Here is a 72089-nt window from a genome sequence, read left to right on the forward strand (position 1 = left end):
AATTGTATTCATGTATTAAATGCAATCATGTCTCAATTTTCTTATTCTCTTCCTGCTTTTGTATTCCCCAGGGTTCATCCTTCCGAACTACACAAGTAAACCCCATTTTATGTAATCTGTGCTGATTCTTTGGTTTATTTACATGTGCAATGTACTATTTTCCTTTAGTTGATTTACATGTGTTCTGTACTTTGTTTTTCTGTATGTAGCCTCTCTATATTCTGATATCAGTCTTTAAAGTTATATATCATCTCATGTTTGTTGTAAAAATAATAAAGCTGTTGCAAATAATGTGGTTCCTCTTTCTTAATCCAAATAATTCTGCATGAAATATTCAGGTGGTGACTTAAGAATATTTGCAGATCTTTGTATCCTTTGATTAAATTATTTTTGCAGTAAACTCTAAATATATGCAAGCCAAAACTTCTCCATCTTCTTTTGAACCTAAAATTTTACTTGTAGCGACTGCATTTGCACAGTGTCATGAAATTAATATTAATTAACATACAAATTTAGCCTATAAAAACTCTCTTATGGATTACAATATTGGATTCACACAGAATAACATAAGCCTTAAATAAGTCAATATATGGTCACAATAATCCTCAATGAATTATCTATGTATAATGAAATAATATATATATATATATATATATATATATATATATATGTATATATATATATGTATGTATGTATGTATATATGTATGTATAAATATATATATATGTATGTATGTATATATATATATATATATATATATATATATATATATATGTGTGTGTATGTATGTGTATATATATATATATATATATATATATATATATATATATATATATATGTGTGTGTATGTATGTATGTATATATATATATATATATATATATATATATATATATATATAATTTCATTATACATAGATAATTCATTGAGGATTATTTATATATTATTATTAGTGCCCCAAAATCGCAATTCTGTCTCTGTGTTTATGGGCTCAAATTGCCCACCAAGAACTTCCTGGAACTATCTGAAATCTCCATGAATCACGTGACCATCAAGGATTTTGAACTTCCGTTGTCGCGACTCTGGCTGTATTCGGAATGGCATACTACTATACTGCGTACTGCATACTGCACTAGTATGTACTGCATACTACACACTGCCCAGTATGTAGTATTCGGTACTGCAACACTTTTGATTGTAGTACCCTACATGGCCCCATGACACACCAGTCAGTCCTCTGTAGTGCTCCGAATTCCTCACAGTGAGTTGTAAACAGAAACAACCCAAGAAAGTTCCAGTTATATTTAAATACGTTTTCCTATTTATTTTAGTAGATTACTATTTTCATCTATGTAAGTACCATCAAGAAGAAAACATTTAAACAAACTCTCATTCATATTTACACAATCTCAACTATAAAAGAAATGAGACATGTTGCACAAGTGAAACAATTTTATTAATTTGTATTCAAATCATTCCCTTATTTAAAAGAAAAATATGTAGTAAAACTGAGGGAATTATTTATTAAATCAAAAGAACGATTTTTTAAACAAAGGTAATTATTTATTAAATTAACAGAACGATTTATTGGAATTATTTATTAAATAAAGAGAACGATTTATTAAAACTGAGGGAATTATTTATTAAATCAACAGAACAATTTTTTAAACTAAGGTAATTATTTATTAAATTAACAGAACGATTTATTGGAATTATTTATTAAATAAAGAGAACGATTTATTAAAACTGAGGGAATTATTTATTAAATCAACAGAACAATTTTTTAAACTAAGGTAATTATTTATTAAATTAACAGAACGATTTATTGGAATTATTTATTAAATAAAGAGAACGATTTATTAAAACTGAGGGAATTATTTATTAAATCAACAGAACGATTTTTTAAACAAAGGTAATTATTTATTAAATTAACAGAACGATTTATTGGAATTATTTATTAAATAAAGAGAACGATTTATTAAAACAGAGGGAATTATTTATTAAAGTAACAGAGTAATTTATTAAAACTGATGGACTTATTTATTAAAATAACAATCATTTATTAAAACTGAGGGAATTATGTATTAAAGTAACATAATAATGTATTAAAACTGAGGGAATTATTTATTAAAGTAACAGAGTAATTTATTAAAACTGATGGACTTATTTATTAAAATAACAATCATTTATTAAAACTGAGGGAATTATGTATTAAAGTAACATAATAATTTATTAAAACTCAGGGAATTATTTATTAAAATAACAGAATAATTTATTAAAACTGAGGGAATTATTTATTAAAATAACAGAATAATTTTTTAAACTGTATGTTGCTGCACACTGCGGAGGGTCCCGGCCGCGGAGAGCGTTCGGCGCGAGGAGCCGCTCGCTGCAGCCTGTAGGAAGGCGGAGTTGGACATCCAACCCCGCCCACATCCAACTCCGCCCATGTCCAACTCCGCCTTACGTCTAAAGCAACACCCACCTTACGTCCGTCACGAACGCCTACATTTACTCCAGGTAAACAGGAATTGTAGCCGAGAAAGCAGCTAAAGCATCTATCTGATTTATATCTCCGGTTATGGCGGTAAGTACAAATATTGAGTTATTTTTTAAGTTAACAGAGCTATTTTTATAATGTCCTCTTGTTTTTCTATATTATATTTTATGAATAAACGGTGAGTCGTTGATACGCACATGAAGGTTCTACATCGGCGCGTGTACCATGTGGTTTGTTTGCTTCTAATCATATTGCCGTTTTTTTTTTTGATGGATTCTAATGCAGAATTGCACCCAGTCTTGTCTAATTCAAACTTTAGTTATCTTACCTTCTGTTTTATGGGCTAAAATGCTACCAATTAATGGTATCACAGATAAACTCTCATAGCTAGTAGTGAGCTAGGCATCAGTTTTGTTTTAGGCATAGCTAGGGGTCATAGTCAGCTAACCTAAAAAACTGTTTAAACTGTCTATACAAGAAGTTAATTGGCTAACAAGATAGCAAGATAATCTAGCTAACTAAAATTGGTTCAAAGTCTTAGTCATACAATTAAATATTTGAAGATATCAATGCTTAATCCTCCTATTTAATTTGTCAGGAATAGCAATGGTATTCCCGGGTTAATTTGACCTGGTTCATTTTTAATTATCCAAAATATTTCTGAAACCAAAATAATCCTAACCAGAAGAGTAAATATTTAATAACTAACTCCATTGCTGATTGTTCTATCAACATTTAGTACAATAGTGTACAATAGAGGTAATAGTTCAATTAGGATAATTCACTTGTTTTTCCATTTTAAAAAATCTTACTTTTTTTTTTTTTGTTTTACTACTTTGTTACTTTTAAACGACCAACACAATATTTTTACATATAAATGAAATATAACATTACAATTTCGTTTTAGTTTTTGCAGGGGGTTGTGGCAAATATGAAATTAACCATTTTCATGTTATATGTTAATTATACAAATAAAGGCAAGCTGAAGACGTTTCATACAGAAAAAATACTTTTACTATCTTACTAAATGGATCAATTTGACCCGTAACGTAACAGGAGGGTTAAGTCGATGCACATTTATTACCTTTGTACTGAATGTAGTTACAATTAATGTGCACCGATATAGTAATTGTAAGCTCATGTTGTGTTTTGTTGCTTTCTGTTTTACAGCATCCAACACATGTCCAGGCCACTCCTGACCCTTCACGGTTTGGCCAGTGTGGTGTTTTCAAATGCCCCTGCTTCAGTTTTGACACTGACCAGCGATTTAATAACAGCCTACATCTACAAAACCATATCAAACAAGCAGTCGAGAATAACGGTATGGGGAAGTATTTCTTTAAACAGAGAGAGAGATATTGATTTTATTGGCTATAACAAATAAACATGTAAATGTAATATCTTGAATCAACAAATGCACTTACATCTTACACTCAATTGATGGGCATAATGAGTTGAAGAATATTAATATTTATAGGCTTAATTGCATGTTGTGTGCATTTTGGTCTTACAGTTTCCTTCATCTCTAAACTGTACACCTACAGCACACTTTTATTGTGTCTATTGCAGCCATACAATACTATGCAAAGACCAGTTCAGACATCATGTATCTCTGTGCAGCAGTGCAACCAAGACCATTATAGCAGAAGTGTGTAATCCATAGACTGTTGCTACTTCTGATGCACGTCCAGCTCCCCCTCTGCCAGCTACTCCTGATACACCTTCTCCCAGTTCTGGTCTTGCTTCCTCTGTGCATGGTATTAATTATATTAATTATTATATTTTCTCTCAGGAAAGTTCAGGGTGTTGAACGTGTGACTGATGAAGGAGATAGAATGGGCAACGTCTCCTTTGAACAGGTGTGAGGGTGTGGATGTGTTTTTTTTATTTCGGGTTAATTTAACTGGGCCATTTAAAATGTTTTACTGTTGTGGTTTGTTTTCAAAAGTCTGAATTGGGCTGAAAAGATAAGTTGACATTATTTGAAATTTCAACTTGACCTAGTGTTGACTAGTCATTTCAAGGACATTTGAAGCCCATAAGCTATTGGAGTGCTATCATTTTAAAGGGATAGAAAAGCAGAGAGCTGTTTTGTTACGTTAAGGCAGAGATTAGTCAACAGAATGACGCTGACTACAGTCTTCAGGCAAAAATGCTAGCCATTCCTACAGTAATCAGAGATTGGGGATATGATTGAAATAATAAGTGCCAACTCAGATTAATAGAATACCAAAATAGTAATTGGTTGCAGCCTTAGAATGTTATCTGGTCATTTTTTTCAATTACTATAATTTTCATGAATCAAAATCTACATGCTTCTATAATGTTTTTCACAGATGCCCCTTATTCTCATAGATACAGTTCTGGATGAGGGTGACAAAGCTTTTTTAAAGCTGTCACTGGTTTGTCGTCTCTTCCGGGACATTGTTTGGACAACAATCATTCCGGGCCCGGGCACATTTCGAGTGGCTTGACAGTAAGCATGATATTTCAGTACAGTTAAGATGTTTGTTTTCCCTTAGAAAAGGAATTACACTCACTGATTTTGAAATCATTTTAAAATTCTTGATTTTTTTAAACCTACAGGTGTAGTGCCATGAAAACATCACAGTGCTGCATGTAAAGACGAGTTTCGCAGGATGTACGAACTGCAGTGCTGCCAGAACTGTCAAGAAACTTATAAAGACTACATACTGGGTATGTTTGTTCTAAATAAATTTTGATAATTTTTTCCTGAGGTCAGAAATTGGTAAGTCAATATATTTAAGGTATTGGGGCTTGGGAGATTGTTACTTTGTGAAAGTGTGTGTTTTTACTTATATTACAGGCTACGTTGGGCATGGGAGACGAGGGGAGCTTGTGGCATTTTACAGCGAAAACGAGCACCCTGGATTCTGCAGCCAGCTTCATGAATGGCTGGGTGTGTGAGTGGCTGGGTGTGTGAGTGGCTGGGTGTGTGAGTGGCTGGGTGTGTGAGTGGCTGAGTGTGAGTGGCTGGGTGTTGCATTTTTAAATAAAGACTTCTGTATTTGTTTGACCAAAGCATGTAACCAAACATTTTAAAGGCTAGTGTGCCAATAAATGCCAATAAAGATATTGTATTAGCTTGGACAAAGTGTTTGTAAATGGAGTTAATTTCCCTGGGAACTACTGTCAGCCATACAAAATTGGGAGAGGAGAAGCAGGAGAGGGATATCATTATTATTATTATTATTATTATTATTATTATTATTATTATTATTATTATTATTGACAAAATAGCTATGTATACATATATTTTAATTTCTGAAACCACAGCATTTGATATATTGTACTCTATCGTTATACACTATCCAGCATACCATTATTACCACCTGCTTGTTTCTGCTTCTATTATTCTTTTTTTTAGCTCCAATTAGCATCTAGGACACTTTAGTTGCATAATGGTTTACTGGTGTATAATATACAATAGGTATAAAACACTGTTCACTCTATTAGACACTTCTACCAACAGCTGCTTTACATTGTGAGTGAAAAGTCAGAGACAGAATCTTTAAATCTGTTGCTGCACAGTTTGTTGCAAATCTGCAAATTCTTCATCAGTGCCCATGGGATGCTGCTTACTTGATGCTGAATACAGGACGCTGCCCACATGATGCTGGTTGATGGAGCATTTCCTGTCCAGTAGTGACAATGAGGTGTTTAAATTCTCCAGAGGCACTACTTTGTCGGATCCACTCATACCAACACAGCTCTTAACACCACTATGTCAGTGTCACTGTAGTGTTGTGAATAACCAACAAGCCACATAATAGCTGCTCTGTGGTGGTCCTAAATTGTATGCTATACAGTGCAGCTGTGTCATTCTCATCTGTAATATTTTCAGCACCCTGTTGACAGTGAAGATGCAGAATTACTTCTAATATCATTATTATATATTAGCTATGCCTATGACACAAATAGCCTTCCCCCTGCTGAGTGGTGATAAGAAGCACTGTCTATCTGTAATATGAAGTATAGAGCATTACAGTACAGAGAACAGGTGTGATCTAACAATCAAACACTTTAATAATCAGATGCACCCTTTGACCAGCCTCTACCAGTGCAAAGCCATGATTGATAATGTGCTCTTTATTTCATATGGAACATAACCAAAAACTGTATATCGTAAGTTTTAACTTTATATAATAAGTAAATAATGATTCCTATGATAGCTAATCAATAATTCTGGAGATATTTACCAGTCTAAAATAAATTTATAAAATCTACACACTCTGGCAACTAGTTTAACAAATTTAAATGTAAGGATTAATGCAGTGAAATAATGGCTTACTCTACTGGTGAGTGGGACAGATTAATGTATAATGTATTGTGATATACAGGACAGAGGCAATTGATCTTTTGGAAACAGCAAATCGTTGTATGCAATTATTTGCTTATTGTATAAAATAAAGGAGAAATGGCACACGTGATGAAAAAGAAGAGTTCCCTCTGTTACACAGAATGAGTTACCAGCCTCATAAACCACAAGTTAGCAGCATGCCATATAAGAAAAACAATAAAATCATACACTTTTAAGTTCACATGATTCCTTATGTATTACTTTATTTACAATGTTAAACCAAAAATGAATGAGAAAGTGTTTCCAAACGTTTGGCTGGTAGCCTATTTTTTGTGATATCTGTGCATTACACTACAGCATGTGTAGTGCTGTAGCCAAGGCTACGTGGTGGAACTACTCACAAGATATGCGTAAATTTAGCGCAACATCGGCGTTATATGCGTATTTCACGTGGCACACAGTGCTTCTTGAACAAAAAAGTAGGGGGGTTGGCGTACAAGAGCACATGTGGGCGGAGTTGGATGTGGGCGGAGTTGGATGTCCAACTCCGCCTTCCTACAGGCTGCAGCGAGACGTACTTGTTCGGCGCGGCAGCGGAGGGTCCCGGCCGCGGCGGAGAGCGCTCGGCCGCGGCAGCGGAGGGTCCCGGCCGCGGAGAACGCGCGGCCGCGGCTGCGGAGGGTCCCAGCCGCGGAGAGCGCTCGGCGCGGCAGCGGAGGGTCCCGGCCGCGGAGAGCGCTCGGCGCGGCAGCGGAGGGTCCCGGCCGCGGAGAACGCGCGGCCGCGGCGGAGAGTGCTCGGCCGCGGCAGCGGAGGGTCCCGGCCGCGGAGAGCGCGCGGCCGCGGCAGCGGAGGGGCTCGACAGCGGTGAGCCGATACTTTCCAAAATAATTCCCTTAATTTAAAAATATATATATCCATAATTTGAAAATCTCTCGCACTCGCCACCATCTTGTTTTTTTCTGAAGCGAGCTGGAGGAGCCAGCCGCAATGCATGTTGGGATGCAGTACACCACGAAGACAGCTCTCCATGCACACTGCGAAATCGGAGCGGAGTAGTACACCATCCGGGTACCTGTAGTGCACTACAGATTCTCAGTTTGGTCGCATACTGCGTACTGCATACTAGTTTTAGGCAGATTTAGTACGCGAGTAGTATGTAGTATGCCATTTCGAATACAGCCTATGGCTGTATTCGGAATGGCAATGCATTGCGGCTGGCTCCTCCAGCTCGCTTCAGAAAAAAACAAGATGGTGGCGAGTGCGAGAGATTTTCAAATTATGGAAATATATATATTTTTAAATTAAGGGAATTATTTTGGAAAGTATCGGCTCACCGCTGTCGAGCCCCTCCGCTGCCGCGGCCGCGTGCTCTCCGCGGCCGGGACCCTCCGCTGCCGCGGCCGCGCGCTCTCCGCGGCCGGGACCCTCCGCTGCCGCGGCCGAGCGCTCTCCGCCGCGGCCGCGCGTTCTCCGCGGCCGGGACCCTCCGCTGCCGCGCCGAGCGCTCTCCGCAGCCGGGACCCTCCGCTGCCGCGGCCGAGCGCTCTCCGCCGCGGCCGGGACCCTCCGCTGCCGCGCCGAACGCTCTCCGCGGCCGGGACCCTCCGCAGTGTGCAGCAACATACAGTTTTAATAAATTATTCTGTTATTTTAATAAATAATTTCCTCAGTTTTAATAAACTATTCTGTTATTTTAATAAATAATTACCTCAGTTTTATAAATTATTATGTTATTTTAATAAATAATTCCCTCAGTTTTAATAAATGATTGTTATTTTAATAAATAAGTCCATCAGTTTTAATAAATTACTCTGTTACTTTAATAAATAATTCCCTCTGTTTTAATAAATCGTTCTCTTTATTTAATAAATAATTCCAATAAATCGTTCTGTTAATTTAATAAATAATTACCTTTGTTTAAAAAATCGTTCTGTTGATTTAATAAATAATTTTCTCAGTTTTAATAAATCGTTCTCTTTATTTAATAAATAATTCCAATAAATCGTTCTGTTAATTTAATAAATAATTACCTTTGTTTAAAAAAATGTTCTGTTGATTTAATAAATAATTCCCTCAGTTTTAATAAATCGTTCTCTTTATTTAATAAATAATTCCAATAAATCGTTCTGTTAATTTAATAAATAATTACCTTTGTTTAAAAAATCGTTCTTTTGATTTAATAAATAATTCCCTCAGTTTTACTACATATTTTTCTTTTAAATAAGGGAATGATTTGAATACAAATTAATAAAATTGTTTCACTTGTGCAACGTGTCTCATTTCTTTTATTGTTGAGATTGTGTAAATATGAATGAGAGTTTGTTTAAATGTTTTCTTCTTGATGGTACTTACATAGATGAAAATAGTAATCTACTAAAATAAATAGGAAAACATATTTAACTGGAACATACTTGGGTTGTGGGGGCTGCTGCTAAATGGTTGTTAGAATTGGGTTAACTGCACTTACATTAAACTCTAAAATAAAAGCAGCAATTGCTGTTCTGGACAGTATGCAGATCTCATTAGTCTTAATAATGAAAAGGTAGGACATTTTTCATGTTCTTTCTGTTTACAACTCACTCTGAGGAATTCAGAGCACTACAGAGCACTGACTGGTGTGTCACAGCAGGACCGCGTAGGGTACTACAATCAAAAGTGTTACAGTACCGAATACTACATACTGGGCAGTGTGTAGTATGCAGTACATACTAGTGCAGTATGCAGTACGCAGTATAGTAGTATGCCATTCCGAATACAGCCAGTGGCTCTGGCTCCTGCAGACAATGGGGGCTGCAAAACAGTTTAATGTGCAGGTGTACACATTCAACTCGGAGAGACCTACTGTATTCCACAAAAAACAAGAAAAATCGGATTTTCGCGGAAGGTGAGCTTTAACATTAGCTAACCTAGCTAAACATTCTACTCTGAAATAAAGTAGTTAACTTAACATTAACTAACCTAGCTAAACATTCTACTCTGAAATAAAGTAGGTAACATTAACTAACCTAGCTAAACATTCCACTCTGAAATAAAGTATATAAATTAACATTAACTAACCTAACTAAACATTCACCTCTGAAATAAAGTAGTTAACATTAGCTAACCTAGCTAAACATTCTACTCTGAAATAAAGTAGGTAACTTAACATTAACTAACCTAGCTAAAACATTCCACTCTGAAATAAAGTAGTTAACATTAACTAACCTAGCTAAACATTCCCCTCTGAAATAAAGTAGTTAAATTAACATTAACTAATGAAGAGTAACCGTTTACTATACCTTGGGTGTATTGACAAATATCTTTCAATTATGATTACTTAACTTTAGCATCTATAATTACATAATCATTGTGTGAAACCTTGTATTTTATATGCATTTATATAGAAGATTAACCAATACTCACATTGTATTTTATACGCATTTATATTACTCACATTGTATTTTATACGCATTTATAATACTCCAATATTATACTCCAATATCCAAGATTAACCAATAATCACAATATATATTCTTTACACATATAGTAAAACACTGCTTGATCAGGCATGTGACTAACACAGACTCTATTATATGACAAACTAACCCACATGATACATAACACATAGGATCTATTGTATGGCGTACTAACCACGTGTATTAACATATTAGCATATAACATATGAAATCTATTGTGTGACTGGTGTAGCTCACGCTTAAGGCATCTCGGTCGCTGCATGACCCTAACTAACGTCCATCAATCATTGGCTGGTACACTCTGTATGAATTAAATTGCTACAGAGGAGGCTCTTAGATCAAAGCGGCCTTCCCTGTGTGTGGGTGCCTCCCTAAAACCTGCAGCTGCGGAGAGTGTGGAGTGACGCACACGCACACAGATAGTGCCACAATGTTCAGTTCTGGAAGAACACAGTCAAGGCCAAACACTAGTGGTCCGGTCAGACACGTGAAACGGATTACTAACACGTGAAATTATGCATACTAACATGAGATGATTTTAGCAACGCCTCATCAGGAGGTTTCACGTCATTTGGGGTATAAACATGGAGTCAGATCAGAGGGGGGTCAAAACTTATACTGGGACGGCTGTTAATTGTCTTGTGTGTTGGTTCTCCTGAATTCAGTACTTTGTAATAAATACTTGGTTTGCTTTCAACTTCACTCCACCTGTCTGTGACTCTATCAAAACGAACACGTAGGGGAGTTGTACCCTGCATGAGGGGTGGGTGTAAACCCACCTTTCATTTTCTTTTTACAACAATTTGGTGACCCCGACCTCTGAACGAGTCTGACGAAGGACAGCATCCGGCACTGATCCACTCACGCCCGAACTTCACAAAACAGGTAAGCAGAGCCGGTTTAATCAAATTCTGCATATTGGTTATTTCAAATTTGAGTGGAGCGGCGGTTAGTCTGGCTGCTGTCCAGAGGGGGGCAGGAAGCATACCTATGTATTTTACTCATTATTGGTATTAAAAGTTTTCGGAATAGATGCTGTCCCTATTCCAGGGTTTTAAATAAGAGTCGAGGCTGGGCCTCCTCAGGTTTTAAGGATTGGAAGCTGGCGTGTCCCCCCGGCTTCTGACGAGAAGTTCGGATAAAGGCCAGGTGAAAGGTTCACCTCGTGATTGATCCACTCGTAAATAAGAGTCGAAGCTGGGCCTCCTCAGGTTTTAAGGATTGGAAGCTGGCGTGTCCCTCCGGCTTCTGACAAGAAGTACGGATAAAGGCCAGGTGAAAGGTTCACCTCGAGATTGATCCACTCGTAAATAAAAATGAGTAGATGCTGTTCCTACTCAAAGTCTTTTATAATTTTGTTAAAAAAGAGTAGATGCTGTTCCTACTCACAAGTCTTTTATAATTTTGTTAAAAAAAAGAGTAGATGCTGTTCCTACTCAAGTGTTATATAATTTTGTTTCAAAAAAAAAAACAAAAAAAAAAAGAGCAGATGCTGTTCCTGCTCCGGAGTTTTACAAGTTGCTTAAATAATACTTATTGTAGGATACTGTGGATGCAACTGCTAGGTATTTCTGTACACGTTAGAGGGTAGTACAGCATTAGATAACAGGTGCACCTTCCAGGGCAGGAGGCTGGGGGCTGTCTTCCCGTAGATTAATGATTTGTTATCAATACAGATGTAAATAATTGACAAAAGATTGGGTTAATATATTGGGCGTTTCATATTGTATGTTGCGGGCTTTAAGAAGCGTGAATGGGACCATATGGAGAGCCTTCATTAGCGCGTGAGTGTTAGTTTAAAATAAATGAGTAGCTCAAAAGTGTGAACGGGGGTCCTTAGGTATAATCGAAGGCGGACCGGGAGCGGTATCTCCCGGGTGGGCGGCGACCCACTGCTTGTGTGCATTGCTTATTTGTGTCTTGTCTGGGGTAAAACAAAACAAATAAAAAGGGGTATACATAGCAGTATAAACTATACATTTAAGTGAAGTGAGTCTGTGGCCAATAAGTGTGAGAGAGTATGCGTGTGTGCTTCTTCCAGGGACTGAGTGTGTCTGGCTTTGTGATTGTGTATATGCGACTGACAGAGACAAAAAGAAAAGGGTCTACGAGTGTCTGTTACAGTGATTAAAAGTGTACCTGTGAGTGTGAAAGTGTGCGTGTCAAGTTTTCCAGAGAGAGAGACAGGAAATGTGTATCTTTGTTTGACTGGGGGCTTGGAAAAATGTGTGGCGGAGAGAAAGAATGTGTGTGTGGCAGTGAGTGAGAAAGTGTATGGCAGCGAATTAAAGAGTGTGTGTAAGACAGAGTGAGTGAAACAGAAGTGTGTGTGTATGTATTGGAGTGTGTGTCAAACTGTGTGAGAGCGGGGCTCTGGTGAGCAGTATGATTGGTTGAGTGTATGAAATCTTGTATGACAACAAAATAGGACCAGACGAGTCCCACTGCAGGGGAGGAGTCCAAGGTGCAGTAGGTGGGTGGAGTTGGTCCAGCCTATTTGTTTTAGACTGAGAGGTTGGTTTTATTTGTAAATTAACGCTCGTGAGACATCATAGAAAATAGAACATCAGTTCAGTAGGGAAATAGAGTAATACACAGTGAAAATGGGGGACAGAGGTGAACAGGGGGAAAAGGCTTTTGTACGGGTAGATAGATAGATATATATATAAGAAAACATATAAGGCTATAAAAAACCTAACTATACAAGGTAAGGATCTATCTGTAAACGGAGCAGTGCAGTAGATGTTACTAATGGTCATAAATAATTAAATAATTAACAGAGTAAAGTGCAATGACATCGATTATGAAAGTGACTGATGTGACATAGAAATATAATATAAATATGCATACGTTACAAGACAGTTCTAAAAAGAGAATGTGAAAATGTGAATACCCAATCATGAGTAAAGTGTACTTTAATGTAAGCGAGGTTGGGGAACTGTTAATATAAATAATTAAGTTGTTGAATAATGTCCGAGTGGTGTGTGACTGGATAGATAATTAGAGAATTTAGAGAATTGAATAAAGGGATTATGGGGTTGGTTAGCAGAAAAAAAAAAGGGGGAGACAGAATTGAGGAAAATAATTAGCTTAATTTTGGGTATTGGACTATATCTTGGGGGCCCTAACCTAACAGGGACATATGTCTAACTCTATATTCTATAAGCAAATCTAATAATGGAAATAATGAATGTGTGTGGCTGTGTCGGAATAATTTCCTATTGCAGAAATACTAAGCAGTTTGGATTGGCCATTTTTGCAGTGCTTTGTAAAAACTCAGCAGTACATTTTTCCCTATATAGTTCACTATTAATTAGATTATATTATAATAATATTGTACAGAAGATGTATGCTAGAAATTCCAAAATATACTATGCCATGCAGTACTGCTGTGTCAGATGTCCTCAGAGCAGGACAAATAAACATGGTTTATTGTTTGATTGTTAAATAATCAGTTCAATAAATAGAAAAATGCTACATAGTGAATAGTGAATTAGTTAATGAGTGAGCCATTCCAAACACAGCTTTTTCTATCAGGTGATTTAGTCAATTATCTTACTATTCGTTTCTTATTCAGACTGATCTCAGTTCAGTCTTAGCTGAATGAGATCTATATAAGATAGATGTTGTGATGTATTGGTACTTCATATTGTGTCACGCCACACCACCAGGTGGCGCCTCGTACCTCCAATATGTATTATGACTGAAGTAGAATAAAGCAGGGTGATAGTACCCAGCTTAGAGTCTGGTTGTGTTATTGTGAGCTCCCTAATTTGGGCAGGATATAACAAATTGGCGACGAGTACAGTGACCCACTCGTGTCATTTTCTGATGGAGGAGGCTCAGCAGTAACAGGGGAGGGAGAAGAATTCCAGGAACAGACAGTTCGGAGCGAGCCCCTAGAGAAGCACAGGCACCACTACCACCAGTGAGAATGGCAACACTGCTGGGACACATTGATGCCTATGACGAGTCATCGGAGCAATGGTCGTCTTATGTCGAGAGGTTTGAACATTTTATTGAAGCCAATGATGTTCCTGATGCAAAGAAGGCAGCAGTATTCTTAAGTGTCATTGGGGAAACTACATATAGCCTACTGCGTAGCTTACTAGCTCCGGATAAACCCGGCAGTAAATCTTATAAAGATTTAGTGGACACCCTGGATGGCCATTTTTCCCCCAAGCCCATAATAATTGCGGAAAGATTCCGATTCCATAAACGCAATCAGGAAGAGGGGGAGACCATAGCACAATATGTGGCCATTTTGAAGAAGTTATCTGAGCATTGTGATTTTGGTGCACATTTACAAGATGCCCTGCGTGATAGACTCGTTTGTGGGCTCAATAATGAGACTATTCAAAGGAAACTCCTGACGGAGGCCAACCTCGATTTTAAGAAAGCAGTCGAAATGGCATTGGCAATGGAAACGGTAGCGAGGGAATCACTACATTTGAAAAGCTCAATGAAAGTGCATGCTGTGTCCGCATTTTCACCACAGGGTGGCGACAAATGCTTTTGATGTGGCAAGATTAACCATGAAAGGGACTGCTATTTCAAGGAGCAGCAATGCCACAATTGCAATAAAAAGGGCCACATTGCCCGTGGGTGTAGAAGCAAAAGGAGTGAAACAAAGCATGCAAAGTCAAAACATGACAGTAGTAAAAGCAAACAAAAAAAATACAAGAACGCAGACAAAGGCAAAATTCATAAAGTGGCAGCTAAAACTTCATCAGATGAGAAGGAGTCATCAGCAGGTTCAGACTGATTTCACCCTGCACGTGATATCTGCAGTAAACACAGAACAAGTGAAGGCAATTAAAACAGGACATGTAGCATCGTCAATAATAATGATTAAGCCAAAAATTGAAGGGCAGTCAGTGGATATGGAGCTGGACACTGGGGCTGCTGTATCCTTGATCTCCAGTGAGCTATACAAAGACAAATTTGCACACTTACGTTTGCGTAAGACAGACATCATTCTGAAGACATACACAGGAGAGTTACTGCAGCCAGAGGGAATGCTAAAGGTGTGGGTTAAGTTGAACAAGCAGAAGGCTAGGTTGCCTTTATATGTGGTAAAAGGAGAGGCACCACCACTGTTCGGCCGTGAATGGCTAAGAAACATCAACTTAGACTGGCGTGAAATCAAGACAGTGCGAACGGAGCGTTCAGCCAGTGGTGAAACTCTTGAGAGTGTCCTAAATCGCCACACTGAAGTGTTTAGCAAGGAACTGGGGACACTGAAAGGATTCGAAGCTTCACTGACGCTGAGGCCAGACCAGCAGCCAAAGTTCTGCCAAGCTCGCGTGGTACCGTATGCGCTGAGACCCAAAGTGGAAGCTGAAATAGAGCGCCTTCTCCAGCAAGGGGTTATCTCCCCGGTTCAGTTCAGTGACTGGGCAACCCCTAGTGCCTGTCATGAAGAAGAACGGTAGTGTGAGGATATGTGGTGATTTTAAGGTGACTATAAATCCAGCCCTGTGTGCTGAACACCACCCAATACCTCGCATTGAGGATTTGTTTGCATCTTTGTCTGGGGGACATCGGTTCTCCAAGGGCTACCAAACGTGCATTGCTTTCTTGATGACATTCTCATCACAGGACAAGATGATGCGCACCATCTGAGAAATCTCGAAGCCGTACTGAGTCGTCTTTGTAAAGTTGGGCTCTGAGTCCAAAAGAGAAATGTGAATTCTTTAGGAGCTCGCTAGAGTGCTTGGGGCACACGATCCATTCTGTAGGGCTCCATAAGTCTGATGATAAGATCAAAGCCATCGTGGAGGCTCCCGTGCCAACTGACCCAGTTGCGTTCGTTCCTTGGGCTCATCAACTATTACGCGCGCTTCGTTCCGAACATGACGACCCTTTTACACCCATTAAATGCGTTGCTACATAAGGGAGTGAAGTGGGAATGGTCTGGAAAATGCGACAAAGCTTTCCAAAAAGCAAAAGAACAGCTATCTAGCAAAAGTGCACTGACGCATTACAATCCCAGACTGCCAGTTATACTCGCCTGCGATGCCTCGCCCTATGGGGTGGGGGCAGTCATCTCGCATCAACTGCCAAATGGAGAAGAACGACCCATAGCCTTTGCTTCACGAACGCTTAGCAAGGCAGAGCACAATTATGCTCAAATTGAGCGTGAGGCATTAAGAATAATATTTGGGGTCAGACGTTTTCATTCATACCTCTATGGCCGCCATTTTACCCTACTGACTGATCACCGGCCCTTGACAACAATCTTGAGCCCGAGCAAAGCTACACCATCCATGGCTGCGGCAAGATTACAGCGCTGGGCACTCATATTGGCAGCGCACGATTATACAATAAAGTACAGATGCGCCGCTGACCATGGAAATGCAGACGGTCTCTCGCGTCTGCCTCTACCAGTGCGACCCAACGAAAAACAAGGGACAGTTGACTCATTTCTGATAAAATACATTGAGGGCCTCCGAATCCACTGTAGTGAGGTGAAAAGAGAAACCAAAGCAGACGCCACACTCTCGCAGGTGATCGAGATGGCGTCGACCGGGCGTTTTCCACCAGCCAAGAATGCAGATAGGAGGCTGGTCCCATACATCTTACGGAAAGATGAACTCTCCGTACTTCAGGGCTGCTTAATGTGGGGAAATCGAGTTGTAGTCCCACCCAAACTACATCAGCTGGTCTTAGACGAGCTCCACGCCGGACACCCAGGCGTGGTCAGGATGAAATCCCTGGCGAGAAGCTATGTGTGGTGGCCAGGTCTGGATGTGCAGGTGGAGTAGAGGTGCAAGACATGCACCCCGTGCCAACGTTGTCAAAAGAGCCCAGCCCTCACACCGCTGCACCCATGGCCCTGGCCAAAAGGTCCATGGCAGCGAATTCATATAGATTTCGCTGGCCCATTTGAGGGGCGCATGTTCTTCGTCATTGTGGATGCTCATTCTAAGTGGCCCGAAGTCATATTGATGGATTCAACCTCATCTGCAAGAACGATTGAGGTGTTAAGGGGCCTTTTTAGTCATTACGGAGTACCAGAGGTCCTGGTGAGTGATAATGGGCCTCAATTCACTTCTGAGGAGTTTGCCCACTTTTTAACATCCAACGGCATTACGCACAAGCGCTCCGCTCCTTTCCACCCGGCAACAAATGGCCTGGCAGAGCGTTTTGTGCAGACATGTAAACATGCTCTTAAGTCGTCGAGGGGTACAGCTTCGGTACAGCGGCGACTCGATGCTTTCCTGCTTCACTACAGAAACACCCCCCACGCCACGACAAAAGAGTCACCTGCTACGCTGTTTCTCCGTCGCAGACTGCGCACCTGCCTTGACCTGCTGAAACCGAGCGTGTCAGACGTAGTGGATCGAGCACAAGAGGACCAACAACGACACCGTGGTGCTCATGCTAAACCGAGAACTTTCGAAGTGGGAGACCCAGTGCTAGTGCGTGACTATCAGAAGGGGGAGGAAAAGTGGATGACGGGGACGGTTACATCGCAAGCAGGGCCAAGGTCATACCAGGTCGAGGTTGCGCCAAATCAGCAGTGGAATCGACATGCAGATCAGATGGTGGCCTGTCACCCCAACATCGTGCAGCCGGCCACAGAGAAACACCCGACAACCACTTCAGTTGTTCCAATGGCCATGACTGACACGGGTGATGTGTCGGAGACAGCAAGCCCTGTGTCAGTCACAAGCTCGCCACTGTCAGGTCAGTCAGAAACACATACCAACCCCGCAACACCCCAGCCAACACAGAACCGATATCCAAGACGGATCTGCAAACCACCAGACAGACTGAACATTTAAACCACTGGCTTCAATCTTTGTATTGTTGTGTTACCGAGTGTTGTCTCAAGAAGGGGGCACAATAATCCCCCGACACACTCAAGGTGTTGAGGCAGTCTACCCTCACCCTTAAGTTAGGATATTATGTTCATAATTGTTCGGTTATTTGCTGATTGAATGTTACTGTTTAAAAAAGAAAAAAAAAAAAAAGTTCCTGAGCCAATATTTCTTAAAAAACAAAAAGTTTTTGGGAATCCGGGGAATTGAATAAGAAGGGAGGAGTTGTGATGTATTGGTACTTCAGGTTGTGTCACGCCACACCACCAGGTGGCGCCTCTTACCTCCAATATGTATTATGACTGAAGTAGAATAAAGCAGGGTGATAGTACCCAGCTTAGAGTCTGGTTGTGTTATTGTGAGCTCCCTAATTTGGGCAGGATATAACAGATGTAATATCAAATTTCTCTATGTTCTCATGCATCTCCGTCTATGCTGATATTTTGATTCTCTTAAGAGCAAGAGTAGATTTCAGAAACCAATGAGGAAAGACCTTATTTATTTGAAAAGGAAACTCAGTATTGGATGTAATACAAGCTGTAGTGAATTGGGTCTTTCTCATTTTAAATAAGGGGACATGATCAAATGTATTTAAAAATTGAGCTTTCTGTTTTGCTTTCCATATGCTTTACTTTCTGCAATGAAGAACTTGCTTCACTTTCTTTGTTTATAGTATTAAATTAGACTAGAAAGAGATCTGGAAAACAGCATAAATTAAGTTTTCATGCTTATACAATGCCACCTACAAAGCAAATGCATTCTGTAATTTTCTGGCTGCAGCATGAACAAAATCAGCTAAGCAATATAAAATTGTTTCATCTGCATAATGGTAAAGTTTGCAATCTGAGAAGCAGAGCCAGCAATATAATTTATGTATATATTACATAAAACTGGACCAAAACTTAACCTTGTGGTACCTCTTTAAGGTACAGATGCCAAATCTGAATAATTATTAATTGATATGCACTGTTGTGGGTCCATTCCAGAGCAGTGTCATCAAAGCAAATAATTTGAGTTAAATTCAGTGGGAGAGAAAAGGTGATAATGATGGTAATAAATAAAATCTGTATACAATAATAACAAATAATAAACCATGGGTACTTGGTGCCTTGCACAGGCTTTCACGCAGTGTTGCCAACTTAGCGACCTTGTCGCTATATTTAGCGACTTTTCAGACCCTCTAGCAACTTTTTTTGTAAAAAAGCGACTAGCGACAAATCTAGCGAGTTTTTGTGGTGTTATTGGAGACTTTTGGCGACTCTAAGATGAACACGCGCTCTTCAGTTACTGTCCTCCGCGCTGCAACAGTGCAGACCCACACACACTTAGCACATACACACCGCTCCACCAACACAATGCAAATGAATCGCGCGTGCCCACAGCCGCCGCTGACTGACCCCGCTCTGTATTTACAGATCAGAGGTATAAATATTAATGTGTCTTCAGTGTGACGAACAGAAATCCCTTAATTTAACTCACACTGTCTCAGTCATTCACTCACCTCATTCACCACATAGCCTGTCACTCACCTCCTCCACAGTGTCTGCCTCTTTACAAAAAAGCTAAACATCTGTTGAACCATTGAACAATTTGTCTATGATAGGTTTAAAAATAAAGAAAACTTAAGAAAATGGTAAAAATAAAATAAAACAAACAAACTAACGGAAAAAAAAACGTAGAATAACAGTTCCGGCTAACTGCTGCTCTTATAATAACATTTAAGAACATGGCAAAAACTAATTTATGTAATTCACATAAAAATTAAGTTACTGCAAAAAAGTGACCTCCTATTTAAAAAAGCAACAGAGGTTGTTCATTTGTAACATTTCTAACACATTTATGGTGTTTTTTACTCACTTTTTCTCTCTCACAATCCTAATCCTTTACAGCTTCAAAAACATGTATTATGCAAATTAGGCGATTACGTCATTCTAGCGACTTTTAGGACAGCCAATAGCTACTTTCCTTACTGAGGAGTTGGCAACACTGCTTTCACGGTCAACATCAGCGTGTGAGTTTATGACAGTACGACATACCTGGGTTTGCGCTCCCTAACTGTACCCTGCAGGAACACTACAGCACTGAATGTTGATAAAACTGTGCTGCTACGCTGTGTGTGGTTCAGTGTGATAGGCTGGTTGGCCAAAGACGGGTAAGATCCCAACGTATTACGCAGGGACAACCTAAGACAGGCACAGTCTCGATCTGACCACCACATGCATTTTAACAGAAAACGGAGACAACATCGTGGAAGGGAAGCAATTTTGTGTTAAGTGGGTTTTGTGTTAAAGGGGGAGATGTAAATAGATAACCATTATTACCACCATTATTTGCCAGATTATTGTTTTATATTTTTTTTATCTTTTTAAACCTATTAACTTTTTTTTATCTCACACCACTATTACCACCATTTTTGACCAATCATTATTTTATAGATATAGAGCAATTTTAAACTTTTAGTTTGTTTATCTTTTTTAACGTTTGGTTTTAAAACAATAACTATGCAGATGAGCAATTACTTTCAGCAATATTGGAAAAGTCTTAGCTTTTAAGACACACTCAATCCTAATTTTTAAAATAAGAAATTTAGACACTTTAGAATTCATAAAATTAAACTTTCACTATTCAACATGTAAGCCATTTTTTGAACAAGAAAAACAATGTGTGAGGCTTGATAAATTGTTTAAGGAAATAGATGTATTGTTGATAATTGTGAAAAGCAATCTGCTGTGCATTGTATATGCATAAATACATATATACAGATTCTGTTTGGTCATATTTATCAGTAAATGTAAAGCATTGTTCGGATTTATTTGCTATAATAACAAGAACAAAGCAAAGCATAAAATTGTTTATTGATATTGCTAATATTATTGTCTGTAATGGAACGATTTTTATAGAGAAATTTAATAATTGTCCACTTATTCCAATTTCTTAAAGCACTTTATAAAACCAACGAATCTAGAAATCAAGTCTTTATAAAAATCTTGGGAACTGAAAAAAGTCAGAAATATAATTTCTTAGTAAAATAGCACACTGCGGAAATTAAAGTGGCAGGTAAAACATTATAGCCACAAGCGGTGATTCTCAAGTCCAAGCAAAAGTAACACAAGAAAGCCCAATACATCAATATGGAACCATTCCTGAGACAGAAGCCACTTTATGTGTTGTTTGTGCAGAGTTTAAAACTTTGGGCCCTGATATTCCATCAATCAGTGTGGATATGGAGGGGAGAATAGAGCAGCTGATCATTAGAACTTGTATGCAAAAGGAGTGTGAAGATGCATGGAGACATATATATATATATATATATATACACTGCTCAAAAAATAAAGGGAACACTCAAATAACACAATATAACTCCAAGTAAATCAAACTTCTGTGAAATTAAACTGTCCACTTAGGAAGCAACACTGATTGACAATCAATTTCACCTGCTGTTGTGCAAATAGAATAGACAACAGGTGGAAATTATTGGCAATTAGCAAGACACACTCAATAAAGGAGTGGTTCTGCAGGTGGGGACCACAGACCACTTCTCAGAACCTATGCTGTCTGGCTGATGTTTTGGTCAGTTTTGAATGTTGGTGGTGCTTTCACACTCGTGGTAGCATGAGACGGACTCTACAACCCACACAAGTGGCTCAGGTAGTGCAGCTCATCCAGGATGGCACATCAATGCGAGCTGTGGCAAGAAGGTTTGCTGTGTCTGTCAGCGTAGTGTCCAGAGGCTGGAGGCGCTACCAGGGGACAGGCCAGTACACCAGGAGACGTGGAGGAGGCCGTAGGAGGGCAACAACCCAGCAGCAGGACCGCTACCTCCGCCTTTGTGCAAGAAGGACCAGGAGGAGCACTGCCAGAGCCCTGCAAAATGACCTCCAGCAGGCCACAAATGTGCATGTGTCTGCACAAACGGTTAGAAACCGACTCCATGAGGATGGTATGAGGGCCCGACGTCCACAGATGGGGGTTGTGCTCACAGCCCAACACCGTGCAGGACGCTTGGCATTTGCCAGAGAACACCAGGATTGGCAAATTCGCCACTGGCGCCTTGTGCTCTTCACAGATGAAAGCAGGTTCACACTGAGCACATGACAGACGTGACAGAGTCTGGAGACGCCGTGGAGAGCGGTCTGCTGCCTGCAACATCCTTCAGCATGACCGGTTTGGCAGTGGGTCAGTAATGGTGTGGGGTGGCATTTCTTTGGAGGGCCGCACAGCCCTCCATGTGCTCACCAGAGGTAGCCTGACTGCCATTAGGTACCGAGATGAGATCCTCAGACCCCTTGTGAGACCATATGCTGGTGCGGTTGGCCCTGGGTTCCTCCTAATGCAGGACAATGCTAGGCCTCATGTGGCTGGAGTGTGTCAGCAGTTCCTGCAAGATGAAGGCATTGAAGCTATGGACTGGCCCGCCCGTTCCCCAGACCTGAATCCGATTGAGCACATCTGGGACATCATGTCTTGCTCCATCCACCAACGTCACGTTGCACCACAGACTGTCCAGAAGTTGGCGGATGCTTTAGTCCAGGTCTGGGAGGAGATCCCTCAGGAGACCATCCGCCACCTCATCAGGAGCATGCCCAGGCGTTGTAGGGAGGTCATACAGGCACGTGTAGGCCACACACAATACTGAGCCTCATTTTGACTTGTTTTAAGGACATTACATTAAAGTTGGATCAGCCTGTAGTGTGTTTTTTCACTTTAATTTTGTGTGTGGCTCCAAATCCAGGCCTCCATTGGTTAATAAATTTGATTTCCATTGATGATTTTTGTGTGATTTTGTTGTCAGCACATTCAACTTCGTACAGAACAAAGTATTCAATGAGATTATCTATCTATATCTTATCTTATCTTATCTATCTCTCTCTCTCTCTCTCTGTCTCTGTATCTCCGCTAACAACCCTCGAACTGCGCGCCAGGATTTGCCGCTTTTGAATCTTTCCCTGAAGCAGTCACGTGGTTGTGTGCCGAAATGAAGCTTCGGACGTCATTGGTCACGTGATCTTTGTAGAACGAATCAAGCATCGGCTCAGTGATTCGAACCAATGCGTGTCGTTTTTTCAACACACGCCTCGAAGCTTCAGGTTCAAGGGTAGCATCACTAGTATCTGCTTTTTATAGTTTTTAATTTACCACATCAAAACCTTAACAGTGACGTTCGCTTAATTCAACAGGAGAATATAAGCTATAGGGAGTTTTCTGGCTGTTCAACATATCATATCTAACCTAGCTACCTAACTAGCTAGCTAGCTAACCCGGTTACATGTTTTTTATCTGAATCAAACTATTAGTTGGTTAAGAATTTTTTTTATAGAGCATTCAGGTCTGCTCCATAACTGCCATTAGCAGAGGTCCAGACTATCTTTCAAGTGTGGTCATGTTTAGCTTGGTCAGGTTGATCATGTTTGTAAACCACCTAAAACATTAAATGATTATTCAGCATGCCTAAACATGTTTTAAATTAATATGAAATACTAGTAGTACTCTGTAGTGACCATTAACAGATCACTGTAGCCAAGTAAAATGATGTGTGGAACCACTGCTATTGTGGCCTGTCTGGGTCACAGGTCAATGTGTATGTTGAATTGAGAAGCAAACCCGGTCCACCAACAAACTGTGGTCCCAATAATACTTAATCGTAAACAGTTCTGTGGTTAGAAATTGACCAGCGATGAATGGGTTAGAGAAATACTGCTAAACTTTGCAGTAAAAGCTAGAGTCTGTAAATGGGCAAACAGTGTAGGAATTTTCCATAGGGGGAGTCAGCTAAAATGGACCACTTTTTGGTGAATTTCTTAAGACCATCAAATTAGCTTTGAATGAGATCTAGTGATTTTTTTCTAAATGGACATGGGTGTCTTAAATAATTATTTGTTTGGAAAATGTAAAAAAAATGGGTATTCCCCTCTCTATTAGAAATTAACAGTATGAGTATAAGTAATTAGTTGTTTTTTTTCTTCTTCTAGGAATTGCTCATACGCACAATGTTGGACAGGCTTCAGACACGCATCATGCATGTTCTCAGTCAACAGCCTCTGGACCTGGATTATTTAGAGTTTATTTGTTCTCAAGAACTTGTTCTCTTCCGTGCATTCTCTGATCAGATTGTTACCCCGATGTCTATTGTTAATGCTCTTGGAGATTTACACAAGATGGTTGTTGAGGAGAAGAAAAGTCAGCTCCCTCAAGTATACGTACAGGTCAACTATGGAGTGACTGGGCGTTCCAAGTGTGATATCTCTCCAGACTATCTATTACACCTTCTGAATCAAGGTCTGTCTGTGCCTTGCATCGCCAACCTAATGGGTGTAGCAAGACGGACTGTGTACAGGCGAATGGCAGAAGCACACTTTTCAGTCAGAGCACTCTACAGTACTTGTTCAGATGCTGAGCTTGATTGTTTGATTGTCAAAATTAAAGAGAGCATGCCACATGCAGGGTACCGTCTAGTTAAAGGGTGCTTGCAGGCTAAAGGGCATCGAGTGCAATGGGAAAGAGTGAGGGCTTCTATGCACCGCGTCGGTTTTAGTAACGTTTACTTAAAATTTAATTGAATTGCTCATACAATTATTTTGTGTTCGTGCTGGATGATATAGCCAAGAATTTATATCACAATATGTTTCTTAATTTCTGTCTATGATTTAATTTTTTAATTTTTCATAAGTTTTACTTTTTTAAATTATCACAGTTATTGAGTGTTTTATTGCGATAAATATCATTATTGAATTATTGTCCAGCCCTACTGTGTATATGTTAAATAAAAAACTTTTAAATCATCAACCACATAAAACTATTTTTACAGTGTGTACTATAAACAATGAAGTTTTGGTTTAGATTAGTCTCATCAATATAGTGTATGGAGATACAAAATCTTCAGGTTAGTAAAAGGAGAGGGTAAACAGTAAAATGGGCTACAGCATGGATTTGTTTTAAATAAAAATTCTGTGTGTATCGGAACATTTTTAGGGTGAGAGGTGACCATGGAGTTGAAAATGTTGCTATTGCACGCTTGATGTTCTCTGTCCGGGGGATTGAAAGGTCCAGCTTCATCGCTGGGAAGAGCGTACACAATCAGAGGCAGGTTTATTAAACATTTCACAGTCCCCAACACACACACACACCTACACCTGTTGCCACACCCTCTCATTTCTAATCAAATCCTTCATCTTCATATTGACAGTTGATGTAAGAGATTTATTGTGGTATAATGAACATTTAAAAATGGCTTTACTAGCACTAAAGGGTCACAGTCTGGGACTTATATGTAATGAAAATGAAAAAGTCTATTAATTAAAGTGTAAAATATATGGAGCAATGCCATTTACTGCTTGTTTCTTCATGCATTCACAGAATAGAGAGGCTGTGGAGGGACGTGTGGTGTGCACTGTGTATTCTACAGTGTGCTGCACTCACTTGAAGACCATGGTTTCCTTGACCTGTCCAACACTGTGCACATTTTGTGTTGTCACTACGTGTTCTTGCCCAGGCTGCAAGCCAGTCTTGATGCGTTCTGCAATGGTTGGGATAACCACCCAATCAGAACAGAGGGGAACCTGACACCTAATCAGCTGTGGGAGATGGGAAACATTCAGCATTCAGTGGCAGAACCTGAGAATGTGGAGGCACTAGAAATTCAGTTAATTTTTTTGATGCCATTCTCTAGTGAAGAAGTTCTATAAAATAAAACTTTTCTGCTGGAGTTGAAAATTTTATCTGGATGGAGTGGAAACTCTTTGTTTAACTAAATTATTGGTGCGTTTAGGAATGGGAATATTTTACCCCAATTTTCAGTGCACTCACTTTTCCAGGTGTCACCCAAATGAGAAAAGAGAAAAAAAAGTTTTCTATTGTTTGCACAAAATGTCTCATACCAGAGATATACCCTATACTAGATACCATATATTTTCCCCCAATCATTGATGTAGAGTTTGTATTATTAAGATCATGACGTTGGATCATTGACATCTGGCAAATTTTGCAAAAAATTCCTGTATTTAATATAGCCCATATACTAGTCATGATTTTAATAATGCAAACTCTACATCAATGATTGGGGAAAAACATATGGTATCTAGTATAGGGCTGTGCAAAATGACAAGATACAAACAATAGAAAAAGCGTTGTTTATACACACTGATGCATTTTCTTCTTCTTCTATCAGTTAGATGACGCATGGAAAAGTGAGCGCACTAAAGATTGGGGTAACAGATTCCCATTCCTAAACGCACAAATAATTTAGTTAAACAGGGTTTCCACTCCATCCAGATAAAAACGTTCAACTCCAGCAGAAAAGTTCCGCTCACCCACAGTCATTTTAACGAGGTAATCAATAATATGAGGAAACTAACCATTCAGCCCTGTCTTCACTATGGTTCAGTTTAACATTACATTAAAATTAAACCAGTGAATAAAAACTGTTATTAATGAAGCATAATGTAGAAATACGATGCTGTGTCTCTGAAGCTGTGGTGTACAGGGCACTGCTACATGTTTGCATGCCTGATTTTCTCCTTCCTAAATGAAGCACACTAAATGCAAGTTAGTGTGTCTGTTCAGAGACGATGAGATGTTTATGATCTTGTCAAGCTCTGCTTGATTTCAGGATCATAGGCAGATTTCACTGTGTGCATACTGCTGCCGTTAGCCTATTGTGCAGAGCTATGTGCATTTTTAGAAATATAAGAGAATGAGAGCATTTAATTTTGAGTAATATCATGGTTATTTTGGACAAAAAACTCTACATTGTGATATCAATGTTATTGTGCAGCCCTACTTGAAACTATACCAGTTTCTGGCTATTATCGTTATTTATTCATTTAGTTTCTTTTCTTTTCAGCAATTATACCTTGCACATCTGGACTGGGATGAATGTGGGTTGCCTGAAGACCCACCCCATGGAATCACTGTGCCTACAACACCTTCTCCTTTGATCCCCGAAGAACTGGCAGCACTGAAGTCAGCCATCAATCCCCTGGGACATTCTGAATCATACGGTGCAGACATCTACTTGGCTACAATCCAGTACATCCAGAATATTTTAGGACAAATCTAACATGGACAAATGGAGTACTGCATTCAACAACACTTTTTTTTTTATTATTATTATTTCATCATAGATTATACGTGTTGTAAGAACAAGAATAAACGTTTTTTTTTTATCTACAAACTCAGAAGTGTATCGAACTGAATACAAAGAACTACACTTGTTTGAGAGTAAACAGTTAATTTGGGTTGCTTGACAGGCAGAACTGTACTATTTTTGAAAAATAAAACATTAAGAACTTGACTATAGAGTGGCAGTCTTCTTTTTTTTTTTTCCTTCACACAAGCCCAAAGCCAGTGTCAGAAGTGTTGATGCATGCTTGCAGCTCTTCCTTAAACTTTGAAAAGTCCTTGTAGTGGGCTGGAAGGCGTAGAGTTTCGAAGCACGTTGAGGACTTTGGTAAGTTACAGGCGATGACTTCCACTGTGAGGCTAAGAGCAGGAACTTCCCACCCCACCCAGAACTTCAGGAGTGATTTAAGTTCATCACTGGATGCTACAAAACATGTTATTAACATTAGAAACTAATATATATATATATATATATGTATATAAAACTTTTTTTTTAAATTATGCATCGCTCAGTCAGAGCTAAAACTGTTGAGTGCATGGATTTTCCTGCATAAAAATAAAATATTCCTGAATTAAGTTAAAATATGCCTTTGAACAGATGTCTCCTGGACATTGGTCCACCTGAACTACAAATGAGAACTGAAGTGTAATTCCTTACCATTTTCAATAAACTGGCGGAGGTAGCCAGTCACACGGCTCTTATCTTCGACAGAGCGACTGTTGTCATCGTCGTCTTCTGTAATTGTAGGCCAGCTGATGCAGTTTAGAATGCTCTACATACACCATGCAGGATACAGAAGCAATTAAAGTTATTTAAATGTTATTGCAAATTAGGTTGTAGTAACACTTTCAGCTTCTTTTGCAATAAACCAATCAAAGAAAAATTAATGACTAGTTTCTTAAAATTAAACACAAATATTGCCTATTGCAGTTTTGTAATTAAATCAACCACTTCAATTGGCTTTAAGAAGGAGCTGAAAAGCACTCATCATTAGAATTCCCATTTTGCATAATTTGCAAAATCCACTTGTTATATTTGTTGATATTTTAAATGATTGTTTGATTTATTGCAGACACTTGATGGTTTGTAAATCTAGCTAATAAAACAGGCATTGGACAATTTCAAAACAAGTTTTTTGAAAAATAGCTTGTTTCTCTGATAACCAGAAACTTTACAGACATGTAAAGTTGGAAGTACATCTGGTCTTTGAGTCATTAGTGACCACAGCTCTGTCTCTTTCAGTCCTTTTCGAATCTGCTTAATTTGCTTCATGCTTCGTCCAATTACCTAGAGAGAGAAAAGCATGTTATTCATAGCATAGTTGTTTAATAGAGACAACCAGAGTATTGCAGAAGCTTTAAAAGTATTTTATTACCGCATGATGTAGCAACTTATCAAAGAGCCATCTTCGATTTCCTTTGGTTACTACAGGAAGGTCCCATGAAAGACACAAAGCATTGACACTCTCTTTTTCACTTGCTGACAGCTCAGAGTTTCCTTCCAGCTTAAAGGCAAACAAAGATTTAAGGTAAATTAATTCATTTTAAAGCAAATTAATTTAATAATAAAAATGTGAATGTACACAAGCAAGTACTTGGTCCCTAGCAGGCCACTGTCCTGCACAGATTGTTTCCTCTATTAATATTTTAATGTATGAAGTCCTTTTTAATTGGCTGATAGCTTGCATCAGATGGTAAATGAAAAACTTTATAAAACTGTGGTTGTTCAGGAACTGAATTTGACCCCTGCATAACATTTTGTAACAATTAGCAAAAATTCTACAACATATCCAATTTGCAAAATACACACCAGCTTAATTTTCTCGCGAAGATCAAGATCAGGGCAGTCACAGATTTCAATAACTGCTGTTTCAGCTTTGCCTCCTGAAAGTATGTGAATAACAGCAGGGCTAAGCCCTGACAAAGCAGGACCTCCATGCAAAAAACAGTGGCCAATCATTCTGCCAGCCATCAGAAACAAATCACTCTCAACTAGGAATGCTGATGTTGAAGGTACAAGGTGGTCTGACTCTCCATCAAACAGCCTTGTAACACATGCATGTCCTAAGCAGAGAGAAGAAAATGTGATGTGATGAGACATAGGGGGGAAAAGGATGATAAAACTTAGACAATACAGAATATATCAATAATGCAGCTTTAATACAATCAATCACACCTGACATACCAAAGTTTAAACAGAAACCAAGTTTCAGCTTCTGCATAACCATGGAAATTAAGAATCTGTTTACTCCTTCGCCAATGGCAGGATCACCTAGTACAAGAGTACAAAAAGATGCAGGATTAGTTAACTTTTTCTATATAATATAAAAAAAAATGATAAGCTATAAAGTATTGATGACCTTCAAGTCTGCATTGCAGAGGCCTTGCCCATTCTATGTTGCCTGCTTTATAAAATCTGATCAGGGCCATTTCTTGGTCTGAGACACTGTCCCTAAGATCAACATGCAAATGCAGAGGCTTCTCTGATGCATGAATGTCGAGCACAGTTTCCCTGTCCATGCGTGCTGTCCTGGCTATGTCTGGTATAGTCTTCCAGTCTATATTATGAAAAAAAAGAAGAAAAAAAAAAGAACATCAAGTTATATTTAATAAATGAAAGAGTGAACAAGGAATACATGGAATGTGGACCCAGCAGCAACCAAACAATTGATTTAATTTAATTAATTGTGTTATATTTGGCTAACTTGATCAATTCACGTTTATTTATGCAACAGAGCAACTTACAAAAATGTTGTAGCAGGACAGAGAATCAGATACAACATTAAAACATACAACATAGAACTCCCACTTCGGGACAATAGGTATTTTGTCTTATCATGATAAACGTTCTTATCGTATTGACAATATGCTTTAATAAGTATAGAGATATCATTAGTGCTTAAAATACACTGACCCAGCTGTACATTATAACAGTGTAAAAATCAGTTAAATTGGATGATGTACATCATAAATACAAATCACTATTATGTGCATGAAAGAGCATTTGAATAGCAAAATCTGCAACAGTTGGTGATGTCATGATAAATACTGTGTATTGTGAAAATGTTTTTAAATAAATGTGACAATATTTTTACCATGTCACCCAGCTCTATCAGTGTGTGGTTACATACACCAAGATTGGTGGCTTTACTGTTCATATTGATATTGGAATTTTATTGTATCGACCGAAATTAAGAAATAACATGATATACATTTTGGCCACTTCCTCCATACCTCCACTATGATAACCCTCATTATGAGCATATGATACAGGCGTTGCTTCAGTTATCATAATTCTACAACCAGGATAATCATAGTTAGCACACATAACTTACTTTTCACTTGTTTGGTTGCTGCTGCTTGATGGTCCTGTGAAGCTTTCTGCTTTAGGGTCCTCCATAAAAATTACATTGTGTTGCAGTTAGGGCATATCATGATAATACCAGTCGTGATTTTTTTTTCTTTTGTGACAGGCAGCAAAAAGTTACATTTGTCCTGTGATGTGACTATTGCACATGTACACACTGCAATATTGATGCTGAAATGATATAATGTGCAGCCCTACTTGCAGTTCACTTTTGTTGTGTTTATGAACGTTGATATTTTCCAGCCACCATATGAAATATGCTAAAGATGATATATAAACATCCTACACACTTACCCTCTGCTTTCTTAGCATCAGGACATACTGTGGGAAAGTTATCTGGCTTATTCTGCACATGTGTGGTATGCAAAGTTGTACCAGATGATCCCTCCCCTGCTTCAGTATCCAGTAATCTTGACCGCGCTTTGTCAGTCATATACAGAGTCAGATTTGACGGGCTGAAATACAAACATACATATACATATGATCACTCCCAAAGGTTATTTATCTTGTGAAAGCCTGGGACAAACACTCACTGAACTACAATCACTTCCATAACCAGGTGTACAAAACCAAACAGCTAGGCATGCAGACTGCTTCTACAAACATTAATGAAAGAAGGTGTCACTGTTATAGCAGTTAAGCTTAAAAGAAAGTTACAACCCAGTTTAAAAGAAAAAAAAGTGTCAAAAATGCACACTAAATATCTAAATGGATTGCATATTAGGAAAAGTAAAGTACATACCTCTCTCCACATGAACTAGCATGCATCTCAATGCAGTCAGCAGGGTACTCAACTTGGCATATCGGACAGTTTTTCTTAGACGCGTCAGGTGACACTTAATTAGTGGAAAATAGGAAAACAAAAATGAGACTTTAAACTTACTAAATAATGTCCTTACATATCAACAAAAAAAGAAAGCAGCGCTGCACTTGTGGATATTTTTTCAGAGAGCAGGATTTCACATTAAAGATGGACAACTTAAACTCAATAGTGAAAATGACTACTGGACTGCCTTGAATTAGAATACTGTGCATTGTAAATCTAATACCTAGTAACCAGAACACTTTTATCACTGATATTAAATAAAAATCAAATTGTTTCTACTTACACTCATTCTGAATGCTGGATACAAAACAAACATCAGGATCCATGTCTTTTACTTGTTCCTAAAAAAAAAAGTGCTTAAAAATGTGACATTATCAGATTTAAGTTAAGCATTTAAGCTTTCAGCCTCTAAATACAATAAGGCCTACTCAATTAAGATGTCATTATCTTACTTGGTCACTATCTTCAGAAGACCTGGTACAGGCCTGCACATGTAGAGCAAGAACTTGCAAAGGTAAAGTTTCACCACATGTATTGCACTGCGATTTCGGCATTTTGCTGAATTCTGGGGAATCATGAGGAAGCGGCATGATGTCTATTTCCTCTTGCAGTGGAACAATAAAAATAATGTGTTTTCCGTTGTTGGATACACTTTTCAAGTGTTTTGCATTGTAGCCTTCAGACTCTGGTGGGATGACTGTCAGTTTTCTCTGCCCACTTCCTCCTTTAGCAGTATTCAGGGGAAAGAGAAGAAATTATGTACAAGTTAATTTTAATGAAACTGCCCCTTGTAAAAGAAAAGTGGACTTTTTTTAAACAAGTAGAAAATTACACACTTTTAGCATTAACAATTATGCATACCTAAATAAATACTAAATGTACTATTTTGGAACAACTTATTGCAATTTAAGTATATTTAAATTGTAATTAATCTATATTTATATACAACTTAAAAGCATTAAGTTGTGCTTTTGATTTTGAGTACATTTTATGGAAATACAGAGAAAATATATTTAATGTGTATTTTCATAAAGTATATGAAATAGAAAATGTACTTTTAGTATTCTTTTGAACATTTGGACATACTTTAAGTGCTTTTAAGTATAATTCCTTTTCACAAGGGTGATCTATTTAGGCACTAAACACTTGTCATATGAACATACACTATATTGCCAGAAGTATTTTTTCACCCATCCAAATCACTGAATGTTCCTATCAGTTACATGGGTACATGTGTATAAAACCAAGAACCTAGTCATGCAGACTGCTTCTACAAACATTAGTGAAAGAATGGGTCACTCTCAGGAGATCAGTGAATTACAGCATTGTACCATGAAATGATGCAGCACCTATGCAACAAGTCCAGTCATGAAATTTGTACCAGTGCACAAAGCAAGCTCCCGATAGAACAGCTTTGGGCTGAACTGGACTATAAACTATGAGCCAGGTCTTCTCGTCCAGCACAAATGTCTGATCTCACTAATGCTCTTCTAGAAGAATGGTCAACAATTCCCATAAACACACTCCAAACCTTGAGGAAATACCTTTGGCAATACAGAGTTCTTTTATATAATATCCATTTAATATGATTTCCCTATGTGCTTACCTGATGCCTTGTACAGCAACCATCCACCAGACAACTTCTCCAGTTTAGGATATTCAGAGGCTAACAATTCTGAGATCTTTAAAAGTAAAAATTACATGTATTTATTCCATTAACCATGACCAAAGACCTTATGATTCTAATTAACTATTTTGGCCATACTCACCTCTGTATGGTTGCTGTTCTCAGGCATGGTTATCTGACGTTTACCCAAACCTGCCATTAACAGCTTGAGCTCCTGAAATCCTTCAGGGGTCTTGTTCATGGGTCTTGGAAGCAAGTAAAACTGCAGGTTGGTGATTTTTGTGGCTGGCTTAACAGTTTTCAGTGGTGTAGGAAATCTGCGTTTACCGCCGACTCGTTCTCTTTTGAAGATGCCAGGAAAGGCCCTATGGACATTGAAAGAGAGATGATGCAAAACTGGTCCACAAAGACACAATTATTTTTGAATAACGTTTGCAACCTTGCCATCTCCTGCTGGACACTGGCCTGTCTCTCCTGACTCGACCCTTGATTGACAGACTGACTCTGAGTGAGTCCCTGAACTTGGGACTGATGTGGACCCTGACTTGACTGTTGAATGGTTTCTGTTCCTGTTATAAGTTGGAGTAAATTTCTTGCAGCCCTTTCAATATGGGCATACTCTGGCTTCTAAAAGCAAATACATAAACACAACATTTAACAAATTACCCATAATCCTGCAAACCTCATCATGTCCTGTAGAAGGAGTGACTGTTTAGTCTACTACATTTAGCGATAGAAAAACAAAAAAATTGGAACTTTGTATTATTGCAGTAATAATATTCTTGGCGATATGACAAGACAATGATTTTTTTTTTATAATTTCAAGAATCCACTATGCAACAAAATGAATATCAAGTTTGGCGATATTGCTGTATACAAAATGATGACACACCCCTAACTGAGATATAAAAAAATACAGGAATTTATCAGACTGTAACAGAATTCAAATGATCCAATGTCATGATCCTAATAATACATCCAATATATCCAGTACTGAAGTAAAATAAATGATACTGGACAGACTAAATCTGTGTCTAGTAGATGTTTTATTTGAAATGAGAAGTGTTTTCTTTTCAATTAAATCTCTTTTTTAAATTATATGATGAATTGTGAGTTCTTAGTGCTCTGAAAATCACATCTAAATTCCACTGTACAAGCCATTTCAGTCAGAGCCATAGTCAATAATCAGCAAGTTATTTACAATATATATGACTGACTACTGCTTTACAATCAGATGCCAACGCTAGCATCTTCACCTACTAGTTAATGGCTACAAACTAGTGATGCTACCCTTGAACCTGAAGCTTCGAGGCGTGTGTTGAAAAAACGACACGCATTGGTTCGAATCACTGAGCCGATGCTTGATTCGTTCTACAAAGATCACGTGACCAATGACGTCCGAAGCTTCATTTCGGCACACAACCACGTGACTGCTTCAGGGAAAGATTCAAAAGCGGCAAATCCTGGCGCGCAGTTCGAGGGTTGTTAGCGGAGATACAGAGAGCGAGAGAGAGCGAGAGAGAGCGAGAGAGAGCGAGAGAGAGCGAGAGAGAGCGAGAGAGCGAGAGAGAGAGAGAGAGAGAGCGAGAGAGAGAGAGAGAGAGAGAGAGAGAGAGAGAGAGAGAGAGAGAGAGAGAGAGAGAGAGAGAGAGAGAGAGAGAGAGAGAGAGAGAGAGAGAGAGATAGATAGATAGATAGATAGATAGATAGATAGATAGATAGATAGATAGATAGATAGATAGATAGATAGATAGATAGATAGATAGATAGATCATATATAGATAGATAGATATAGATAGTAGATAATAAAATATTAGAATGGAACCAGTAAGAAAAAGAGGCCGTTCTGAAGTTTGGGAACACTTTGAACTTTTGCCATCAAATAAAGTAGAAAATTATTATTTAGAAAATATAAACTTTGAAAGAAAACTATGCCTTTTAGACATATGGCATTTTATTAGTTCTGTAAGAGTGTACAATAATATATATATATATATATATATCCTCATAGTTCAATGTGTGTACTGTCATGGCGTACATCCAGTAAAAGTGTTGCCTTATGACAACATATTTTGAAATAACCAACTGAACCCCAGCACTGTGGAAAATTTTTTATTCCTAAATAAAAACTAAATTACACATGTACATAACCACGTCCATTAAATATGTGCCCCCTGCCCCTTACACAAGCACCTTCACCTTTATGAGCATACATTTCTTTCATCAAATTCTTCCATATCCCCCATGCAGCATATCTACATGAGCCTTGCCTATGGAAAAATAGGCAATGGACTAGTGATACATGTAAACATGTTACAAACCCTGCTTGGAAAGATGTGAATAATAGTGAATAATATAATTTTAAAATTTGGTATATTAACAGATTAATAACATGGTGAAGGGAAAAAAGCAACAATGTGAATGCAATTAGAATTACAAGTGTAGTTTCTGCAGTGTGCCTTATCAAGGTACATTCTAAGTGTATTATATATTAATTAAAAATATATTACAGTTATGTCTTTTAATATAATGCATTAAATTATCCAGACATCAAAGTATTCTTCCATTTCCTTTTTTCAGTTTTTATTTAAACCTCAAATGTCATGTAAATGCACTGGAACAGGTTTAAAAACTGTAAAAAGACAAAAAAAACGCCCCTCGTCCTTTAAATACACAAAGCACTTTCAGGTTTTGCCCACCAGGTGCCGCTGATGTCCACTGTGTTATGAAGCTCCGAGTAATGAACCTTTTTTCGATACAATTAGGAAAAAGTAGTGATGCTACCCTTGAACCTGAAGCTTCGAGGCGTGTGTTGAAAAAACGACACGCATTGGTTCGAATCACTGAGCCGATGCTTGATTCGTTCTACAAAGATCACGTGACCAATGACGTCCGAAGCTTCATTTCGGCACACAACCACGTGACTGCTTCAGGGAAAGATTCAAAAGCGGCAAATCCTGGCGCGCAGTTCGAGGGTTGTTAGCGGAGATACAGATACAGAGACAGAGACAGAGAGCGAGAGCGAGAGCGAGAGCGAGAGCGAGAGCGAGAGATAGATAGATAGATAGATAGATAGATAGATAGATAGATAGGATAAGATATAGATAGATCATATATAGATAGATAGATAAGATATAGATAGTAGATAATAAAATATTAGAATGGAACCAGTAAGAAAAAGAGGCCGTTCTGAAGTTTGGGAACACTTTGAACTTTTGCCATCAAATAAGGTAGAAAATTATTATTTAGAAAATATAAACTTTGAAAGAAAACTATGCCTTTTAGACATATGGCATTTTATTAGTTCTGTAAGAGTGTAAAATAATTATATATATATATATATATATATATATATATATATATATATATATATATATATATATATATATATATATATATATATCCTCATAGTTCAATGTGTGTACTGTCATGGCGTACATCCAGTAAAAGTGTTGCCTTATGACAACATATTTTGAAATAACCAACTGAACCCCAGCACTGTGGAAAATTTTTTATTCCTAAATAAAAACTAAATTACACATGTACATAACCACGTCCATTAAATATGTGCCCCCTGCCCCTTACACAAGCACCTTCACCTTTATGAGCATACATTTCTTTCATCAAATTCTTCCATATCCCCCATGCAGCATATCTACATGAGCCTTGCCTATGGAAAAATAGGCAATGGACTAGTGATACATGTAAACATGTTACAAACCCTGCTTGGAAAGATGTGAATAATAGTGAATAATATAATTTTAAAATTTGGTATATTAACAGATTAATAACATGGTGAAGGGAAAAAAGCAACAATGTGAATGCAATTAGAATTACAAGTGTAGTTTCTCCAGTGTGCCTTATCAAGGTACATTCTAAGTGTATTATATATTAATTAAAAATATATTACAGTTATGTCTTTTAATATAATGCATTAAATTACCAAGACATCAAAGTATTCTTCCATTTCCTTTTTTCAGTTTTTATTTAAACCTCAAATGTCATGTAAATGCACTGGAACAGGTTTAAAAACTGTAAAAAGACAAAAAAAAAACGCCCCTCGTCCTTTAAATACACAAAGCACTTTCAGGTTTTGCCCACCAGGTGCCGCTGATGTCCACTGTGTTATGAAGCTCCGAGTAATGAACCTTTTTTCGATACAATTAGGAAAAAGGCTTCAGTGCTTCAGAAAGCCTCGGTTTGCCATCACTAGGAAAAAGGCTTCAGTGCTTCAGAAAGCCTCGGTTTGCCATCACTACTACAAACTATGTTATGGGCAATGATACATTAAGGCACTCACAAAGCAGCCCTCTTCCTAGACTTCAGACTCAAAAGTTCAAACTGCAATAAGCTATGACTCAACAGATAAAGTTCAACAAATGCATGAAAACCATAGATAAAAACTCACCTGCTGGCTGCTCATCGTGAAAAGCTGCGGACTCCATATAGAAGCAGCCGGACTGGAGAGCTTGATTTCCCGCGCAGCCACTTCTTGTAAAGTGTCCCACAGCGCCACCTGCTGTTCTGGGGCAATCCATTTGTACGAGGGCAGGGTGCATTTGTTAGAAAATCCCCACACGAGTTTGCGACTCCGCTAAAAGTGTGCCAAAAGCAGGGCCGCCGCTCTGCATACGCAGACAACGCAGCCAGCGTTAGGCCTCAACCATTTTGCAGTTGCAGGGAGCCAAATTGACTGAGAATGAAATGTGTTGAAATTATGACATTATTAAATTTAAAACCCAATGTGAATTATTTATGATACGCTCATCTTTTTTGTCTTTAAACATTGCATGGGGCACCTACTCTACTACTTAAAAGCGGCACGTTATTATTTTTGTGCATAATATAATGCCCCCACCCCTATTGCCTGAAATGGCACGGCTCGGTTTGCTCTGTTGGTTGTTGCCAGATGTGACATTTTCCAGTCAAATAAATAATCAAAAAATGCATGGAGGCGCTAAATCTTGCGCATGTTTAACCATTTTTAAAGTGTATGTGGCCATTCTATACAAAAACTTGTCCAGTGCAATATTTGTGTAAGTTAAAAACTTAAAATAAAATAAACAAATAGGATGAAAAATCGTAACTTATCTGGCAACCTTAGTCCTAACTAAAGTAGCAAAGCTACTTGAGTTTGGCAGGAGACAAGTTCACCGCGAAGTTGCTACTAAATGGTAATTCAACTATGAAGCGACGGTTTGAGTCTGGAGCTGAGAAGAAGAAAAAGAAGCAGAAAGATGAGGCCCATGCATCCCTTTCTGGTGAGTAACTTCGATGATAAAGGTTTAAATAGTTTTGATTACTTCATGTTCAGTGGTGTTGCCTGAGCTAGTTACGTTGGCTTTGCTGATTTGGTAGCTTTAAACGCTTAACTAGAAACTAATCTGGGTATTGCAAGGCACGTGGCACGTTTGCAAATAGTAGTAGTGTAGTTTGAAGATTTTTAGTGACTTTAATAAAAAAATAATAAACAGAGTAGCCTACCTATTGACTAATGCCGTCAGTGCACTATCCAAATGCTCTGTATGACAGCAGGATCAGACAGCTCTATAGATTTTGACAGGCTGATATAAATACACCACGAATATAAACGATAATTTCATAACCTTTAAGGCTGGCTTGTGTAAATGACGTGTCCACTGCTTAAAATAGACATGCATCGTTTCATTTATTATTTATACATTATAAATAGTACTCTTGTGCTGTTCTTCACTGTTATTGGCCTTACTTATAACGTTGTAAATATTCACAGTTACATGTGTAATTTTAATAAATAGTAGAATTTTGCGTAAAGCTTTTGTGTTTGTGTGTGTTTTTTTTTTTTTTTTTTTTTGGGGGAGGGCTCTCCCTGACCAGTTATGCTTAGGGCCTCCAAAACCTTAGCAGCGGCCCTGGCCAAAAGTCACGTGATTTACAAATGGGCCGTGCGGGTTCGCGAATCATGACAGGTATGTTTGAAAATCATGTTTTATTTATTTATTCATTGCTTTTTGCATCTGTAAAACGTGTTCTGTCTGTGTGTTGAGAGCAATGTATTAGAAAACAGCTGTGTGTTTATTTGAAGGTTACATATTAAAATTTCCTTCGGGATCAATAAAGTATCTATCTATCTATCTATCTCATATATATTTACAACCATCAGGTTTTGTGTTTGTAATACACACCGTGTGTGTTAGAGCGTCGTGTTTTGTATTTGTAAAACGTGTTGTGTTTGTTTGCAAGTAGTATAATATTTACAGATTACGTTTTATTTATTCACGTAGTTTTGGCACTAATTTAGCTCCATAACATTCCCATGTAATCAGTAGGGCTGGCAGTGTATACGTTCTGTGGGAGTCGAGTTTTTTTCCCACTAGGCATCTGCGGCCAGACGGAAAATATTTTGATGACACAGTCTATTAATAGTCTGTCGCTAAAACGCATCCTTACAGAAAACAGATGTGTATTTGGATTATATGTCACATAAGATAAAGTGGAAACTGAATTTAAAATGGGGAAAAGTATATTTCTTTCCACAACTTTAGAATTTGTAAACTCAGTTAAAAATATTTAAAAGAAAATAGTAAATATTACGTTTTTGAATAAATCCACATTAACTCAAATTATACCAAAACATAATCTAACCCAAAATGATAGTTTTTATTACAACAAATCATTTTTGAGTTAATTTGACTTTATCAGCATAAGTGATGCCAAGTTTCTGTAACATTTTTTTTTTACTATTTTGGGGGTGAAGTTACAGGTTTAGTCTAAAATAATTTGTTTTATCAATGCGTTTATCTTTTAAATTATACATCATGGTATTTAAATCAATATGTTAATATACCACTTTCTCCAAGACTAATGATTTTAGATGACACCTCTGAATGTAAACTTGGCAAAGTAGTAGCTAAAATGATTTTATCCTCCGCATTTATAGGCAGAAAAACAATTTTACTTTTATGGAAAGAGTCACAGCCGCCCTCTCTGTATGGAAAACAATTTATTGGAAAATGTTTTGATGGAACAAGTAGAAAAATAGGATGAAAATCATGTAGTGTAAACTTGGCATAAGATCACTATGGAATTTAGTACAATTAATTATAACACTGTTAAATACTGTGGCACAAGGTGGAGTCATTCTGCTTATACTCAGTTTAATTCTCATTATCTGTAACATCCTCCAAATCCTCATCCTCATCTTCCTCCTCATCATCATCATAGTCCCTTTTGCCCTGTGATACTGGATTCCTTGACTGCAACGTCCCGGATTTGCTCATGGATGTTCCAGTACGGTTTAAGGATGTTCTGGAATTAGCATGGACTATGTCTAAACGAGACTGATAGTCAGGAAGATGCAGCGAGGTCCTGAATACCTCTAGATCGCCCTCCTCATCAACATTCTGGATTTGCTGATAGGCAGTAGTGTACAGCTCCAGAGCTTTGGCGTGGAAGATCATCTCTGCACTCACAAAGTCCATAAAGATTTTTTTGATATCCTGAATCTTCTGCCTTTCAAACACGTCTATTGTCTCCTCCAGTTGGCGAGTCGTGCGCGTGGCATCCATTGTGGCTCTCTGGAGCTCGCTCTCAGCCTGTGAAATGATCTGCCTGTCTGAGGGGTGTCTCTGCCTCATTCTCTCCAGCTGCCGCATCTGCTTTGCCTCTCGGTTCTGAGCAGTCTGGGTCAGCTTCAGGTCGGTCCTTTTCAGTTTCACAACAGAGCCATAGGTTTTCAACGGCTCAACAACTTTAGCTTCCAGTCTTTCCACCTCTGCTTGGCGACAGTCCTGAATCTTGGCAAGCTGATCTGCAAAATTCTTCAGTCCATGTTTTAAGTTAGGTGTTTCTGTGTCTGCATACTGGCTGACTTCCTTAACCAACAGATCGGCTTTGTCCCTCAGACGGGCAGTTTTACGAACATATCCTGCAAAGAGTTGGCACAAGTCTCCGAAGTGTTTCTCCACATGGGTGATGCTCTCCTGGATCTGCTTGGTTTGTGTGTCTCTTATCCGTGAGTCTGGATTTCGGTTCATGGTGTCTCCGGTCAGCGCCTCTGCCAGTCTGAGCCGCTTTTGTAGGCTATCGCGGCGATGACGTCATAGAACATTCAGCTCCGCTCGCTGTGTGATTGGTAGCCAGGTAATGATGTGTTCAGAATATGGATCGTGTCCATTATTAAAAATACTGATGTATGGAGTATTTATATTAATATACCTTATATTTTATATGGTCAATATTCAGAGATTTAATAAATGGTTCCACTATATATGTACACATTAAACTATCTTTGCCTCATAGGCAACAAGTAATTAGACACAGACGTATGTGTAATAATTTAACAAGCAAATCTTTAATTACTAGTCTATTTTACACTTTTAAATAAACAATTTACAAGATGGCGTCGCGACCACACCGCGAGGCTCGGCGTCTCTCCAGTTTTTGCAATTTTGTGCTTATTTACCTAATTATCTCCGGTGTTTTCGCTCGAAACACTCGTGCGAATCACAGCTATACCAGAGAAGCGCTTCTGGACATCAACATCGCCTGCAAAAACTTCAGTTTTGACCACCCTTTTGACTTCAACCAGCTTCCTCCAGAGATCATCCGGACTTTGGGACCTAGCCAGTCACTCTCGCCGACCGGAAGAGCCCGGCGCCGGCGTCGCAAACGTAAACAAAGGCGAGGTAAGAGCGGAGGTCTGTGTACTAAGCTAAGGCTAAACCCACACCGGCCGGCGCTACCCAGCATCTTTCTCGCCAATGTTCGCTCGCTGCCGGGAAAGCTGGATGAATTAAAGATCTGGACCCTCACACAGAGAAGGCTCATGGACTGTAATCTCATGTTCTTTACTGAAACATGGTTAAGCGGCGATGTGGCGAACAGCGTGGTGGAGCTGGAGGGAAGGGCACTGTTCAACTCCGGTAAAGTTGTTTTCATATTCGCATATTCGGATTTCTTTCCTCAATAGCTTTTGAACTGTGTGTGCAAAATGGTTAATACTTGCTTATTTTAAATGCTGACATCCAAAGCAAGCAGCTACAACGTCTTTCTCCTCTCAAACATTTGTCTTTTAAAAATCACGGAACACATTGTTGTCTATGGGCTGCCGCGACCTGCACGAGAGCTTAGGGACCGTCTACAAACCACGCGACACAGTGTAGTGTAGTTTAGCGTTTTTAGCTGATCACAGATGACAATAATTCAGCAGTTTCTGACAATATTTTATAATAATTGACCTTATATTACATTTTATTGCAGAAACTACTATCAGTATTAGGTTTGCTTCTTACTGTAGGCTTTAAAGATATTTCATAAAATATTTCATTCTGATTTGGCGAGAAAGTTTGTTTAAATTGAGTATATATTTTATCAAATAATCACTTGTAGCCTAGGGTTGTGCCGATTCATTTATGATCCACCATCGCGATGCCACGCCCACTTTTTTGTTTTTCCAGAAACATGCACTGACCACCTTTAGGTCTCCTTCACCTAAAACTTTAGCAGGGATTGTACGGAAAATGATCAAATCAAGTATATAACTTATATGAATTAGAGTCAGGGATGAAAATTAAAATACCCTACTGCTACAAACATGCCTAATTGGCATATTATTATATTATGTTTTATTATTATTAGGATATTATTATTTATATCTAGGTTATAGCTTGTCTTCATTTTTTTTCTACATGTCTGTATTAATTTTAAACATTTCATGTTATTTACACAAATAGAATAAGCCTGCTCGTTGTGCGTCGGGAAACTTGCTCATTGTCAACCAGTGTTGGGCACTGTGAAAAAGTAATTAGTTATAGTTACTTCTCCAAAAAAGTTACTAACAGAGTTACTTCACTATAAAAGTAACTAGTTACCAGTAAAAGTACCTATTGCCTTACCTTTGTTACTCGCCCATAAAAATATGAACAAAAGAAAATAAATGATGTAATTTCTATTATTATTAGAAAAATAACAAAAATAAACCCAAAATGTTGACAAAAATATAATCTAACGAATTTCAAAACATAGAAACGAGAAACATTAAATTGGTATTAATATAACAGTTTAACAGCTGGATCAAACAGTTATAAGGATTTATATTTATGTTTAGTATACAGACTTAATAACCTGTAGCTTAAATTAAAAGAGAAAAGAACTTTGACTGAACATAAATTTATTTTATTTCACTTTGCTATTGTGTAACTGATTCACTTTTAAATATTTTTTCATATCTGAAAAATAAAGCATCACCTTGGCATCTGGTGCTGCACGTCAAGTTTATAAAGCTTAAAACATTTTAAACACACAGAAATATAAAGCTATATGTTAGCGTTCCTTTCTTATCCCCAGCAAAAATGTATTAAAATATTATTAATTCATTAACTAAAATCTCGTCCAGCGCTTTAAAGTGCTGCAGTCACGCAGAGCGATCTTGAAAGCGCGCGAGGCATAGCGATATAGAAAAAAAATGCACTGTTCCAGAACCCTGTTTAAATTCGAGTGAACACTTTGGATTATTTTTCATTTACTCATTTTACAGTTCTGTTCTGTGTTTTTTTTTTTTTTAGCTGATTTTGTTTGTGTCTTAGGGTACTATTGCATATCTAAGGAAGTGGTGGTGTACTACTTTTGTAAAACTGTAATCCAAGGTAAATAGATTTGCATATTCTAGCACACCAAGTTGAATTTAATAATAGTATTATATTGTGATGGTGTATTTTTGTCAACACTCCCTTGTTCACAAACATGAAGATTTGTCAGTGGCACCAGTGGGCTGACTGGTGAGAACAAAGACAAGCAGTGATGCATCCTTAGCTACAAGGTAAAACCAGGAGGCCTTAAAGGTCAACATAATATTAGATGTCGTTTAGTAGACTAGTATTTTATTTAATCTGTTTTACAGTAATAACTAGTGCAAGCCATAAACTGTCCTGGAAGAGCTGGTGTGACTCCAGGGGCCTCATGTACTAAAGGTGCGTACACACAAAAACATTGCGTACGCCATATTTCACGCTCACAGTCAGATGTACTAAATTTTACTTGAACGTGAGAAAGTGCGTTCCCCCACGGCACTATGCATGTTTTTTTGAACGTATGTATTGTGTTTTTGTCATTTGGTGACACTTAAAGGCGATGCATTAAAATTACAACTATTAAGATATTCTTTATGCACACATTGTAGTAAGCCATTACTGGGTAAAATGAAGTAAATTAATCAGACAATTTCATCGGCTTACTGAAATAATCGTTCAACGTGTTTCCAGTTAGCGCATATATGTATATATATATATATATATATATATAAACATGCATAAAAGTTTGCGCTAGAGTTGTTGGCAATGGCAGCGTTGGAAAATATTGCTAATGGCCTCATTAATTGAGAGCGCATTTTCCGTGACCATTATGTTTTTTTTGGCCCATGATGATGACTGGCTTATAAGCCGTTTCAGATTTCCAAGAGCATTAGAGGATAAGATTACAAGCTGACACATTTAAAGCATTTAAATGAAAGTAATTATTATCCATCTTAGAATAATCAATTTAAAACACTTTTCTTTCTTGACTTGCATATTATACTCTAGAATATTGTTATTATTATTATTAATATTATTATCATACTCTGCGTAATTGAGGGAGGAGACATGGCAGGTGTGATGTTTTCCTGCACTTGCGCTTGATTTCAAGTTGATTGCGATGTACTAAGAGAAAGTATGTGGGCTTATGCACGTTGATAAATCTGGATTTTTTTTGTGCATACAGAACTTTTCAGTTCTGAGCGTATGGAACATTTTAGTAGGAAGTCCACGCAAGTCTTAGTACATGAGGCCCCAGGTTTTCTTACAAAAGAGGAGAGCACAGTGGAGCAAGAGCACACCTTATTCCACTTGTATAGGTCAGTCTCAGTCTTTAAACCACTGTTCACTTGAGCTCCTTTTTTGCTGAAAATAAAACCTGCAGCAATACCAGTCCTCTGTGGACAGGTTTGTATTGGACTTTCAGTACTTTTTGTTTATCTTAATCCCTTTTTGGTGTTTTTAAAATATTGTAGAATGCCATGACTGAACAAGTGGCATCCAAGTGAAAAGATCATTTCAGAAATCCTAGAGGTCAACAAAACATGACATATATTGAAGACGAGGAGCAGATTGACCCGCTCTATAGCTACCTGAATGATCTACTAAGTAAATGCACCGTTTTGTCCTCACTGGATAGGATCAAATTTATCCTGGATTTGCTCGTGCCTGAGGTGAATTTTTAAGAAAATGGTATTAGTGCTCAATATTATTTTAAAAGACAACAAGTATGTTTATCTTATTCTATGTGTCTTCCTTTTCTATGTAAGTGCATAACCCTTGCCTTGTCAGTGCTGGAGAAAATGTAATTGGATGAGGCAGAAAACAAGTTCATCTGTGGACCAGTGTATACTCAAAGGTATGGTAATGCTAAAGTAGTTGTAAACTCTTTCCTGACTTATGCCAAAAACAGTGGTGGAGTGAGAATATTATGTTTTTTTTGTTCCTTTAAATTGTGAGATGGAGGAGTTTGATTTCTTCATCCTGAAGAACCAGAAAAAACATGGCACTAAACACAGCACCTCCAGCTCCAGAAAGTGCTGAGAATGTGTGTGTGTGTGTCAAATAAATCATTGTGGATTTTTTTTTTTACATTCATTTGATTTATTGGAAGATGAACAGTGTATCTAATAATAATACGAAGTAATGATAAAGCACGGAATTACTACAAAGAATTATGGATACCACTTTCCATGAAGTTCTAAAGTTATCAAGACAGGATCACATTTACTGTCTAAAATTGTTTTTAGAAAAGTGAGTAATTGTTTTTATGTGATAATGATGTTGATGGTGATGATAATTATGGTGGTGATAGTGATGTTGATGATAATGGTGTATGATGGTTATAATGATTGTGGTTACGATAATGATGCTGGTGGTAATGATGATGGTAATGATAATGGTGTCTAGAATGATGGTGGTCATGGTGATGATAATAGTGTCGAAAATGATGATTGTGGTGGTGACTGTGATATAGTGTCAATGTGGCAGTAATGATGGTGATAATAATGGTGATGATAATGGTAATAATTATCACTCTCTCTCTCTCTCACAGTGTGATGCGATCAGCACTCTGGAGAAGGAGCACGATTACAGAGACGAGCACTTAGACTTCATCCAGTCACACATCCGACGATTCTGCCTGCAGTGTATCCTTCAGAACACTGGAGCTCGCAGCCTGAGGGCAGAGATCTTTATATATATTTAGGGCTTATTTGCAGCCAGTCAGGTTTTATCTTGCTTTTACAGTGTTAAAGATGCTGTATATGAACCTTTATTCCACCAGAATCATATACAGTACCTTTAAATGTGTTTGCACTGCTGTTGTGAAACTAACTCACAGTAATCCTTGTGTATTAAAGTAAGCTTACCGTATTTTATAATCCGGTGCGCCTTATAGTGCAAAAAACACGGTATATGTATTTTAGAGCCAGTGGAGTTTTAGAGGTATTATTGGAATTATGTACAGCACCTTAAACTGTGTTTTACAGGGTTTGTGTAAGAAGCATACTGTGAGTGTTATTTATTGTCTGTGTGAGTAGAGTTTAGTGTGATGAATTCTCAGCTGAAAGGTTTTAGACAGCAGTGTAATTGAATCAGACAGAACCACCACAGCTGATAAACTGCTGAAATTACTGTGATGTTATGATGAAGGTCTTTTAGCAGCACTAAAAGCTCTGTCTCTGCAAGGTTAGCTATCTAACTACAACACTGATGAGTACCCTTTCCATCAGCAGGACTAAAAGCTCTGCCTCTGCAGGGTTAGCTATCTAACTACAACACTGATAAGTACCCTTTCTATCAGCAGGACTAAAAGCTCTGTCTCTGCAAGTTTAGATATCTAACTACAACACTGCTGAGTTCAATTTCAACTCCTAACACTTGGTAGTTTTGTCCTCCCATCAAAGCACAGCATTTCCTTCAGACATTTTCAGACACAACTTGTCATTTGGCATGAAAACACCCAATCTGGCAACAATTTGTGTACGGTGTATGCTGTTAATTTCAGGTTTTAATTAATGTGAGGATTTATCTTGTAAACAGTGTAAATATAAGGGGCAGAGAAATGACTCCACGATCAGCTCAGAGTTTAACTAACTTTAATTGTGTTTATGGAGTTTAAAACACGGCTCAACCCCTCTCTCAACTGTGTGTGTGTACGCGACTGGTGCTGGCGCATGATAATGATGAGGTAGTGTCCGAATTCTCTCCTGTTTCACCACTACACTAAAAAAAAAAAGAAGCGTAAAATTTACTTAAAGTTTTACAACTTTCTGCTTTTTTTTATTTGCTTTTTTTAAGTAAGTTTAATTTCAGATGAATGTAAGTAACTTCAACTTGGTTTCAAGATTTAAATGTTACATAGAGTAAATAAATTAACTGAACTTCGGTCAATCCTTTCTTTTAGTAAACTTAACTTAATTTATTATTTCCTTACAATGACTTAATTTATACAATATTATTATATATAATTTTATTTAAAAAACACATTTAAATATTTACATAATCTCAAAGATTTATTTTGTAAACAGACCAAGTCTCACTGTCTCAACACATGGATGGCATGTAATACATTCTTTATCATATACTAATACAGTGTAATATATGTTGTTTTTTAACTAAAAATATTTAGTAAATTTCAGGAATTATAATATATTATTTATCATAAATTATTTGAGTATTATTAATTAAGTAATTGTAATTCGCTAATATTGTATGCGGAAATTAAGTAAAGTTTACTAAAAGAAAATATTTAGTTCAACAAAAAAAAAATTAGTAAAGGTTACTAAAAGAAAATATTTAATTCAGCAAAAATAAATTAAGTAAAGGTAACTAAAAGAAAGAATTAAAGTTTAGTTCACTTTTTACTCTATGCAACATTTAAGGCTTGAAACCGAGTTAAAGTTAGTTAAATTTACATTAAATTAAATTGACTTAAAAAAAAAAGCAAATGCAGAAAGTTGTGAAACTTTTTTTAAAGTAAATTTTGTGCATCATTTTTTTCAGTGTGAACTACATAAAGTAGTGTCTCCCTAAATAGGGCTACACTAATAAAGGAAGTAGGGAGCCCTTTTGGTCAGAGCCCAGGTCACCTGACTACTTGTGGAAGACGCTAGCTAGCTAGCTGGTGGTGGTCGTCATGGTTACCACTGGTTTCAGAACTGTGACATCACACCACGCAGTCAAAAAGCAAGAGTTCCAAAAGCAACAGTTCCACTCAGGAGGCAGGAGTTGAGTGAGGAGGATCTTCTGAGTGAGGAAGGCTAGTTTCTGCTTTTGTTCAGAACAACTTCTTGCTAAATGACAGCATTAGACTCAGTTTCAGAAATTAATCTGAACCAGAGGCCAGTTCAGCGCCGGTTTAAGCTGAGCAGAGAGAGCTGGATCAACATCCCCCAGTGTGGGCAGAACCAACGTCCTTCTATAAGGGACAGAAAACATGCCCGCAAAACCACATACAAAACTCCTGTGACTGTTGACTCTGAGTTTAATCAGACAATCAACAGTAAGATTAACCACAGGCTGCAGAATGAGGATGAAGTCATCCGGGAGAGTTCTGCAAAAACAGCAGGGTAATTTTCATTAGCCATTAACTATAAATAATTATAAAAGTTATTTACTCGCTGATGCTCATTGGAATGTGTTCTTTAAGTTCAATTTCAAGTTGAAGTAGTTTTTATTATCAATACTGCATATGTACAGGACATACAGAGAATTAAAATGATGTCACTCTTCTTCCCAAAAAATTACAGCAAGTACAGATATTATATATAATAAGATTATAAATATAAAAGAATGGGAGACACTATATGTACAATACAACACATAAATAGTCTATAAAGGAGATTATAAATGGTTATTAAGTATTATTAATAATAAGCTATTAATAATAATAATAATAACAATGCAGTGTGAGTATAAGCAGTAGTGCAGGTACGGGGTGTAGGGCTGTGTATTGGCACTAACCTGGAGATACGATACGTATCACGATACAGGGCTCACAATACGATATATCACGATACTGTAAAAAAACACCTCATACAACCATATGGATTTAATCTAAGTGGAAAAAGTTTAATTTGTAAACAATCAGAATGGTGGGTGCTTCATTAGACTTAATAACAGGTCCTGTAGCATCCAATATCATGCTACTTTTTTTCAACAGTTTTAAACACTGCCAGAAACAGTTACTAACATCAACATAACATGTAGAAAAAGTGCTTGCAGGATTATTTATGTAAACAGTTAAGTACAAAAAAAAAAACATTGTAAAAGACCTGCTTTAAAGTGTGACCTTTTAACATACTCTGAACTAATTCCTTTGTTGATTCCTAACAAAAAAAATGTAAAAAAATAATTATATATAAAATAAATAAAAAATAATGTAAATAAAAAAATGTAAATAAAAAAGTACTGTTATAACTTTACTTCAGTTTGTATGTATGTCAGCGCTTATTTTTTAATGTCAAGGTTTTTGTGGAGGAAGACAAGCTGATCAACATGCTCAGCTTTCAGGACACTTCTCTGTGCGGTTACAATGTCTCCTGCAGTGGAGAAAACCCTCTCTGCTGAGACGCTTGTGCCAGGAATGCACAAGAAACTCTTTGCTACTCTGGATAACTGAGGGTACTCATGTTCGTGTTCTTTCCACCAACTGAGGGGATTTTCTGTGAGTGGCAAAGGGGTTTCTTCTCTGAACCTCTTAATCTCAGCTGCAGCAACATCATGTGTGGATTTTTGTGCAGCATTGTCTTTGGTAGAGGCAAATGTAGCTCCAAGCAAGTCTAACAATGCACATGAGCCCCTTGGTCTTTTTATGGGTAGCTGGGAGGCAAGGGCAGGGACATTGTCAGCTGAGTGATAAACCTCCTTTAACTGATCAGTCTCCTTCACCAGACTGTCAATCTGCTCTAGTTGCTGAAAAACATCAAAGCATCAAATCAGTAAAAAAAATCAAGTTTTAATTTTACATTAAATAAAAACATTTCTAAAAATAGGCTGATTTATTAATTATTTACTCACATTCTGTTGCTTCTCTATGGCAGCCACCACGGCAGCAGTTATTTTGGAGTAGGTGTCATTGGTCTCTGCTTCAGAGAGAAAGGGCAGATCCTTAAATCGAGGATCAAGGGCTGATGCCATGCAGAGTGTCTCCTTCTCACTGCCATATCTCTTTCCCAGATCTTGTGCTATAACAGTCTTTATTTCTTTCACTGTCTGTGTGTCTTCTGAGCTTTCTTCTGTGCCCATGACAAGCTTGGCATGAAGTGGGGCAACGATAGCCAGAGTGGGCATGCTCTCCTCTGACATCACCAAGGTGGCATCTTTCATTGGCTTGAGTGCCTTAAGCACTTCTTCTGCACACGTGATGTCAGTCTCGCTAAGTGTGAAGACATCCTTTTCACTCTTTCTGACCTCTGTTGAAAGGAGTGCTGCGCAGATTTTTGTTTGTTGTTCTAAAAATCTTTCTATCATGTCGTAAGAGCTGTTCCATCTTGTGACAACGTCTGTGATCAATCTGTGTTTTGGTAGCTGGAGCAGATCTTGTTTTTGTTTTAGCTGGTGGCTAGCTATAGTGCTGCGTCTGAAAAAGGTTGTAACGAGTCTGATCCTGCTGAGTAGTCGCTCTACTTTTGGCAATTTAGGTGCTTTCTGCGAGGCAAGATTGAGGCTGTGTGCAAAACATCGTATGTGGGTCATGTCTGCACGTTTAGCCGCGATATTCATATTGGATGCATTGTCCGTAACAATGACTGGATCTTTCGCCTCAAGTCTCCATTCAGTAACGGCTTCCTTCAGTAAATCTGCAATGTTCTCTCCTGTGTGGCTGACATGCAACGCTCTTGTCTGTAGAACATAAGTGTCTAGCTCCCACTTCTCCGTTATATGATGCGCTGTTATCGTTACGTACGATTCAGTCGCCCTCGATGTCCAAGCATCGCATGTCAACGCAACCCTGTCAGTCGAGCTGAGAGCCTCTGCCACCCTCGCCTTTACCTCCTTGTACAACCTGGGCACAGCAATGTCAGTGATGTGTTGTCGGGAGGGTAAGGTGTAACGAGGCTCCATTATATTCACCATGTTACGGAAGCCTTCGTTCTCTACAACGCTGAGAGGGCGCATATCTTTGCAAATAAATTAAAGTACTGACTGAGTTATTTTGGCCGTTATTTTTAGCCGTTTGTGGTTCTGCTAACTCCACATCAGAATGGTGTCTTGCTAAATGCGTTCTCAGATTCGTTGTGTTGCCCGAATATTTTATTTTGGCGTTGCACAATTTGCAGATGGTATGGCTCTTATCGATCTTTGTTGTGCCTTCTTCATTGTGGAAGCCAAAATGAGCCCACACTTCAGCTCTGTACACCCCAGGAGCCGGATTAACGCGTTTAGATTCTGCCATCGCCAGCAGGGAGCTAATGCAGCGCTGTACTTACTTGCAGTGTACTGGAGGCGCCGAATGGATCAAGATAGATCACAGCACTGCCACCTCGCGGCCGGGTGAATAAACAACACAAAAGATCAAGATGGATCACAGCACTGCCACCTCGCGGCCGGGTGAATAAACAACACTACCGGGAGTTTAATAAAAACACACTTAATAAAAAAAATCGATACAGTGTTTTTGAGAATCGCGAAACGTAATATCGCAATATTCAAGTGTATCGATATTTTCTTACACCTCTAACGGGGTGTGTAAGTAAGTGCATGTCCGTTTTTTAAAAGTTCCAGTACTGTGTGTATTCTAGTAGAGTTGTCCTGTTTTCCTGCAGGAGACTTGAGATAACCATCAAACAATCCACCAGGAAGTGGAAGAGCACTGACTCTGACAAGGATACAGCACCACCGAAGAAACCAGAGGTAAATGTGAACAAAGGTGCATTATGGGACAGAATCAAGTTCAATTATGATGTTTAAAAGAATGATGTATGAAGTTCAACTTATATAACGCCTTTCTAGAAACTCAAGGACGCTTTACAATTTACACATTTTACGTACAACCTCTCACACTCAGCACTTAAGAGTATTCAATTTACCAGATCAATTTAGAGTATTCAATTTACCAGATCAATTTAGAGTATCCAATTTATCAGATCAGTTTAGAGTATTAAACTGTTCTGGGCAAAATCTCCTTGTTTTTGGGCTGTTTGAGGAAACCCACTCTGACACAGGGAGAACATGGAAACTCACATAGATAGGGACTTGAACTCAAGACCCCAGTGCTGGGAGGGTAACATGCTAACCACTAAACCACCGTGCCGTCAAATATCACATCACAGCTTAGCTTCAAACTCTCATCTTGATACTGCAGTGTTTCTAACCTGTTAAAATGCCATTGATGTATTTCAGATTCCTTCAGTGGTGTTCCTGTAAACAGAACAATGCTCATGGTGTGTCCCGTTGCTCCGATTAAGAGGCGTGGTCGCAAGCATCGCCATAGGCCGAACAAAAACGGCAATCTGTCCTTTAAAACAAGCTCAACAAGGACAAGCGGAGCTTCGTTCATTAAATGGTACGTTATACAAATCTTTTATCCCTGATTTCTGGATTTATGAAGTTAGAAAGCTAGAAAAGTAAAATTTGTATTTGTGTCCAAACTGTGGTTATAGGAGAAGACAAAGATTTTTGATGAACTGTGCAGATGCTTTTCACTCCTAAGGTAAGTTTTAAATATTAAAAAATAAACTTCAAGTGGTTGTAGTCAGTGAGTTACTTACAAGTTACTTTATTAGTTATTTTTTTTAGCAGTGAGTTTGCCTGTTTAGCCAGAGTGTTAGTTTTAGCCTGTTAGCTTGTTAGCTCGCTAGCCTTTTGTTATTTTACATTAACAACCACCTAAAGTATCTAAGCAACTGCGTAGCAACGCCTTAGAAACTACTTTAAATTTTATATCAACTACCTACCTTTCCCATTCTAGTTTTCCATTAGATTTTAGTTTTACATTAGATTTTTTGCTCAGGGGAACTACTGTAGTTTCCACCGTAGCTTCGTGAGCCAGAACGAGCTAAACTTTTCCTTCCACCCGTTCTGGGTGGTAATACTCAAATGTTGGTTCCATTCCAGTGGAAACATGAGCAGAAACTGGGTTAAAGCGATGTATTGGGCATTTACTGTAGCCTGATTGGTCACGACACAAAAGTAAAACAAGTGGCCGTGCTAAAACAACAAAAATAAGAAAGAGAGAGAATTTAACCTGCTGCTAAATGTACAGCACCTAGGCGACTACGCACCTACACTACAATTCCCAGAATACATTGCGTTTCAATGTGTCCAGCCGGACGTTACAATATCTTTTTACTAAGGAAAATTACAAAGAAAGGAACTCACAATTATTTGGATAAGTATTTATCTTTAATCTAATTACTGGATTGAAGATAGTAATGCATTCATTTTAGATTATTTTTTTAATTCTTATTATGATTCAGGGTTACTGAATAATCATTCGGGGCTGTTCCCCCCGGATGCCCAGGCCAGGCGATGCTCCTGATCTGCACATTACAGCAGTGAACACCTCATCACAGATCCTGCCTCTACTTCAGCAATAAACATGCTGACTATGATTTATACTTTCCTCAATGACTGTGTGTTTTTTTTTTTTACTCCAGTTACATGGCTGCAGGCACAGAGGTGATAATTTAACAGAAATATCATGTTCCTCCAATGAAAGCACAGTGGGCTTAAATATTTTTTCACTTTCTCTTAAATTTCATTAAGAGAAAATCCATTGTTGATGTGAGCAAAGGGTCCAACGACCCTGCCAGCGAGGCCAGCTGTTCAGACCTTAATCTTTAGACACCTAAAACCAGTGTTTAAATTAAATAGAGCTATTTAACTAAGAAGAATAAAAAAAAATGTCAAACAAAACTTTAATCATTTTAAAAGACTCCCTGAAGTGCAGTCACAAAGACCATCAAATATGTTATGATTAAACTGGCCTTCATCAGGACAACCTCAGGAAAGAAAGATCAAGAGTTAACTCTGTTGTACAGGATAGGTTCATCAGAGTTTCCAGCCTCAGAAACCACAAGTTAACAGCTCCTCACCTAAATGCTTCACAGAGTATTTCAGTTTGTTTGAGACTTGTTTAAGTTACTACATGATTCCTTATGTTTTTCTTCATAGTCTGGATGATTTCAGTATTTATTTACAATTTAGGGGGAGAAAAAAACAAAAAACGCTGAAAGAGAAGATTTATAACCATTGGCGTTAGGGGTGGGCGATATGGCCAGAAAAAATCATGGTATTATCACGATAACGATACTTTAGGTGATATAACAAAAACAAACAAAAAAACACTTCTGTAACAAAACAAAACTTAGATTTTATTATTGTATTCGATATGATATTGCACATATTTTAGCAGATTTGTCAATGATTTAGAATGTCATGATACTACTACTAATAATAATAATAATAATGCACTCTAAATATCTCCATATATCCAGGATTAAAGTAAAATAAATGATACTAAAACACATATAATCTGTCTCTAGTAGATATTTAGAAGGACATGAGAACAGTGTGAATTTTTCTTTTGCTGAAACAGCCTAAAAAAAGTAGTACCCTGATGTGATAATTAGGGGTGAGTGATATGGCACGATATTTCAGGGTATAATATCGTTCACAATATTCGAAAAAGTTGGCAATATTATCGCGTACAATACGATATGGCACACCTCTAATTGGTGTAGGACACTCAATATCAGATATAAGTGGATTTGTCCCCCCCAAAAATGATACAGCAGAAAACTTTTATTTTGAAAGTGTGCCAAAATCTATTATTAGGTTTTATTAGGTATTATTAGCTATTATCTTCTATTCAAATGATAAAAACATAAATGTTAATACTGTAGACATAGACGGTCACTTGATTATACCTGGTAAAACTGTGAGAAACCTTGGGATCATCTTTGACCCAATTCTCTCATTTGATGCACACATATGTAGCATAGTCAAAACCGAATTCTTCCATTTACGGAATATAGCTAAAATACGCAGTATACTCTCTCTGGAAGATGCTGAGAAGCTGGTGCATGCATTCATAACCTCGAGGCTGGACTACTGCAACGTGTTGTTGGCTGAAAGTCCACATAAATTACTTCATAAACTCCAGCTAGTTCAGAATGCAGCCGCAAGAGTGCTTACTAGTGCTTACAGGAACTCCTTACTCCTTACAATCCGCCGCGTTCACTCCGCTCCCAAGACGCTGGCCTGTTATTAGTCCCGCGTATTAGAAAAAACTATGCAGGAGGAAGATCTTTCTTTTATAAAGCTCCCCAACTTTGGAATAGCTTCCCTATTAATATACGGGACTAGGACACACTCTCAATGTTTAAATCTAGACTCAAAACTTTCTATTTGATTAAGCTTTTGAATAATGTCTCATTACAATTTTCTTCCTCTTACAGCTTATCCAGCAAATATATAAACCCTGCTCTAATCATCTGCTTTCTCTTTCTCTCCCCATGTCCTGAGCTGCTGCCTCCAAGTGCCCATCCCACTCCAGCAGAGTTTTATAAAACCATTCTAACCCCTTTTTTCTTCCCTCCCCTCTCTGTTCTCTCTCTCTCTCTCTCTCTCTCTCTCTCTCACATGTGCTGAGATGGCCAGCCGGCCGGACTGCCTGGGTGTGTCCGTTTGTGTTTCCAGCTTTCAGGAATCAGCCCTGTCCTTCTACTCATCAGAATTATTACACAACCATTCTAACTCCTGCTTTTTTTCCCTCTTTCTTTCCTTTCTGTTTTCTCTATCTATCTCTTTTACATGTATGGAGATGCCCTGTTCCTGATGTTTCCAGCCTGGCTCTCCACTGCCCGCGTTGTACTCCGGCTCTGCAACCCTGCACCGATCAACGTTAACACACTCAAAATCTGTTTCTGTATTAGACATAGCTCTATAGTTTGTGCCCATCACATTTTTATATTCATTAATTAGTACCTGTTGTATTAGCTATAGTTCACATTTGTTCTCTGTACGGTTTTGTTTTGTTATTTGGAAGAGGCCGCCACAAGTTATCCAGCATACTGATATATTTTGGCTCCGTGCTGCTACAATAGTGAATAGTCAGCAGTACAAGTTTTCAAAACAAGTACGGACCCTGTGTGCTAATTATCTCCCCCATTCCAGTTCTTATCAGAAGCAGAAAGAACAAACAAGTCCTATCTAATTAATGATTTCATTACAAATTATGGGCTTGATTTTCTGTTTTTAACAGAGACATGGTTCAATTCTTGTAGTGCTGAAAGTGTATTAATTGAGTCGGATCCACCAAACTTTAACTTTTTAAATGTCTCACGTACCGGCAAGAAAGGTGGAGGTGTAGCTATGCTGTTTGATGATACATTCCAGTGCAAGCAGTTATCACTTGGTGACTTCACATCTTTTGAGTATTTAGGTGCAGTTTTAAAAGGGGCACCAAGAATATTACTAGTAATTGTCTACAGGCCTCCAAGGTACAATGCTGATTTTATTGAGGATTTTACAGATATGCTGTCTTTTATTTCTACTGATTTTGATTATTTTATTATTGCTGGTGATTTTAACATTCACATTGATAATCCCAAGGATTATTCTGCCAGAGAACTCTATGATGTATTTGACTCTTTTGAACTCTCTCAGCATGTGACTGGAAGCGCACACTGTCATGGTCACACCCTCGATTTGGTTATATGGAAGGGTCTCAACATATCAGCCTCTATTAAGGATGTTGCACTGTCAAATCACTACTGTGTATTCTTTGAAATGTGAAGCCAGACAGATTGGGTAAAAGAAAAGTCCAAAGAAATGACATGACAGCTGAACTTTTTGTGAGCAAAGTGTGCTCTGCACTAGAGGTGGGCGGATCGATCCAAATATCGATAATATCGATACCAACGCTGGTATTGGTATTGAGCAATACTCGTGTAAAAATATCGATATTCAAGCTTTTTTCTCTGCCGCACGCACTGACTGCTGCGCATTAGGATTCACCACAGTCTACTCTCTGGTCTCTTGTTGTTGCACATGCGTCACATGGCTCAGCAAAGCCAGCCAAACCGCCACCCAGGTAGGCTCAGCCTGGCCCCGCCCACTCAGCGCTCTCCTCGAGTCGACACGCCTCTACCTCAGGAGATTAGTGTTGAGTAATATTTTTTTACACTCTGTTTATTTAAGAAAAACTTGCATTTGAATTGCACTGAAAGGAAGACAATTCCTTATTTTTTATTGTTTTTCCAAATGACAATTATATTAAAAAAAAGAAACAAAGAAAGAAAGAACTAGAAAAGATGTCTAGTGAGGGGAGAATTTTTTTTTTATTTTTTAATATTTTTTTACTTTATATTTAAACTTTGTTTTGTTACTGTTCCATTGTTTCTAAACAAAAAATGTTGATTGTGATACTAAAGTATTTTGTTATCACTTGTTTGGTGAAATTATATACTAGGTGTTTGGATCATTTGGATCTATAAAGCTTAAATATTAAAAAGTATCGGTATCAGTATCGATATCGGCAATACTGGCCCTGCGTTTACTTGGTATCGGATCGATACCAAAATTCCCGGTATCGCCCACCTCTACTCTGCACCATGCAAACCATCAGACTCTGTGGATACTCTGCTGGATAGTTTTAACTCAAAAACTGCTAGTGTTTTAGATGAGATTGCACCAGTTAGAGTTAAAACCATGCCATACAAGCAGAAAGCTCCATGAAGAAATGATACTGCAGTTCAGCTCCAAAAGAGAGAATGCAGAAAGGCAGAAACCAAGCTTCATATTCACAAAGAAATGTTTAAAGATAGATTGTGTGATAACAATAAAATAATGTGCACATGTAGACAATCCTACTTCTCCAGCATTATTAACAATAATATTAACAATAGCAAAGTTATTTTCACTGTAGTTGACAGACTAACTAACTTACCTACATATATGACCCCTGAGCTAGTTTCAACTGAGAGATGTAATGAGTTTGCTAAATTTTTAAATAATAAATCCAGCCATCAGTACATCTATATCCACCAACAAGCCCATGTGCTCTCCAAAACCATGCAAAAGCATCATAGTCAACATGTCCCAGTTTAGCACTATTAATGAAGACGTTTTAATTAATACAGTGAGTCACCTCGAATCATCCACTTGCAGCCTTGATACATTACCAACCAAGTTTTTAAAGAATGTTTTTTACTCAATATCAGCAGACATTCTTCAAATAGTAAATACCTCACTCATGTCAGGCGATTTTCCAAATGCATTAAAAACAGACGTTGTGAAGCCTCTCTTAAAAAAGAAAAAATTAGATACAAACTTATCAAACAATTACCAAAGACCAAAATCTAATCTACCATTCATTGGAAAAATAATTGAAAAAATTGTCTTCAAGCAAGTTATGCACTTTGTCCATTAATAACTGTCCAGACCTATTTCAGTCAGGTTTCCGGCCCAATCATAGTACTGAGACTGCGCTAATTAAGGTTATCAATGACATTCGTTTAACACAGACTCAGGAAAAATGTCTGTTCTACTACTGCTTGATCTTAGTGCTGCCTTTGACACCATTGACCACAACACTCATAGATAGACTTGAGAACTGGGTTGGACTTTCTGAAACTGTCCTAAAATGGTTCAGTTCATACCTTCAGGGAAGGAAATACTTTGTTGAAATGGAAAATAATGTTTCTGAGACTGTGTTAGTGACCCGTGGTGTACCCCAGGGTTCAATTCTTGGGTCACTTAATTTATATATATGATTCCTCTGGGTGAAATCATGCGTGACTGTGGGATTTCTTACCACAGCTGTGCAGTTGACACTCAGATCTACATGGCCCTCTGCCCAAACGATTTCTGTCCCATTGACTCACTGTGTAAATGCCTTGAACAGATAAATAAATGGATGGGACAGAACTTTCTGCAGTTGAATAAAGATAAAACAGATTATTTTATTTGGGAATAGTAATGAGAGGCACAGACTAGCTGCCTATCTGGATTCAAAAAGCCTAAAATCTAAAGAACTAGTGCGTAATCTTGGTGTACAAATGGACTCTGATCTCACTTTTAACAGTCATGTCAAAGCAGTCACCAAATCAGCGTTTTATCACCTCAAGAACATAAATAAGATCAGAGATTTTCTGTCTAAAGCAGACCTGGAGAAACTCATCCACGCCTTTATTTCTATTAGGGTTGATTACTGTAATGGACTCCTAACTGGACTCCCAAAAAAGACCATCAAACAGCTTCAGCTGATTTAGAGTTCAGCAGCCAGAGTACTGACTAGGAGTAAAAGAAGGGAGCACATCACCCACCCCATCCTTAAATCCCTACACTGGATACCAGTATGTTACAGAATAGACTTTAAGGTACTATTACTGGTCTATAAATGTCTTAATGGTGTAGGATCAGCATATTTATCTGATGTGCTCCAGCAGTATGAGACGAGCAGAACTCTCAGATAATCAGGAACTGGTCAGTTAGTGCTGCCTAAAGCACTATAGGTCCACTACCATTTGAAGAGGGTAGTTCTAGGCTATATCGCCCCTGCAAGTGTGGGTAAATTTCACTGTATTGTTTATTTTATATTTAATTAATTTATTAAATTATTTTAAATTAGAATTTTATTTTATAATAAAATGTAGAAGTAATTCACTGTTTGTAGGTGTTTGGATGTAGGTATACACACACATTAAAAATATTTAAAATACTAATATTGTTATTTAATCACAGTATGTGTCTAGTCAACAGTGTATATGTAGCTAGTAAGCAGCATGTAGTTATGAAATGTAGCCTGACCTATAAAATGCAGTATTACTGCAGCACCAGGAAAAGCTGGTGTCAAGAAAAACACAGTTTAGAAAAATCTAAATATACAAAGATAAAATCACAAGAAAATATAAAAACCCTAGAATACATATCTAAACCTTTTAAAAAAGCTAGCTTTGGCGAAGTTACTATATATATATATATATTTTAGCGCCTGAGAGCGGCTCGACCCAGACGCCGAAGGCGGGCTATCGGCGCCGAAACATCCTCCTCACACAGCAAAACAGAACAGACCCACCGATCAACACACCAGCAACCACGACAGCCCCCCACATAAAGCCCGACACAAAGGACTGCAAAATGATTGTTCGCACTATAGCCGCCCGGAGGGGATCACTCATCATATCGCGAATTTCCTCCAGTATCAAATCACTTTCCATCACTGTATATAGCTCCCTCTCCATCCGCACAGTCAGAAAAAACTCCGGATTAAGCGCGTGAACCAACCTGCCAGTCTGAGCCGCGTTTATATGCTATCGCGGCGATGACGTCATAGAACATTCAGCTCCGCTCGCTGTGTGATTGGTAGCCAGGTAATGATGTGTTCAGAATATGGATCGTGTCCATTATTAAAAATACTGATGTATGGAGTATTTATATTAATATACCTTATATTTTATATGGTCAATATTCAGAGATTTAATAAATGGTTCCACTATATATGTACACATTAAACTACCTCTGCTTAATAGGCAACAAGTAATTAGACATAGACTTATGTTTAATAATTAAACAAGCAAATCTTTAATTATTAGACTATTTTACATTTTTTAATAAACAATTTGATGGCGCGACCACACCGCAAGGCTCAGCGTCTCTCCAGTTTTTGCAATTTTGTGCTTATTTACCTAATTATCTCCGGTGTTTTCGCTCGAATCACTCGTGCGAACATCGCTTGCAAAAAAAAAAAATTTGACCACCCTTTTGACTTCAACCAGCTTCCTCCAGAGATCATCCGGACTTTGGCACCTAGCCAGTCACTCTCGCCGACCGGAAGAGCCCGGCGCCGGCGTCGCAAACGTAAACAAAGGCGAGGTAAGAGCGGAGGTCTGTGTGCTAAGCTAAGGCTAAACCCACACCGGCCGGCGCTACCCGGCATCTTTCTCGCCAATGTTCTCTCGCTGCCGGGAAAGCTGGATGAATTAAAGATCTGGACCCTCACACAGAGAAGGCTCATGGACTGTAATCTCATGTTCTTTACTGAAACATGGTTAAGCGGCGATGTGGCGAACAGCGTGGTGGAGCTGGAGGGAAGGGCACTGTTCAACTCCGGTAAAGTTGTTTTCATATTCGCATATTCGGATTTCTTTCTCCAATAGCTTTTGAACTGCGTGTGCAAAATGGATAATACTTGCTTATTTTAAATGCTGACATCCAAAGCAAGCAGCTACAACGTCTTTCTCCTCTCAAACATTTGTCTTTTAAAAATCACGGAACACATTGTTATCTATGGGCTGCCGCGACCTGCACGAGAGCTTAGGGACCGTCTACAAACTATGCGACACAGTGTAGTGTAGTGTAGTGTAGTGTAGTGTAGTTTAGTGTTTTTAGCTGAACTCAGATAAGAGTAATTCAGGAGTTTCTGACAATATTTTATAACAATTGGCCTGTTAAAAACAATATAAAAATTTAAAGGTTACTCATTTTTTTGGTTGTATTTATAACTGTTTTTAATCGAACATATTTGATATGTCTTCAAAGCCTACAGTAAGAAGCAAACAGTAATACTGATAGTATTTTCTGCAATAAAAATGTAATATATATATATATATATATATATATATATATATATATATATATATATATTACATTTTTATTGCAGAAATTACTATCAGTATTGGGTGATTCTCACGAAATCAGACTAATGAGGTGGCATTAAGGAGTGTGATGAACAGGTAAATGCTATCAATTTGGGAAACACTGGTTTATAAACATCTCATCATAGGCTATATTGGAAGTGATTAAAAGAAGACATTGTGATATTTTAAATTATGTATTTTTTATAATTTAGTGTGAAATTCTCAGTACCGCAACGCGTCCATTGCTGAATCTCGGCTCTTCAATTATACAATTTTAATATTGTATAATAAATAACAAAAAACTTAAATGTATCTCATAAAGTAAATTGTTACAGTCAATTAAAATGTATTACTTGGAATTCATTGGTAAAAGAAAAGAAAATATTTAGAAAAATAACTTTGGTCAGAACCAATGTTCTCAGCCTCCGCAACAATTTTCAAGCACCATTTAAGACCACAAGGAACAGAAAAAAATAGCCATTTTGAGAGGGGGGACACCTTTTACTACGACACCCAAGATGGCTACCAGGTAAGCACCTAATTTTATACCTCTCCAGATAAATGTTAAAAACTTGGTTGTCAGGGAGCATACACAACTTTTTGTTTCTCATTACCGAAACAGCTAGTTTTTAATGTTTAAAAAATTGAAAATTTTATTGTGTTTTGGGAATTTTTAAGGTTTTTAAAGTCTAAATACAAAAAGCTAGCAAAAGTTTAGCCAGGCATCATGGTGGCCCCACAGAGATCAAAGAAGGTTAAGGTCCCTCATACTCCGCAACAGCCTTCTCATACACCGCAACAATTTAAGGCCTGTTGTGGTAGAGAGATTCACTGTTGCGGTAATGAGAAATTAATGTTTTAAGTGACATGAACATGTATATATATATATATTTATATATATATATATGTTGTTTCATAAAAAAGCCTTTATTTACTTATAATAAACAATATATAAAACAATACATGATGCAATTTCAGATACTAAACAGATTTATGTAGCAGGGCAGTGACACCCATATAACTTCCGAATAAGATATAAATTTATATATTATATGACAATAATCTGTTCCCCGGTGTAGTTACACAGGTAAAATTTATTTCAAGTCACTACTTTCAATGGAAACTACAGTGTCAGGCTTGTATAGACCCAGTTTCAAAAGAGTGCTGGAGAGGCAAGTCGATGGCGCACTCTTAAAATTCTTTTTCTAAAATACAGATTGCAGATGACCAATATGAGGTGGACACCATGAACTGTGCCGGGGAAAACCGCTTCTATGTTCCATCTATAAAGTTTTCTGGGGAAAAGGTCTGATATTACCGCCAGGACATCAGAGACCAAATTCCTGAGCCTCTGCCGGTCACCTCCTCTGCTAGGCATTTCTGTGTTTTGCCTGATATTTGGGCTAAACACAAACAGCGCACCTGAGGCGTATTGTATTACAAATTGGATGTATATTGAATTGCTTGTTTAATTTTAATTTAGTTGCACATTGATGTTTACATTTTTCATGAGATTAATGCTTCATACAAAGATGTTTGATGAGATGTTGAATTGCTTGTTTCATACTTAAATATTTAATTTCAATTCAGTTGTATGTTGATGTTTATATCTGTCATGAAATTAATACTTAATAAAAAGGTTTTATGAGATGTTGAATTACTTATTTTGTATTTAAACATTCCATTTCAATTTAGTTATATAGTGATGTTTAAAGTTTTAGGGAATTTATGTCTAATGAGGTTGTTGAAATGAGATGTTGAAATTTGTTTTATTAAAATACACAGTTCAAAATAGGATATTTTCACAGCTTGAGTCTTACTGAGAATAATTTTCAACAGCAAATGCCACATTTTGTTCAATATTACTACATACAAAACTCAAGAAGTACATTTGTTATTTATTCACAGCATTCACACTCTGTGTTTGTTGTGTAAAGTGTTATTGTTAATTAAGTAGGAATCCTTGTAATGACTCATTACCGAAACATTGACTCTCATTACCGAAACATCATTCTCTTTACCGCAACACATATTTATTTACTAATTATTTTACTGTTATAAAACAAATTCTAGTTTATAATGGTATTTGGATAAATTGTACTTCTTCATAGGTCATCTGTACTAAATAAGTAATTATACATGTAATTTTTCAGTTAAATATCCTGAAAAGACAGGACATGAATCATGAAATCTGTTGCGGTAATGAGACAAATCATAAAATAAAAAAAAATGGGAAACTTATAAATATAATATTTTCTGGGTTATATACACATATGAGCACAACTGTTAATAATATCTATTTAAAAAGTAACAAATGTGTAACTTTTAAACCATATCTGTTCTGTGTTATCATGTTGCGGTACTGAGAATGTGTGTGCTCTGACTGACTAAAATGGTGCAAAATATACAGAAAAAATTAATAAAAAAAAAAAAAGTATTTCTAAGAAGTTCAGACCCTAATCTTGCATAACAAAAAGAAATTTTATATTCAAATGCCTTTTGAAAATTTTCAAGTGTGAACTCTTTTAAATCTGTTTTTCGTGAGAATCACCCTATTAGGTTTACTTCTTACTGTAGGCTTTAAAGATATTTCATAAAATATTTAATTCTGATTTTGCGAGAAAGTGTGGTTAAATTCAGTATATATTTTGTCAAATAATCACTTGCCCATTTTGCAAGTGTGACTGTCATTTGACCTGTATTTCAACAGTGGGCTTTCAGGGGTAAGAACATTCTTATTGTTAGCCCAATTGCATATTTAAGAAATTTCAGATGATAATATTAAAAGGTTTACGTTCTATTGTGACTACTTTTGAAATAAATATTATGAAAAATAACTAATACCTCTACACTTGCACATATTTCAGCAGTTTAGTTTAATGTATTGCTGTTGCCACAGCTCAGCAAGGGTTAAATTTATGAATATAAGAGTTGAAGTCTGTCATGTGGGTGCGACTTGATCTATTACAACGTTTTATATCAGTACCATCTAAGGTTTAAAAGTTATTGAAATGAATTCACAAGAAAATGTCACCACAGATGAGCCAGTATTACATTTAGAAAAATATTATGTGTAGTACATCATGTTGTTTGAACTTGATTTAACTTCTTGCATCACAGGATGTGTGGCGGAGGATTTCAACCACAGTGACCTGAGATCTGGACTTCCAAAGTTTTACCAGAATGCTTCCTGCACCACAAGGGGACATAAAACGTTGGATAAAGTTTACATCAATGTGACTGATGCATACAAAGCCACGCCCCTCCCCCACCTGGGACAGTCTGACCATCTCTCTCTGTTCCTGCTCCCCAGATACACTCACAGATACACATCCAGCGGGTAAATCCTTCAACCAGGTCTTTAAAGATCTGGATGGAGGGAGCTGATTCCACTCTTTAGCATCAGTTCCAGCATACTGACTGGAGTGAGCATACTGCCCGGGCCCCCAAAGACTCATACATCAACACTGATATTTAAACTAACTCTGTCCTGGAACATATGAACAACTGTGTGCACAGAGTGACATCACAAAAAACAATAATAACTGTCCCTAACCAGAAGCCCTGGATGAACAGAGATGTTCGCCTTATGCTCAAAGCTAGAGTTGCTGCCTTCAGGTCTGGAGACCGGAACCTAAAGAAAGGGATCTCTATGGCCAAGCACTGCTATAAACAGCGGATTGAGGAGCACTTCAGCTCGCCTGACCCCCGGCAAATGTGGCAAGGCATACAACCTTGACTGACTTCAAACCAACCCAGAACTGTTCCTTTCATCAATTGTGCCTCACTCCCTGACGAGCTAAACCACTTCTATGCTTGTTTTGATCGTGGGAACAAGGTGGTATAATCAAAAACCGATCCTCCAACCCACGATCACCCACTCACACTCTGCACCTTGGACGTTCGTCACACGCTGAGTAGAGTAAATGCATGGATAGCAGCTGGTCCTGATGGTGTACCTGGCCTGGTGCTAAGAGCTTGTGCCGAGGAGCTATCTAGTGTTTTTGCACACATTTTCAATCTGTCGCTGGCCGAGGCATCTGTCCCAAACATCTTCAAGACTGCCACAATTGTGCCGGTGCCAAAGCACTCAACTGCTTCAGCCCTGAATGACTTCCGTCCAGTGTTTTGAAAGACTAGTTCTTCCTCACTTGAAAACCTACCTACCTGCCTGCTACCCTGGATCTACATCAGTTCGCCTACCAGAGCAACAGGTCAACTGAAGATGCCATTTCCACTAGGGTTGGGCGAGGTCTGGCAGATGATGATGTTAACAGTGAAACATTGCGATGGACCGGGGGCTGTGTTTTAATTCCCATAATTATTCATGGGTGTGTTTTGGGCGTTACGTAAAATAAATCAATCAGTGTGTCAGTATCCATCCCCTTTAAGAGTCAGGTCGCTGACTTCTGTTCATTCCTATTTTAAGAGCGCATAGAAAACTGCCATCACGCTGTGAAGATAAACCAGCAGCTTACTTTATTCTTTATTCTGTTTATTGTTTATGTAAAAACTGGGTTTGCAACGCTGAATATTAATCAAGCAACCAATTATTATTATTATTATTAACACTGGAGGGGGACCCTCATTTACTGTGCCACTGAGCATTTACAGTTTAAAAGGGATTAAAAATATTTTTCAAAAATTAGAAATAAAAACTGACATTTACTATAGATGAATAAAATATATACGTCAAAAAGGAAAAATAGGAGAGAGAGAGAGCAACGCATTTTGCCTGATTTCTCTTGATTGAATATCAGTAAATATGTGAATTTAATACTATACATTTTACTACACTTGATAGGACCTTATTTATTAAAAGATTTTTTTTTTTATCACTATGCCTCGCGCGCTTTCAAGCTTGCTCTGCGTCACTGCATTATTTTAAAGCGCTGGACGAGATTTTAGTTAATGTATTTAATTAATATATTTAATATTTTTATAAATTTTCCCTGGGGATAAGAAAGGAACTCTAACATATAGCTTTATATTTCTGTGTATTTAAAATGTTTTAAGCTTTATAAACTTGACGTGCTGCACCAGATGCCAGGGTGATGCTTTATTTTTCAGATATGAAAAAATAATTAAAAGTGAATTTCAGTTACATAATAGCAAAGTGAAATAAAATAAATTTATGTTCAGTCAAAGTTCTTTTCTCTGTTCATTTTTAAGCTACAGTTATTAAGTCTGTGTAATAAACATAAATATAAATCCTTATAACTGTTTGATTCAGCAGTTAAACTGTTACATTAATACCATTTTAAAGTTTTTCGTTTCTGTGTTTTGAAATTCGTTAGATGATATTTTTGTCAACATTTTGGGTTTATTTTCGTTTGTTATTTTTCTAATAATAATAGAAATGACATCATTTATTTTCTTTTGTTCATTTTTTTACGGGCGAGTAACAAAAGTAAGGCAATAGGTACTTTTACTGGTAACTAGTTACTTTTATAGTGAAGTAACTCCATTAGTAACTTTTTTGGAGTAATAACTATAACTAATTACTTTTTCAAAGTAACGTGCCCAACACTGATTGACAATGAGCAAGTTTCCCTAAGCACAACGAGCATGCTTATTCTATTTGCGTGAATAACATGAAATGTTTAAAATTAATACAGACAAAATACAGCAAAAAACGAAGACAAGCTATAACCTAGATATAAATAATAATATCCTAATAATAATATAATAATAATAAATAATATAATAATATGCCAATTAGGCATATTTGTAGCAGTAGGGTATTTTAATTTTCATCCCTGACTCTAATTCATATAAGTTATATACCTGATTTGATCATTTTCCGTACAATCCCTGCTGAAGTTTTAGGTGAAGGAGACCTACAGAAGGTTAGTACATGTTTCTGGAAAAACAGAAAAAAGTGGGCGTGGCATTGCGATGGTGGGTCATAAATGACACAACCCTAATTTCCACAGCACTTCACACTGCACTGACCCATCTGGACTATCAGAACTCCTATGTCAGAATGCTGTTCATTAATTTCAGTGCAGCATTCAACACAGTGATCCCTTCCAAGCTGATCTCCAAACTCAGTCATCTGGGCATCAGCACATCCCTGTGTAACTGAATTTCGGACTTCCTGATTGACAGACCCCAGTCTGTTAAGTTAGACAACCTCTCCTCCTCACTCATCACCCTGAGCACTGGTGTTCCACAAGGTTGTGTACTGAGCCCAAGCCTCTACTCCCTCCTAACTCACAGTTGCGTGCCTGTTTATGGTTCTAACACCATAGTCAAGTTTGCAGATGACACCACAGTGATAGGCCTGATCAGAGACCACGATGAGACGGCCTACAGGAATTAGGTACAGCACTTGTCTTCATGGTGCCAAGACAACAACCTGGGGGGTATTCCAGAAAGCGGGTTAAGTGACAAAACCGGGTAAGTAAACTCTGAGTATTTTCCGTTCCAGAAACCGAGCTTAGAGAGAACCGGAGTCAGTTACTATAGCAACTTACGCTCGCTGGCAGGTTAATTTACACCGAACTCAGGGTTATGGCCACTTTTCTCATGCAAGCGGATCCAGTTGATATTGAAGCGCAAATGATTTGCACGTTACCGTTTTTCCTCCCTGTCAATTTTATACCTAAACAATATTTTAAAGCCACACATTTAAAATATCACGCATCGTGGATCATCCCTTACATCTTTGCAGACTTGCGCTCTGTTTCTTTGCCAATGGGTCTTTTTTGTACAATGTAGGAGACGCTGAAAACATAGGCAAGTGTATGTATGTATGTATGTTGGCCAGTCTGCAAAGTATGCCTAGCTTTAAAACAGTTGTTGTCTAGTTTTGTGGTGTTCCCTGGGCATAAGCCTTTAATGAACATTAAAGAGGAATTTCACAGAATTGCAGGTTTGTCTTTAAAACAAAAATTACAAAATTATCAGACAAATGGGAAGTAAAAGATGAATAGCTCTGCAAAGTTTTATATTTTAGGATTTCCAAGAGTCATTGGATGCATGGATGGAACCCACATTCCAATAAAAGCACCTGCTAAAAATGAAGGGAATTATGTAAACAGCAAATCCTTCCACAGCATTAATATACAAGTATTGATCAGAAATTTACTACTTTTTAAAAAACAAAAAGGACTAATATTTAATACATTAGAAAAACATATTTTCTAAAAATGCAAACAAGTGAATTTTCTTGTCCTTATTCTTGGTAAAACAGATATAAACACTCACAGCAACTACTCCCACCTTTAATTTATATTCCAGCATCTCAATTTCCAGTCTTGACTGTTTTATTTGCAGTTTTATGTGTTCCTTTTGTAGATCACACTTCTCAATTTGTTTTTTTAGGTGAACCTAGTATAAATCTTTAACAGCCATCTTGAAAGAAAGAGACAAAAATACCATGTTATGCTCAAATAAATAGCTTTGTGTTCAAAATAGTTTTGATATTTGTTGAGACATAAGCATTCTCCCTGTTCCAAGCTGAGCTTTGGAGGTGGATGGTTCCTCAACAGATTCCTGATAATCAGTCACATTCTGTTATAGGACAGTCACACACATTACTATGTTTAATCAAATTAAATATTATGATCAACATATTTAACATACTGTACCTCCATAGGCCTCCCAGGATCCTCCCATTCTAAGGCAGAAGAGAATGTTTCATCATCGTCCTGAATTTAGATTTTTTTGTTAAACACTGATATTTATTCACATCAAGTAAGATTTGGGAACATTAAGATAACTTACAACTGCAGGAGGCTCATTTAGTCACATAATTTTAGTAGCATTAAACATGTTAAGAATATCAATGCAGTTCACAGTTTATGAACTATGGACTAATAAATGTAATGAACATGCCTTTAACATAATGAGGTGTGTGCTGGGGGGTTGATGGCTCAGATGAGCTCCCTCCAGTGATTCCATGAGGGATGGGCCTCCTACAGTTCTGTGAAAGTGCCAGCTCCTCTGCCTGGGTAAAAGGAGGTGGTGGTGCCCCCCTCCTGTTTTTCTTACCTCAGCCTTTTTCCTATTAGCTACAAAACCATAATCAACTGTAGGGCAAACTAAGCTTGATAAAAGTAAAAACATTAGGTAGTTGTGTACAAGTCATACCACTTTGGACTATGTTTATATATTTTATCTTCACTTGCTGCCATGTGCGTTTAATCCCACTTGGATTACACCTAGGTTAATAAAAAAAAAAGAAAAGGGTACAAATCAAGACAAATAAAAATGTTTAAATAAGAATAACAACTTAACAATTGAATTAAACAACAATTAAAATATTTTTCCATGTCTTTTCACTAAGTGTATTGTTGTGAGTTTTTAATTTTTAGTTTAACTCACACATTGACTGTCAGCTATTTTTGCCCAAGCATTTGCTTTGCTGCTGCTGCTGAATTGCTTTTATGCCTGAATATTATTTTATACTCTGCATACGCAGACATTAATATTTCCAGCTCAATAGGGGTAAAATATGATGCCTTGTGCTTTCCCTCATGCATTTTCCTGGTCAATCCCTGTTTCAGCACTCCGTTGAGAATGCCTGTTTGTAGGTAGCCATGAGCAGGAAACATTTTTTATTTATTTATTATTTTTTATGGTAATTCTGTTCTTCTTGCGGGCATTAAACAACCAGAAACCCCTTGCCATTATTTGTCTGAGTATTACAAATGTGTAAATGACAGTTAATATAAATGAAAGTAATAATAAGTGAGCAATGAAAAAAAAAAAACGAGTTATAATCCGTGGCGTGCAAAGACATTTTGGGGGTCAAGTGCTCAGGGGGGAAAAAGTGCACTTTTTAGTGCACGTGGAACACTTTATTATAAAAAAAACGTTATCTATCATTGATTTGGGCTAGAGCGGCTAGTTTATCTGGTGACCAGTTGGCTAAAGATGCTTAGTAGTTTGGTGCTGTATGAGACATTTTACTGCACAACAAAATGATTTCACGTTGGGCTTAGAGAGCAAACAGTACGATTTTACTTGATGTGTATGTATAGACAGCATGGACGGTAGGATTTGTCATACTGGTCCCACTATATGGGAGTAGGACCCCCATATAGCATTACAGCACTACATGTATATGCGACACAAATGTAAGCTGTTTTTACTGTATGTAGTTGTTGCAAAACTGTAATTTTCACATATGTAAGTACAATGAGAAACATGAGGAAAATCAGTTCACATACAAAGAGGTAACAAAAATGTATTTATTGCAAAAGGCAAAGAAACAGATCACTGTTCATCAGACCTCTGATTTCTCCCCAGAGGACCTCATCTACATCAGCTGCAATATTCTCTCTTGCCAAACAGCAGGGAAAAATATGCCTCGCATGGTGAAACCATCCATGGCAATTATCTGCGTGGATGTCATCAAATGCCTCCATTGCATGAAGTAGCGCCACACGCTCGTGGTGTCTGCGTTCATACTCTTTTCCACAAAAATTATATTGGATTGAGAAATGGGGAATATAGTGGAAGGTGCAGCACAACAAATTGTGGATTTAGTGAATCAATCATTGACTGCCTGGTGGAAACTTATTATCCCAGATAATACATAGGAGAGCTGTATAAGTCACTTAAAGCCTCTTTTATATTCTGACAAATTATTGAAACGTTCTGCTAATTAATTTTGCTCAGGTGCAAATTGTATGAGACTACTTGGTAACTAGAGTTTTGTACTTGAAGGTCAGTGATTCTTAGGTGACCAAGGTGTACTAAATTATGTAACTATGTAACTTGTGTTTTTTAACGATTTGCAAAGCTGTGATTTGATATTTTGAATGATATTTGAGTGAGAACATGTGGAATTGTGCTTAGAGTTTAGCAGTTTGGAGTCACAGTCGACACATGAGCTTCATGTTTTTGGATTTGTGTGCATAGTTCCATATTTTGTGTGTACACAATGTGGAAAAACTGTAAATTCAGCGTCACATAGACTTGTAAATAAGTATGTGGGAATAATGGTACCGGCAGAAGTGGAGAAAGTAGGTGCAACAATGTCAAATATATATTCATTTACAGATATTATTAAAAAACCTTTGACGGTTCTATTTTTTTTTTCCAATACAAAAAGTAAAAACAAATTAGTTGATTGCTATTAAAATATTCACTATCACTATTTTGCTTTTAAACTTAAGTGCTTTCTTTTCTGATCTCCATGTGCTGCACCTCTTACCACTAGTCCCTAGCAGCAACATTTTACGTTTATTATATACAGTGCATATATCACAGCACTTCACTTTTTCCACATTTTGTTACGTTACAACCTTATTCCAAATTGTATTAAATTAATCTCTTTCCTCAAAAATCTACACAAAATACCCCATTATGACCATGTGAAAAAAGTTTTCTTACGAGTTCTGAAAATGTATTAAAAATAAAACACTAAGAAATCACATTAACATATGTATTCACAGC

The 72089-nt window shown here is 37.7% G+C and overlaps 2 protein-coding genes, 2 long non-coding RNA genes and 1 pseudogene across 6 annotated transcripts; 3 read left to right on the forward strand and 2 right to left on the reverse strand.

Annotated features, from left to right (window-relative positions):
- The first annotated feature begins 4301 nt into the window (after nt 1–4301).
- On the forward strand, nt 4302–5613 carry LOC125780633 (uncharacterized). Its single transcript, XR_007423884.1, has 4 exons — nt 4302–4357; nt 4854–4974; nt 5085–5195; nt 5326–5613. It is a non-coding gene; the product is annotated as an uncharacterized LOC125780633 (long non-coding RNA).
- Nucleotides 5614–15834: 10221 nt separating this feature from the next.
- On the forward strand, nt 15835–18250 carry LOC125780610 (uncharacterized protein K02A2.6-like; annotated as a pseudogene).
- Nucleotides 18251–27162: 8912 nt separating this feature from the next.
- LOC111188278 (uncharacterized) lies at nt 27163–37646 on the reverse strand. 3 transcript variants are annotated; one of them, XM_049463054.1, is made up of 14 exons: nt 37449–37646; nt 33480–33667; nt 33183–33405; nt 33020–33095; nt 31866–32137; nt 31697–31754; nt 31330–31423; nt 30882–31042; nt 29581–29778; nt 29406–29492; nt 29031–29284; nt 28597–28725; nt 27879–27993; nt 27163–27644 (listed from the first exon to the last, which is right to left on the reverse strand). In XM_049463054.1, the coding sequence occupies exons 1-14, from the start codon at nt 37461–37463 to the stop codon at nt 27427–27429; spliced, it is 2088 nt and encodes a 695-aa protein (XP_049319011.1). In that variant the 5' UTR covers nt 37464–37646; the 3' UTR covers nt 27163–27426. The 3 variants fall into 3 exon arrangements, with proteins under 3 accessions (XP_049319011.1, XP_049319013.1, XP_049319012.1); XM_049463056.1 differs by lacking the exon at nt 33480–33667; XM_049463055.1 differs by lacking the exons at nt 27163–27644; nt 27879–27993 and adding an exon at nt 28035–28508.
- A 2145-nt stretch (nt 37647–39791) lies between these two features.
- Nucleotides 39792–41207, reverse strand: LOC103045325 (CBY1-interacting BAR domain-containing protein 1-like). Its single transcript, XM_049463063.1, has one exon. The coding sequence runs from the start codon at nt 41053–41055 to the stop codon at nt 40177–40179; it is 879 nt and encodes a 292-aa protein (XP_049319020.1). The 5' UTR covers nt 41056–41207; the 3' UTR covers nt 39792–40176.
- Nucleotides 41208–49446: 8239 nt separating this feature from the next.
- On the forward strand, nt 49447–59386 carry LOC111188277 (uncharacterized). Its single transcript, XR_007423890.1, has 4 exons — nt 49447–51948; nt 52438–52600; nt 52698–52747; nt 55862–59386. It is a non-coding gene; the product is annotated as an uncharacterized LOC111188277 (long non-coding RNA).
- The last annotated feature ends 12703 nt before the right edge of the window (nt 59387–72089 follow it).

This window comes from Astyanax mexicanus, chromosome 13 (assembly GCF_023375975.1).
Source record: "Astyanax mexicanus isolate ESR-SI-001 chromosome 13, AstMex3_surface, whole genome shotgun sequence".
Classification (NCBI taxonomy): domain Eukaryota; kingdom Metazoa; phylum Chordata; class Actinopteri; order Characiformes; family Acestrorhamphidae; genus Astyanax; species Astyanax mexicanus.

Coding starts and splice junctions, on each gene's coding strand:
- LOC111188278 (XM_049463054.1), bottom strand. Junction 31,043..31,329: donor GCTAGTTCATGTGGAGAGAG/GTATGTACTTTA, acceptor TTTGTATTTCAG/CCCGTCAAATCTGACTCTGT. Junction 29,285..29,405: donor TGGTTTCTGTTTAAACTTTG/GTATGTCAGGTG, acceptor CTCTCTGCTTAG/GACATGCATGTGTTACAAGG.
- LOC103045325 (XM_049463063.1), bottom strand. CDS start 41,055: ATGAACCGAAATCCAGACTCACGGATAAGAGACACACAAACCAAGCAG.